The sequence below is a fragment of the Mytilus edulis genome, unplaced genomic scaffold, assembly GCF_963676685.1.
Source record: "Mytilus edulis unplaced genomic scaffold, xbMytEdul2.2 SCAFFOLD_168, whole genome shotgun sequence".
In the NCBI taxonomy this organism is placed as follows: Eukaryota; Metazoa; Mollusca; class Bivalvia; order Mytilida; family Mytilidae; genus Mytilus; species Mytilus edulis.
The window spans coordinates 1,056-73,144 of record NW_027268145.1 but is presented as its reverse complement, the minus strand read 5'-3'; the positions used below and the strand labels follow the sequence as shown (position 1 = coordinate 73,144).

The 72,089-nt window shown below is 32.4% G+C and overlaps 2 protein-coding genes across 5 annotated transcripts; both read right to left on the bottom strand.

The window, feature by feature from the left end:
- Positions 1-34,400: 34,400 nt before the first annotated feature.
- Positions 34,401-37,698, bottom strand: LOC139506906 (alpha-protein kinase 1-like). Of its 4 annotated transcripts, none has more exons than XM_071295574.1 (2): positions 37,587-37,698; positions 34,401-35,396 (listed from the first exon to the last, which is right to left on the bottom strand). In XM_071295574.1, the coding sequence occupies exon 2, from the start codon at positions 35,266-35,268 to the stop codon at positions 34,420-34,422; it is 849 nt and encodes a 282-aa protein (XP_071151675.1). In that variant the 5' UTR covers positions 35,269-35,396; positions 37,587-37,698; the 3' UTR covers positions 34,401-34,419. The 4 variants fall into 4 exon arrangements, with proteins under 4 accessions (XP_071151675.1, XP_071151674.1, XP_071151676.1 ...); XM_071295573.1 differs by lacking the exon at positions 37,587-37,698 and adding an exon at positions 37,078-37,181; XM_071295575.1 differs by lacking the exon at positions 37,587-37,698 and adding an exon at positions 36,871-37,019.
- A 3,035-nt stretch (positions 37,699-40,733) lies between these two features.
- On the bottom strand, positions 40,734-45,263 carry LOC139506907 (uncharacterized). Its single transcript, XM_071295577.1, has one exon. The coding sequence runs from the start codon at positions 43,479-43,481 to the stop codon at positions 40,734-40,736; it is 2,748 nt and encodes a 915-aa protein (XP_071151678.1). The 5' UTR covers positions 43,482-45,263.
- Between the last annotated feature and the right edge of the window lie 26,826 nt (positions 45,264-72,089).

Genomic DNA, 72,089 nt, shown 5'->3' with positions numbered 1-72,089 from the left:
TCACCCTACGTTACCGACAAATAAAGCCATTGCACAACGAAGGACGGAAAGTGTAGTAAGAAGACTTAGCAAAGAACCCAAACTACTGGAAAAATATGGAGAAATAATGGCTGAGCAGGAGAAAAGGGGCTTCATAGAGAAAGTAGATATTACTAATGAGGCCGATGAAAAGAGCAAAATACACTATATTCCGCATCATGCTGTGAGAAAAGATTCAACAACAACACCAATCAGGGTCGTATTCGATTGCAGTTGTAAAGCAACACCAGAATCGTCTAGTCTTAATGATTGTTTGATGACTACTCCACCCAATTTAAATGACTTAGTCGGCATTCTTTTAAGATTTCGTTTACACCAATTTGCCGTTACTACTGATGTAGAGAAGGCGTTCTTGAACGTGGGACTAGAGACACAGGATAGAGATGTCACACGTTTCTTTTGGTTGAATGAAATGTGTTTTTTCCATCTATTGTTTCTGTATTTAAATCAATGTTATCGGCACCTTCTTGAACAAGACCTCCACCATTTGCAACATGAGAAACATTATAAGGAACGTACACACCATCTTGGATTCGCTCAATTTCATGATTGGCAACACTTGTTAGATACCTTCGAACTTCACTATACGAAGCACAAAATCCATTGGCGTTCAATGTTTCAACAAGGTGTTTCGAACCAAACTCATGATACACTTGTAAGGCCAATCCTAAATGAAAAGGAGTAAAACTGTTTTTGGCCACAGAAACAATAGACTCAACAATTGCAAAGCATTTACGCAATTTATCGGGTGCCACTTCTTGTGAATATGCTTGGTTGTATGCAATATCATCAAGTAACCATGAAATAAATTTCAATAAAGACGAAGGCATTGACTGGATTGAAGAAGGAAGAGACAATTCATCCGAAGTTGGGTACTCGTCTGTGGAAATCTGTAGAGTTTCGATGTCTTTCCTTAATATACTTGCGGCGGAATGCAATATCTGTTCGTTATTTGTGTCTATTGAAGTTGACATTGATGCCTGCATTTCTGAGATTTTGAGGTCAGTTTTTAATTGATTAGCAGCTGATATGGCATCTCCAATAGTTATGTTGCTACTGAATATGATGTTAGACTTACCCTGACCCTGTTGTGTTTGTATGACAACTGAGTTCCTATAAAAATCAATGAGTTTAGACTGCAACTTCCAAGTAGAATATTTTAGATTAGAATCAGGAGGAAGGAAAGATCTGTATTTATCAAGTAACGTTGTCATGAGGAATGCTTTTTTCTCCACCATTAAATCATTGTCAATAGCCAATATAAAATTAGTAAAAGCAGTATCGTGATGCGAGATTTCTGCTTCAACGGGTTCAGATTTTTGTATTTTCGTGTTTAGCAAACATTTTGTTATGCAACCAGAATGATAAAGTGCTTGAAGTTTAAAAGATTGATGGGAAATAATTTCAACTTTTAAATCATCGTCATTGCTTTGCGCCACGGATAAAACATTCTTAATACGCTCATCTGATTGAAACTTGCGTAGTTTTCGATCTTTCTTAAAGGTTTTCTTGCAACAAAAAATACAAGAGTTCCAGTCGAACGATTGAATTCTCGAACGCGTACAAACCCCGGAAACTGAGGGGCAACAGTCCGACAATTGTCTGTCGTCATTATATGTCAGACAAGCAGCTTCATCACTCTTAAAGGGGGGAACAATTATGTTTACTTGTGTAACTTTTGTAGCAGGACCGATGGTAAAACTGCCTGCATTTCTTCAAATGCACAAGTATCAAATGAACCAAATTCATCTAGAACCCTGCTGTACACCTCATCCAATCTTTTATTCATTGTAGAAACAAAAGTCGACTTACCTATACTTGTGAATTGACTCAAACGTTCAGTCGATGGTTTTTGGCATATTAAACAATGCATAAAATTTGACGACTTTCGTCTTTTCTTAGGACTAGAAGGGGCAAGTTTCAACGGACTTGACGAATCGTACATGTCGCGGAATTTTAACTGAAACTATCCGTCAATGATTTAGTTTTTTACAGTAACAATTTTCTAACAAAATATATTTTTGATGTTTTACAACAAAGAAATAGAATATAAACATATACAAACAAACTATGTACTATATACTAGTGCACTTAATTGAAAATATGTGTATCTTATAGCGAAAATGTAGCAATTTCATATATCAGTTGAGAGTAATTATTGACCATAAGGTTTAATAATACAAAAAACATGATGGAAGAGATTTGATCAAGTTCCGTGTTGAAATTTCAGTTTTTTAGTCTATTCTTTTTCCTTCGATATCTAAAGGCCTTTTCATATTTAGGCTCCTAAATTTTTATCAGTAACTTGTTTTATAAAGTACTTTATGGTTAAAATATTATTGGATAGTTTTCAAAACTACTATAAAGAAGAAACTAAAGTTTGTGTCTGAATTTGCAAATAAAATTACCTTAATTTTCAACAGTCAAAATTAAGTAAACTTATTAAATTAAAAGAAAATAAAATACTGAACATAATAGTTCGACATATGATAATAACTTAAGAAAAAAATATATCAATTAAATGTAAACAAATATGTTAAAATTTTCATTTTGAAAAAGGGGGGTTGAAACATTTCAATATACTACTAGTCATTCAAACGACTTTTTAGAAAAATGTGACCATACGAACTTCTGACGACAGGCCAAAACATAAAGAAAATACATTTGTCTTCAAGTTAAGACCATTTTTAGCCGTGTGTTATTCGGGGCGATTAAATCTAGACCACTTTTTACACTTCTGTCACCGCACTATTAGACACATTTCTCAATATTTCACAAACCGGTATAAGCTGCATTATTTTTAAAAAAAATCTCATCATGTAAATCCATCAATCCTGTAATAATACAAAACAATAAACGTTTTGAAACTTTTTAAATCAACATTTAAATATAAAATCAAATCTGATGCGAATGGAATATTATTTTTAGTTTTCTTATACATCCGGTACATGAGAGAATATAAACATAAGGAGATGTGGTATGATTGCCAATGATACAACTATCCACCAAAGCATTAATGAAGTGTATGTAATCATTTATAGACAATCATATGGTCTTCAACTGTGAGAAAATCCCATACCGTATAGTAAGCTATAAAATGCCCTAACATTAAAAATATGAAGGAAAACAAATTGAGAAATCAAACTGCACATATATAGACAAATTTATAACAATACAGTTATTGTAAATGTGCACACTTTTTGTTTATCTCCATGACAATTGTTATATCTATTTACTTTTTCATTTAATAGTTTCCTTCACATATTCATTTCCTCATTATGCATTCTTTCTTTCTCCGCTTTTTTCTTCTTTTCTTTTTTTTTTTTTTTTTTGTTCCTCCGTGTACTGTTTCCAAAAATCCACAACGTCAGATGGACGCTTCTTTTCATGTCAACTGCATCAATCTTTTTTTTTTGTAATTTATTTTTATTTCATCTGAAAATACACCAAGTATATATTGTGATACATAATTATATAATTAATTCATAATACATATAATGATATTAAATTTTTCAATAACAGTCTAAAATTAAAAAAGTTAGTTATGCTAATTGTTCTAAATTTTCTACTGGATCATACGCATCCTTTATCACTCTGGATTAGAATACCTGAATATGCTGATAAGGTTAATAATTGCATCAGCCTTCTCCTATAGCCACATGCATCACTGCCTATACAGTGATGTAAAACATGAGAGGTACCAGGAGAGGCCACCAGAGATCATTAACAGATAACATGTTGGACAACATGTTGGACAGAGTCACATAATAAATGTCAACCTAATTCAAATACAATCAAACAAAAACTAGTATATCAATATATATATATAACAATAGCAATAAACATAGATAGTACTTTTAAGATGCACACAAATCACTGTCCAGTTGTGATGTGCATCAACATATTATTAATTCTACATGAACTATTATAAAGCCTTAAGTAAGTACATAAATAGAAAGATCTCTCCTCACATGTGAACTAAGTGTTTAATTAATTCCCATTTACTATCAAATTTCTCTCTTGCTCTAGGGGATCTGTAAAAGGAGGTAGATATTTTTTCTATTTGGTAGGAATTTTTAAACATAGCTATGACACCTTTAAGAGTCGGTAATGAAGTATTAAAGCGACATGTATAAATATAATATTTAACCAGAATAGTGAATAAGTTTAGGGAAATATCCCAAGACTCTGACCCAAGAACAATATTTTCCACATTAAGAATTAAAGTTAAATTATTTTCAACTAGAAAAAGTGCTGCAATTTCTAACCACAAATTTCTAGCATACATTCCCAGAAAAGGTGACTTATAGTTTCTTTAGTTTCATTACAGAAACTACATAAGTTAGTTTCTTTTAACCCGTATTTCTGCAATAATGCATTTGTAGCGAGAGTTCTATGTCAAATCTTAAACTGGAACATACTAAATTTGTTTTTTAGTGCAACAAAAGGGTAAACTATAAATGAAATCCCAATTTTCTATATGAGTGCCTAGTTCCTTACACATTTTGTCTTCTTGTTTTGTAGGACGTTCTGTGTACATTGACAAGAATTTTTTATAATAGAACTGACATGACTTTTTATTGTTTTTTATAAATTCAAATTTATCGTTAGATATGTGAGTAATTTTCTCTGAAGTAGTGATTAAATTTTTCCAGTCTTTTGGTATCATATGCAGCGAAGAATGATATTCCAAGAAATTAATATTAAGATTATATTTTTCGCAGAATTCTTTTAAAGTAAAAAAAAAAAGTTTTCATCAAGTAAATCACCTATAAAGAAAACTCCTGATTCAACCCACCTCTGGGTAAAAGACAGTTTTATTATTAATTTTCAAACTCTTGTTTAGCCATATAGATTGTTTCATGATCCCTTCAGCAGTGCCATTAGTGACAGTGTTTAGGATATTCCAGTTTAGTAAAATATCTTTCCAGAAATTATTAAAATTTGACGAAATCTTTTGGATACCATCAGGGGTCAACAAACATATTTTGTCTGCTCCTAATCTGTTGTATTGATCTATTAACAATGTTTTCCATGGGGATATATTCAAGGGGTCTAAAAGTTTATTTATCCATGTCATCTTTAATGAATAACAAAAGGATCTTATATCTGGCATTTTCTACCCCCCACCCCCCATTTTCAAATAACCCTATCATAACTTTTCTTTTAATCTTGTCTGGTTTTCCTGACCTTAAGAAACTAAAAAAAATATTTTGAATTTCTTTTATTTTATCATCCGGAGGATTAAGCAAAACTGTCAATGATTGAATTAGAATAGGTAGAGCTAGTGATTTAATGACAGTGATCTTTCCCATATACGTTTAATCTCTATAAACCCAGGAATTGAGCAGGCTCTGTATTTTTTTTATTTTTTCTTCAAAATTTACAAGCGTTTTATTTTCGCTGAACAGATCAAATTTTAATCCTAAAAGTTTAAATTTCCCTGAATGATTCCAGTTCAAATTTCTTGTAGTTGTTAGTTTATCCCTTGAGTGAATCTTTGACCCAATCCATATGGCTTCCGTTTTATCAAAATTAGTCCTAAGTCCCGCACACTCAGAAAATTTTTCTAAAGTATATAAACATTTATCTAAAGATTTCTCATCCTCGTCTAATAAGAGACATGAGTCATCTGCATACTGACTTAGTAGATACCCAGAATCATTTATTTTCATACCATTTATATCTGGGTTATTTTTAAGTGCAGCACTCATAAGTTCTAAAGACAATATAAAGAGATATGGAGATAGAAGATCACCTTGTCTAACACCCCGACCAATATTAAAAAATTGAGAGCAATGTCCATTATTTATAATACAGCTCTGAGATTCTGAATATAAGGTCTTGACCCATCTTCAAAAAATAGGACCAAATCCTAGAAAAGACAAAGCCAAGTCTATAAATGACCACTCAAGAGTATCAAAAGCTTTCTCAAAGTCTGATGAAAGTAAAAGACCTGGTAGATTATCATCTTCTGCCTTTTCCATAATGTCAAAAATAAGCCTGGTACATTCTCCAATATACCTTCCCTTTATGAAACCTTGCTGTGTTTCACTAATTATATCCCCAAGAAAAGGTTTTATTCTATTTGCTAATGCAGCTGATGCAATTTTTGTATCAACATTTAATAAAGTGATAGGTCTCCAGTTTTTTAATTGAAATTTTGATTTACCCTGTTTTGGAATGCATGTTATTACCCCTTTTTCTGACTAACCGAAAAAGATCCAGTTTCTAAGCTATAATTAAAAGATTTTATAATAAACTCATGGAGGTCTATCCAAAAAAATATATAAAATTCTGTTGTAAATCCATCCATCCCTGGAGATTTGCCAAGCATTCATTAGTATTCAAATTACCCTCTGCCTGTAACCTCTGTTCACAGGGGCTTGTTACAATTGCCGGGTTTACTATCCATACGAACCCCTAAAAAAACACAAGGGAGGAAGCTCATTTGCGACAATGCTTCAAATTATTGCTGTAAAATTTTTCTAAGACTTTCACTTACTTTGTGACCTGGATAAATCTGTTCCCACTTGAATTATCTCTTCAATGACATATATCTATTACCTTAAGTAACCTCTATAACTATTGTAATCCTTAAAACAAACTCGACATTTCTGAAATAGAACGAATCGAGGCCCTAGATTTGAAAATGAAAGTACTAAAGCGACACCTACCGGAAAATATATTTTCGGTACTCTCGGGTGGTACCATAAATGTTATATTTTTCGGAAGTCTACTGTATTTTAGATTTCAATAATGTAAAAATTGGCGGGAATTATTAGGTACACACGGTCTTTCATCTTCATATTGTGGTAAACTCCCGAGAGAGCCAAAAATATATTTTCCGGTAGGTGTCGCTTTAGTACTTTCATTTTCAAATATAGGGCCTCGATTCGTTCTATTTCAGAAATGTCGAGTTTGTTTTAAGGATTACAATAGTTATAGAGGTTACTTAAGGTAATAAATATATGTCATTGAAGAGATAATTCAAGTGGGAACAGATTTATCCAGGTCACAAAGTAAGTGAAAGTCTTAGAAAAATTTTACAGCAATAATTTGAAGCATTGTCGCAAATGAGCTTCCTCCCTTGTGTTTTTTTAGGGGTTCGTATGGATAGTAAACCCGGCAATTGTAACAAGCCCCTGTGCTCTGTTCATCAGAAAGTTTGCGGATAAAAGGATTATTTTCATCAAAAAATAGATTTTTATGTTCTGGATGAAGGATAGGATTTGTTGAGGAGTACAGTTTTTCATAAAATGATTTTTGTTCTTCTAAAATTTCACTTTGGTTGAAAATTTCCTCCCCATTATCATTAATTAATTTTGGAATTATCTTTTCATTCTGCTACCCATCATCAATCTTTGTTTTATTAGATATAAGATGTGGTATGAGTGCCAATTAGACTACACATTTTTTAAGATTTTCGTACCTGATGTAGTGGTTTGTTCTATTGAAGGATTTCCACCGAGCATTTCCTTCAGTTCTTGCTGGAAAGCACATAACTTCTTATCAGAACCAGATCGGTTGTTGAGATGTCTTTTTCTTTTCAGGGCTGTTATCAATGTCTTTTGTTTCCCCTTCACCTGTTCCAAAGTAAACTTGTATCCATGAGATTGTAGTTCTTCCGCTTTGCACAACCACATTTTATTTAAATATACAACTTTTAACCTTGAAATATATTTTCTCTTATCTTTCTTGTCTTAAAAAAAGAGAAATAATAATAAAGGAGATTTAGTTTATCTTTGTCAAGTGAGATGCATAAATGATTCTTAACAACCTCTAAATACTAAAATATGTTAAACTTTTGTTTTCCGATTAGCTTAGTTAACCTGGTAATATTTGATAAAAAACGTAAAAATTCTCTCGAATAATTATATAAACAAAACAACGGCACCCAATGAAAAATAAAAATAAAAGCAATGTGTGTACAAATAAAAATAGATTAAAACTCTGAGCAGCCTTTTCTATGAACTACTTCTTGTAGTAAAGTATCAAACATTTCAGGTTAAATTTTCAATGTATCGGAAGCAGGGAGCTAAAATGAAACGATGTGGAAGCAACTACCGAAAAAATTTTGGGACCCTTTTCTGCAGATTTTTTTTTTTCGGTTTTCGGTCATAGGACGGTTAAAAAAGGAGCTATATGTAGATAGGACTTATAAAAAATTTATGAATGTAAAACTATTAATAAACCTTCTGAATAGAGTAATAAATAACAACACATGCTATATGTAGATAGGACTTATAAAAAATTTATGAATGTAAAACTATTAATAAATCTTCTGAATAGAGTAATAAATAACAACACATATTTGTGATACAGAACTTACTCAAATTTGTCCAAAATCTGCTCTTCGGGTCTAGGCAGAAACACACTTCTCATTACTGTGTCAATATTCAATCAGACTGAAATCCCGATTAATATGCAGTAATGCTATTAGCTGTCGTTGTTCATTGTTGATCGTACTTTTGTTTTCAATTACATACGTAGTACATTGATATATCTCCATCATGGCATGATAGCACTCGCTAGATGTTATAAACCAGCGTACGTGTTCGGCATCACGAAAATTATCGGCATGTGAAATTAAATGTACAAGAAATCTGCTGCTCAATTGGTCCTACAATCTAAAAGATTTAGGATGCATGGCTGAAAATTGAGGTTGCCACTGGGAAAGGATATGTTGGATAGGAAGAGAAATCATTGGGTAACCTACTAATTTAACATCCCCATTTCGAATGAAAATAAAATATCTTTAAATAAGGGCTTAAATGATGAAACGGATATAAAATGTATTGAAATATCGTATAGCATTACAAGTATATCTGGTAACATTTATGTACCTTTACAAAATAAATCTTAGCATAGAATTCAATCGTTGTATTTGAGCCCTAAAGAAAATTTCCAGTTCTCTTAAAATATTAAAGTGTGTATTGTGAATATTAATATTTCGCGTAATCAACTTGAGTATAACAGTTACCTTTTTAATGATTATCTATTAGGAATAAGGTTATCATTTAAGATATTCGGATTGAAAGTTGTACATGTTGAATGGAAAAAATTTCTCGAAAGTTTGCAACATTTTACTTGAATAAGACGAACTACATAATTAGCTAACACGTTAAATAACTTAATTGAATAGTACTCATAAGCTTATGATCCCGTTTTAAAGCATGACGTTACCATGGACAAGACTTGTGTGTAGAATAAAGGCAACACTAGTATACCGCTGTTCAAACTCATAAATCCATGGACAAAAAACAAAATCGGGGTAACAAACTAAAACTGAGGGAAACGCATTAAATATAAGAGGAAAACAACGACACAACACTACAATGTAACACACACAGAAACGGAGCAAGCATCAGACAAAATCCCACGAGAAAAACAAATATAACATCTAAACCAAATACATGAATTTGGGATAGACAAGTACCGTGACACGTCTTATCGCAATGTGAATTTACACTCAAAATTAAGAGAAAACAAACGACGCATCGTTAAAATGTAGCACACACTGAAACGAACTATAATATAACAATGGCCTTATTCCTGACTTGGAACAGGACATTTTTAAAGAAAAAAATGGGTTGAACCTGGTTTTGTGGCATGCCAAACCTCCCCTTGTATAGCCATGTGAAATATAACATTAAAAGGACAACTCAACACCACAGGACTACAATTGACAAAGAAACACACGAACAACAGCCAACAAAAGGCAACAAGTTGAAAATTTTAATACATCAGAAGTGCATTTTATCCACACAAGATCCACCAGTGACGCCCAGATACAAAAGTTTGAAAGCCGAAACAAGCACAAAGTCGAACAGCATCGAGGACCAAAAGATCAAAAAAGTTGTGCCAAAAACGGCCAGGGTTTTCTGTTAGTTACCAGAACATCATTATTATTTAGAATAATTTATACTTTTGCAAACAGTAAATTTATAAAATTACTAAACAAAAGCTGTACATGATAGAACTGAAATAATAACTAATTACAGGAAACAACTGAAATACATGACATAACCAGACATTTGCAACACAAAATGTAGACACATTCGAACAAGCCCAAACCCCAACGCCAAGTGACGTCATATTTGAAATTGTAAAAAATGACAAAAAAATGATGACGTCATTTGAATTTGTAAAACAGATCATCAAAAAATGAAAAATGAGTTCATTTGAATGTATAGATAGAATTAGTATTGATTTAAGATTATATTTGAACTTAAGACAAATTCAACCAAACTTGTCCATGGATTTATGAGTTTTGAACAGCGGTATACTACTGTTGCCTTTATTTGTCCACAATCATCATTGGGGTATCTAGTTTAAAAATTGTGTCCGATGACCTCGCCCGCGAACCAAGATGAACGACATGGCTCAATAAAGGCAACAGTAGTATACCGCTGTTCAAAATCATAAATCCATGCAGTTTGGAAATAAGTGCATTAATAGAAGCCATTAATGTCCCTTCTGCGGCAAGAGGGTTTAACCTAGCTTAAAACATGCAGAACGTTCTCTGTTTTCATTGTTGGTTGAAAAGCGACGCAGTGTGATGCATCATCTATGTCATTATAATCTGATAATCATGTGTGTACATGAATACAGTTCATTTTGTTATCCGATTATATATATATATAGTTTAAAAATTTAAAAAAAAACACAAAAAAAATCACATCATAAATCGAACATTGTTTCTGTTAGCGCTTTCACCGCATCTCCTACGGTTCATCAGACAGAATTGTTATCATTAATAGTAACGACTTGTCACGTTGCCTAAAAGTAACGTCATGCGGTAGTTTGTATATTTTACGGATTCTAATTCACGGACCGAATTTCACTTTCTATTTAAAGTCGGCTTATACAGTTCAATAAAATATCGTTCCTTGGCTTCACGCGGAATTTTATCTTCGGTCCACATCTTAAAAAAGGGATATATTTTAAATTTTCCCATTCCACATTGGTCAAAGTGTTCGGAACATGGAGAATTTCTAATAAATGGGTCCTTTATCTGCTGTTTGTGAAATATCAATTAATCTATTGGTTTGACCTATGTAGTTTTGGTAAGTGGGACAGGTTGCACATTAAATAATATTTTCTGATTTACAGTTCATGCTTTTATTGGGTTTGATTACTGTGCCTGATTTCAGAGTTTTACTTTGTCCCACTTCTAGCATTTCACACGTTCCGCATCTGGGATTCCCGCATTTTTGTATTTCTGCTACCTTCTGTGTACTGAATTTTGCTCGACGGCTCCCAATAAGCTGTGATTCATAGACTAGATCTAGTAAATTTAATTGAAAAACTTGCTTCTGTTGCTAACATTGACAGTTCATCCATTAGTAAAAATGCACTTATTTCCAAACTGTATCGTTATCGGTCTATAATAAAAGCGAAAAAAGGAAAATTTAAAATAGATTTTGAAAATGATATATTTTCTATACCTGTTGCAACCAACATATCCCCTGTTAAAAGTAAAGGCAAACTGCATAATTTTGAAATAGCTGCCTATGAAAATACATGTGTAAGTATAGCCTCAGATCTACACAATGAACAAGTTCAGTCAAAACAAGATTTAGAAAGTCTATAAAACATACATAAACATGAGATAAAACAAATAAAATATAGGCATTCGAAGGAATTAACATCATTAAAGAGGGCTCGTGCTCAAGATACAAACAAATCAACAAAGAAGCTAAAATTAGCAATTAAAAATAGTGATAAAAAAACACTTCTTGAGTCAAACAAAAAGCAGTGGTGTAGTGGTTAGTGCATCGGACTACTAACACAAAGGTTCCTGGTTCGATTCCCGTCTGGGATGAAAATTTCAGGAACTGAATTTTCGGCTCTCCCTTGACACCATTTGCGAGTATGGTCTCGAGGAAACGATGATAGTCCGTCGGAAGGGGACGATAAATGGCTGACCCGTGTTAAGAGAGAGCCATATCTCTTGCACGTTAAAGACACCCTTGTAGATTTCGAAAAAGAGCAGGCTAATGCCGCTACAAGGCAGCACTCGCATCCGCAAAGTGGAAAGGGATTAATATAAGTTGCAAAACTTGTTTCCCAATCCACTATAAATAAATATGTTTAAACTAAACAAAAAGCAAAAACCTGAAGGAAAATTAAAAGAGGCAATGAAATAAAAGACAGATTTATCATACACGCATATCCTGTTACAGAGTCAATTGACACGGTATAAAATTCAAAAGCATAAGCAAAAAATGGGTTCAAAGTTGTAATTCGAGAAAAATAGAAAGTAACAAAATATATTAGTGAGGTTGAAACTTTAAAACTTGATAGCATGAAACTCAAAGCCAAAATTAGTGAACAGCAAGACAAAATTACAACGATGGCATATCAACTAAACTCTATGGAGGAAAAAGAGTCAGTCCTTGACTGATCTTAAAACTAGCATCAGAAGTATTAGTGAATAACGTGACTACTTGCACACACTTTTGTAGGACAATTCAGAATTGAACCTTTTTGATGTAGAAATAGGTACACTCTACAGACTCGACAATGCATTATGAATTTAACCTCCCACAATGTATCTTCTGAAAATGTTGGACTAGTAATAAAACAAGTATTGAAACTTGTAAATAAATGCCCAAATGCTGTACCGTCCAGAAAAGCTGTTGACAATTTAATTGCAGAGAAAATTGCCATTGGTCAAAAACAAAAACAGATTGGAACAACACTCATAGGACAAAAAAATTAAATGTTTGTATTGCGATGAGACTAGAAAATTTGGCAAGACTTATCAAACTTCTTTGCTAAGCGATGAAAACAAAAATGTGTACTTTCTTATGTTAAGGGACATGTTAGATAAGGCTGCAAGTACGACATTGGATGTATTTAAAAACATACTTGATGACATATCTGATATATGTGAACAAAACAGACAAAAAGATATATCATCAGGGCAAGGTATTTTATGCAACATTCGGGACTTTATGTCTGACAGAGCGCAAACTAATATTGCTTTTAATGACCTTTTTGAGCAGTGTAGAATACTCAGACATCATGCCAAACTTTATTATTAATTGGAATGAATAATCAGAAGCTGAAAGATCAAGACATCTACAGTTAACAATTTTTTTTGTGGGATACATATGTTAGTCAATTTTGCTGAGTGTCTGTCTCCTATTTTAAAGTTATTTGAAAAAATGCAAGAAACTGAGTATTCTTTGCAAGACAATTTTTCAGATGAAGATGAAGCATCAGAAATCCATTATTAGTATTCTCTACTGATTCTTTCTTGCGTTTTTGTGGTAAATGTTTTGGCCGTGGTGTTAAAGGAAAAAGTGGGTGTTACAGCCCTTTTTACGAACACATGTAGAGAACGAATATCAGAAAGTCATGTTGGTCGATTTTCATGGAAATAGATTTAACATTATATTTTTAATGGGAAAAATTGCCTATTATCATCATCCAAGGATAATTAATTTCTTCGAACGTGTCCATGGAGCCAAAAAAACAAACTGCACAAACTAACATTACAACTTGTGAAAAAAAACATACATAATTGATTGTTGTAAAGTTTTGGGGTTAATTTCAAAATTGATTACTGCTCCTCTTTGGAGGTTAATTGAAAGTAATAAACATGTGTTACACTTAAATGAAAACTATTTTGCACTTTTACAATACTTAGAGAGAATGAGTAAAGATGCAAATTCATTTGTAAGTGGAGAAGAATATCCGTTCTCTGACGATCTCATGGAATAAAAACAAAATTGTTGACCTGTAAATGGCATTGATGAAAAGGCATGCGCTTTTGCACAGATGGCATTTAAAGGATTACATGGCGTAGTGGAAAGGGCAATGAAGGAGTAACTGCCTGGTGGAAAATACTTTGAGCCAACACAAGAATTGCTTAATCAATCTAAATCTGTTATTCCACATAATAAACTGCCAGAGCGCGTATTTGGTATGTTGGATATTTTTCTAAGGTAAAGGCCAATGCTACAATTTCAAATGAAGCATTTTTAATGTTTGTATTTAACAAGTCATCCGAAAAGAGGAAAGCATTAATTTCCCAAATTCGCTTACGAAAAAAGGTGCTAAAAAAAATGCAAGTGATAAAAAGATTTATTTGTTGAAAATGATTAAAGATGCTGGTGAAGGTGTAGGGTCTGAGAGAAAATCTCAGAATGTTCCATTGTTTGTTGGGAAACGAGCTGTACATACTTTTGTAGACGGAAAATGGAATGGTTGGGTAATTCGTGTTGTTCAAGGATTTCCTGACTTTTACAACATTATGCATGACAAAGATGTGGACGATATTACTACACCCACTGCAATTTACACATACAAACTTAAAGAGGACTATAGAAATGGTAATCTGGAAATTATTCCAGATGTGGTGAGTTGCAGAAGTTCTTTGAGTTCCAGTTCAACGCATTTTTTTTTATTTTTCAGGTTTCTACAGATAAAGAATACAGGAGAACTTGTGGTGTTTTTTAGAGACATTTCATGTGAGATTATTGACTTTTTAGACGAGTTGTAATCATTTACAATACTGTTACCAAACATGGAGAAGTTGTAATAAAATTAATTATTACCTCCACTTTTATTCCTTCATGTTGATATGAAGACATGACTTTTTATGAACAAAAATGCTCTAAAAAGGTTCACAAGAATGTATATTCTGTCCATCATTCATAATGAAATATATAATATTATACAAATATAGCCTTTTTATGAGGTCGATACAAGGATATATTGACCTGAAAGAAGTATATTGACTGAGGACTGCTTTTTGCCGGTCAATATGATTTTTGCTATCCGCCGTTTTCTCTCTACCTTTGAAAATATAGTTTAACATGTGACTATCTCTAAACGAATCAAATTTGTTAAAATATACGAATTAATAATACTATACAAATATAGCCGTTGTATGAGGTCGATACAAGGATATATTGACCTGAAAGAAGTATATTGACTGAGGACGAAGTCCGAGGTCGATATATCCTGTATTGACCTCATACAAAGGCTATATTTGTTATATTATTAATTTCTGACAATATTTGTATCAAAATCGTCATTTAGGTTTGTTGGAATTTTATAGATATTACATTGTCTCCTTGACAATAACAACATATTAGTTGTTATTTCATTTACTTTTTTTTTTACATCTTAATATGTATTTGAAGATTTTTTTCGTCAAAAATCGATCACAGATATCATGTGTTTCAAAATCCTGAAATTCATTACATGACGTCACAAAGTATATTGGTTTTTAGATATTCTAAAAATAACCGTGCAATATGCTTTTTGCAGGTCAATATGCGTTTTGCTATCCGCCGTTTTCTCTCTACCTTGGAAAATATAGTTTAACATGTGATTATCCCTAACCGAATCAAATTTGTTAAAATATACGAATTAATAATATTAAAGAATACTTTTTTGTAAAAAAAAAGATTTAAACTGCAAGTACTTTTGACAATTTTCAATGGATACTTTAGAAAAACGTCAGAGGGTACATATCTTTAAAGTGGCAACAGTCCACTATTTGAGGAAGGATTTAGATGAAATCAATTGCATTCTTCTTCAGAAAGATGTATTAAAGTAGGATGATACATCTGAGGAAAAATTACAGATTTTTGATATACCCCTTTCCGTCCCTACTAACAGGTCGAACACAACTGATGTCCTTTAACCCTGCTGACTGCCATTGGCGATTGCCAAATAAAATTGATCACAAGATGTAACCAAAAATGGATCTTAATATAAATTAAATACTAAACAGAAAACAATCAACTTGTTGCCAAGATGTTATGCCACAAACATAAGGTGTCAATATTTTTTTTGTACATCAGATCCAGATTTCGACAATAAATGTCTCTTCATTACCTTAGCTGTATTTGGCAACACTTTAAGAATTTTTTATCTCAATGCTCTTCAACTTTGAACTTTATTTGGCTTCTTTTTTTTTTTTTTTAACTTTTTTGGATTCGAGCGTCTTTTGTAGACGAAACGCGCGTCTGGCGTGTATACAAAATTTAGTCCTGGTATCTATGATGAGTTTATTCAGTGATGTTAGGGATCGAAACGGTATTTGGAAGGCCATATAATTTACCCTCAATTCAATATAGACTATGTTTGCCATATTTAGTTGTCAGGATTAGTGACGCAATATCCTGTCGTCCGTGCTCTACCTGTTTACTTTTTTTAGAGTTATCAGATAGTGCCGCGACATCCTGTTGTCCATACCTTACCTTTTTACCATTTTAAAACGATCGCTCTATATTTATACCACAAAAAGTGAAAAAGTATATTTTAACAAAACGCATTTGACTAACAAGTCGAACAACTGATGTTCTTAAACCCTGCTGACTGCCATTGACAATTGCCAAATAAATTGATCACAAGATGTAACAAAGTTGATCTTTAAACGTTTGCACCTGTCCTAATTAAGTCAGGAATCTGATGTACAGTAGTTGTCGTCTGTTTGTGTAGTTCATACGTGCTTCTCGTTTCTCGTTTATATATAGATTAGACCGTTGGTTTTCCCGTTTGAATGGTTTTACACTAGTAGTTTGGGGGCCCTTTATAGCTTGATGTTCGGTGTGAGCCGAGGCACCGTGTTGAAGACCGTACCTTGACCTATAATGGTTTACTTTTATAAATTGTTATTTGGATGGAGAGTTGTCTCATTGGCACTCACACCACATCTTCCTATATCTATATAAATTAGAAAGATCCTATAATAGGGAACATGTGTACTAATTTTCAAGTTTTTTATACTTCAACTTCATCAAAAACTTTAAACTGAGCAGGACAGACAGAAAACGGACAACGTAATTTAATACCAAATAGAAAATATATATATATTAATAAGCACTTTTGAGTTAGTCACTGGTCAATATATATTAGGAATGGCGGATGATGAGAGTCGCCGCTACAAGTACTTGTAACTTTATTTATTCTCAATTAAAGCAAAGATATTTTAGTATTTCAAATATAGAATTTCGTTTTGCTTGAAGGCCGCATTTTGGTATATCAGTAAATGTCAGAATAAAGCTCCGTCGCAAGTGACTATTTTAGATATGCATATTGTTCATATTCCTTAGAACACATTGTAAACTTGGTTTACAATTTGTATATTTAGATTCATTTAATAAAGTATTGTAATATGATGACTCGTTAAAATGCCGAAAATTACACACAATTAATACCACACCTCAAGTCTTAGTGGTTTCTGGTGACTTTATCTTCATGCAGTTTCGCGATAGATTGGTGTCCCATTTTTCCTCCGAAATATAAATATACCTTATAAACAGTTGATTTGGATAACACGTCATCACATAATATGTAACAATTCAGTCAATTTTTTTTTAATTGCAAGAAAGAACAAACAATCAATCAATTAAACATATTTTTAAAAAAGGACCCTTAGAACACTTTATAGCCTTGAAATTTAAAAAAAAAACTGAATGCTTTTTTTTCATTATGTTGGCAAATAATTTGACACGTACCGACATGCTTGCAATCACAGAAGGAAAATTATGATAAAGTTAAAAAATTAAACAAGTAAGAAAATGAAGTAGTTATTATCAGAGATCAAACATCGTATATCTTGAAACTTTGTAATATTGATAATGGATGCCATATGGGAATGGAGAAAACTTTTTACAAGAACGCTAATACTGGAAGTAAATAAAGGCAACAGTAGTATACCGCTGTTCAAAACGCATAAATCCATGGACTAAAAACAAAATCGGGGTATCAAACTAAAACCGAGGGAAACGCATTAAATATAAGAGAACAACGACATAACACCGAAACGTAACACACACAGAAACGGACCAAGCATCAGACAAAACACCACGAGAATAACAAATATAACATGAAAACCAAATATATGAATTTGGGATAGACAAGTACCGTGCCACGTCTTATCTCAATTTCTCAAAAATAAGAGAAAACACAAACGACTCAACGTTAAAATGCAACACACACAGAAGACATGTCTAGTGATATGAAAAGAATTACAATACAAGTTGTCAATTATGTCAAGAAAACAAATAAAAAGGTCAAAACAAAACCAAAAGTGTTACAGCTGACCTACACCAAAATCAACTTTGAAGAACATTGAAATTGATCTAATCGGCCCTTATACAAATGGATGGGGGAGGGTGCTTATATCAACCGACGACTATCGTTATGTTCTCACACTTATCGATTACTTTTCCAACAATGTAGAAGTTTTCCGCTTAAAATGAAACAAGCATCTGAGGTCAGTGGTAGATTGTATAATTAATTTTGTAGACAAGTGTTCCTCTTGAACTGGTCAGTGACAACGAGGTTGAATTTAGTTCGAGGTTAACTGCTTCCTTGTAGGAACAGTAAGAATATAAACACAACCATATAACTACTTTCCAACCACAGTCTAACTGAAAATGTGAGCGATACAATCGAACGTTAAAGTCAATGTTAAATAAAACTGTTTGAAGAAAAAGCCAGTAATAGATGGGGAAAATGTGTACAAAAATGTACCATCGCCTACAATACATCAAGGCAAGCAAGTACCGAGGATTCACCATTTTACCTTATGCGTTGGAATGGAGAAATTCATTTAGTCCAAATGAAAATATGTTGGAATCAGTCAAAGAAATTACCTCTGATGAAATTGCAAAAGTAGGCGAAATAATTACCACTATTCCCATCGAAATAGTTGATGGGGTTACACAAACAACAAGAGAGACAGAAGATACTATTTGACAAAAAGTACAAAGCTGTGAACAGTGCATTGAAAAAGAGAGATTTTATTTTGGAAAAAAAATGGAAAAAGCCGAGACATTGATAATAACTAAAATGATGGGACCATGCATAATAAGTGACATACCGCTACTAGGAAATATCACCGTTATTGATAATGATAAAATTATTGGCACATACAGGTAAAATAATACCAGGTGGTACAATCCTCCTGGGGAAAATAGTACAACGAATGAGAAATCTGACAATGAAGAAACAAGCATATAAAAATTAATAAAAGAAAGTAATACAAAATGAAAAATGCATGAACCCTAAAGTCTACAGAAAAGATTTTTTATTAGCGAAGGAAAAGAAGAAACCAGTTTCAAAGAACCCTAATCCAGAAGCGTTTTGGAGGGGCTATGCAAAGGTAGTCTCAATTTGCAAATTAAAAGCAAAAAATTCAAAATGGGGATCCGCAAAAATCATCAGTATAAAAAAAGTGTTGACCTATCTCCTCCTCATAGGAAATGTCTTTCAAAGGAGAACTTAATTAACTTAGTAAACAAGAATCATACATTAGATCCCAGTTGTAAGGGGAAATGTGAAGCTTTTATTTGATCTGTACGTGGACTGAACAATGTAAAAGTGCTATATCTCTACCAAAAAACAGAAAGAACAAGACGCCCTATACCAGCAACTTATCAGAATTCAAGATGGCAAATTGACCTAAAAAAAAATGCCACCTCATAAAGGATTTCAATACATATGTAACATTGTTGGTTGTTTTTCAAGAATTGCATTTGGTCAAGTATGTAAAACTAAAGGTGCTACTGAAATAAGCAAAGTTTTACTTAGTCTGACAATGGAAAAGTGACCAAAATTACACAAAAAATAACAGCTATAGGTAAACGTGCGGCCTTGAACAATGAGCAAAGCCAATACCGCATAGTCCGCTATTAAAGGCCCCGAAATGACAATGAAAATCAATTCAAACGAGAAAACTCAAGGCCTTATTTATGTATAAAAATGAAAGAAAAACAAATATGTAACATATAAAGAAACGACAACCACCGAATTACAGGCTCCTGACTTGGGACAGACACATACATACATAATGTGGCGAGGTTAAACATGTTAGCGAGATCCCAACCCTCCCCTAACCTTGGACAGTGGTAAAACAGTACAACATAAGAACTAACTATGAACATTAGTTGAAAAAGGTTTAACTTATCAGATGGACAAAAATACAAGTATATATATTTCACTAGTGTTTATACACTCTCTTACGTTGTCATCTATTTACATTGTGTTTAAGACAAGTAATTGGTCGTATCAAGGTACTTCAATGTTTTCCATTTGCACAACATTTGCAATAGATTTTAAATTAACACAAATCCGCTATAAATCTGAAATTTACAAAATTTACCATAGATTTAAGGTTGTAAAAAATCTGCGATAGATTTGGGATGGCATGACGGCATGACGTCATGATTAGAAAATTTAAAAAAAAAATTGCCATAGATTAGGAGTGTTAAATTTTCGCCATAGATTTGGGATGGCATTACGTAATATTTACCATAGATTAGGAATCCACCAAAGATTTGAAACCAACCATAGATTTGAGTCTTACATATATGATCATATATATTTCGAGAGAGATTAAACAACAACATAAAACACTTCTCTTTAACTACAATTCTCCTTGTCTGGGTGGCTCATGTTACTTGCACGACCCGCCTATCCTCATCTGTTTGTGAAGCAATTTGTTTTTGTATCATCTGTGTTTCCTTTTCCTTTAAAATGCAGAAAGATGGATATTGTATCCAAGTGGCTGTCAGTTTATCAACGGTTCCATCAGGCAAAATGCAGATTCCGTCTTTTCGTTCGGAACCATATCCACTTGGCAATACACTTCAGGCAACTCAAAGTGCCTACTATCCCTTATGATATGTGTTTTTGTTTGGACTGTCACAATAGGTTGTTATGGTACAGTTGTTGGTGCTGCTAGTATCTCTTCCACAGGCGACAAGTGAAGCATCTCTTCACTTCAAACATGGTCTTCCAGGCCCAACGAAATACTGCATGGTGATATTTCTGATAAAAGAGAGATAAGTATAACAGATTTAGTTAAAACAGGTGTTAGAGGTGGAGTTCTTGGTTGTGTCTTCTATTATTTGTAGGTACTGTTGACCTTGTATGGGTTTCTTGAATGATAAGTTTCCTGTCCTTAGTCCTAGGATTCATTATGTGTCGGTGCACATGTTTCTCATATTCTACTAAGCGAAACATTTTGCTGATTGGCACTATCAAAATAAACTTCGTACTTTATTTGGTCTTTTAAATTTTTTGGATACGAGCGTCACTGATGATTCTTTTGTAGACAACACGCGCGTCTGGGGTAAATACAAAATTTAATCCTGGTATTTATGATGTGTTTATTTATCCATCCGTTTGATGTGTTTGGTTTGTTTGGGTTTTTTTGCCATTTGATTAGGGACTTTCCTTTTTGATTTTTCTTCGTAGGTCAGTGTTTTAGTGATTTTACATTTTATATAGGTATATAACTAAAACTAAGTCATTGTTTTGAGAAACCCCATTTGACGTGGCTCTGTACTTAAACATTCTATTATTGTGTTTGATTTATTGAACTATTGTAAAAATGTGTTTATCGTTTTTGCTAAATTAATGGTCCTTTTGTTATGATTTTTTTTCTGTTACATATGATGTTGCTCTGTACTTAAACATCCCAACATTGTGCTATGATACATTTTTGTTTTCTTGTCTTTCATGTTTAGTAATGTGTTTTGTCTTGATGTTTTTTGTGTTTCTTTGCCACACATATATTTGTTTTTATATTGATAAGTCTTATAGCAAAATGTTTACTGCGGTACCCGGTTTTTGATATTTTAACCTTTTATATCGGTTTGTTTTGTTCACACAACGGATAGACAGAATAACACACAGGTGTATAACATTCAACGACTGTTTTATTAAACCCTAGCCTACAAGCTGTGTGCGAGATTTTGTCTTCACTTAGCGTCTGTAATCCGTCTATTAACTATATTTCTTATTTTAATATTCTTGTTGAGAACAAGCTCACACAAAATTTACTAAACTTAACAGATATTTGTTCCTATCAATGTCCTTTCTAAGTGCTGTAACTTTGTTGCTGATCGTTCAACAAGATACCAAATAGAAAGAGTGGAAGCATCTCTTCATTCGGAAACCAAGCAAAGGTGCTGATCCTATCATAAAACAAATGAGAAAAAAAATTGCCACATAGGACAAATGGACAACGAAATTTACCTTTTATCCGAATCAATGAAATGCAGATTTCTGGTTTTGTTAGATAGTTTTATTGTATTTATTACATTAATTACAGATGTTTTGTTTTCATGTGTCTATTACAATTTGCTCTATATTTATAAGACACAGTGCATAGCTCACAAACTATCCTGTTGCCACTGTGCACGACATCCATGTCTCCTTATGGTCTTTTGATAAGCAAATGCTTGACTGCATTTTTCACACGAAAAAACATTTTCACGATGCTGTTCAGTGATATGGTTATCCAGGTCCTTTTTTTGTCCATATTCTATTTTACAATCTTTGCATTTAAACTGTTTTTCCTGAAATAATAATAAAAAAAAATGTAATTGCCGTGTGAACTTTTCTCTAAAAGATGTTGTTCCATATGATTTAATTTTAGTCAAATGTATGGCTTCAAGATACCAGGTCAAATCAATGAACAAGTCAATGTTTTAGTTTTATAAATTGTAAGAGTTAAACGGTAGACTAAATGCTTTCTATGTATTGGGCTGTTGCTCAATGTTGAAGACAACCTGCCGCCTCCTGGATGATTCTCTTTTTTAAGGCATGTTCTTTTTTATTGGGATTTTGTCTCATTAATTCATACTCTTTTTTCAAAGTTAATAAATAGTACGATTTATTAACCTGGCAATGTTGCAGGATGTGTGACTTAAATAATGGTTTGGACATTAAGCCTTGATTACACTGCCTATATGTATAACCTTATTATCCATGTTCCCTATGTTTGTGCTCCCTGAGCTCAGACATTGATCTGAAAGTCTTGCCACAATCATCACACACTGAAAGATTAAAACAAAATATGATTATTACATTAAAAAAAAAGTCGTACATTGAAAAATGCAAAATAAAGTTTTTTTCTAGTTAGTAGATTGTTTTTTACCCTTTACACATAATAATGCATACAATGAGAGTAGGAGTGATCTATTTCATAGAACGTCCAGATTTGTCCATTAAAATAGAAAGTCATTCAAGTAAAAATATTTTTGTTATGTTTCGGACAAAACACACACAGGCCGGTGACACTTTATTCCTGCACGGTTAAAAAATTAAAAGTTGTCTGTTTTAGCCATTTCAACAATAGTTTCATTTTGAAAACCGACAGTAAAATGTTTAAGGCTAGCTTACATTTTTTATATTTGAACTGAACAAAATATTAACCTTTTAAATCTTGGATAACTTTCCCTTCGTGGTTGGATGTGCTGTTTTCAGTTGGTGAAAAAACAGGACTGGACCATCTAAGGCTGAAATATCATCCCCTGAAACATAATCAATACTCAATTCACAGATCTATGTTTTCTTTGAATCATTACAAAATTAGCAAAAGTTATAAAATGTACCATATGTTTCATTTCATGAAAAAGTGAATAATATGTGAATAAGGTCTTTACTCATTCCTTATTCAGTACATTTGTATATTGATATATAATATAATCATAAAACAAAAAATATAACAATTTTTATATTAAATAAAACGTTCAAAAGTCACGTGTAAACAAAAAATCTCTGTGTAGTGATCTTTGACACATTTCTATGATAAACAAATGACTGGGCTGAACCATTTGTGTTAATTTAGAAAGTATGACACAGAATAAATGTGTAAAAACTATGGAGCTATTAAATGTGTTCAAAGTATTAAATTTTCAAAGAACTTATTGTGTTAAAAATGGGATTTTTTACCACCAGGGACCCGCATCACAAAAGGATACTCGGGTTTGCTAATTTACGGTAAGTAATCTCACTTCGTACCCCGAAAATTTAACCACAATGTGAAAATGTCTCAGCTTCGAAACGAGCCGTCATACATATACAAGTTACCGATATGGACTGAGCAACAGAGGAAAACGTTACCATTACGGCCTATGGCGAACATAATACGCATCTTGACCCAATTGATGTCAAATTAAAGGAGGAGGTGATATCTCCAGACGAGCAACTTATTGGACTGTTTCTGGTGCCTTTGTTACGATCTCCCATCAACCGAAAATCCTGATCTGGCTTTGGCTGTTATGGGTTTTCACATTTCCTAAAGCAGTAAATATCGCCCTCAAATGTAGACAGCTATACCATTCCCTCTGCCTTTTGTTCGAAGTGTTTCCGATGGAAATTTATGTGGGCCTTTAGTTGTCTTATATCCACATAGCAAGCAATAGAACGGTACTTGCGTTAGCTCAAGATGGTTCATCAAAATATAAATAATCACATGATATCTACGCCCCTGGTAGGGCGTCTCCTCAGGGTACCTGCGTCACATTGTTGCCCTTCTAACGGCCTTAATAATATCATGGTTGCAAGTATTCAACTGAAAATAACATAGGACCTTAGAAACTTGTCTAATTATATAAAAAAAAATCGAAAGATTCCACAACTCTGCTGATCTGGAGATAAAAATGTCATTGCTTCATTAGCTAGAAACTTTGATTATTCTTATTTATTTATATAAACTTTCTATTTGTAAATTGAAATATCCACTATCCATGGATTTGAATAGTCAGCTGTCAATGTGTAGGCTGCCAGTACACAGCAATACTGATGTGAGGAGTGAAAAGGGAGATAATCCAACAGTTTATAAAAGGAATATATTCATCGGACAGTACTATGAAGTATTCATCAATTGTAAAATGAAAATTTTAATTCCAAAATTATCAATTTGATATCATCAGCTTGTGTTATTTCTTATTTATTCATAAGACATTATATGCTTTCTTTGAAAAACATTCTTAAGTTTGCCAACAAATTGTTTAACTAATTACCATATTATTATTTTTTATTTATATACATTAAATATGAACACAAAAAAGTATTTTACTGATAATGTGAACAAGTATTTATCAGCTTATCAGAATTGCGTTTGGCGCAGTCAATCTACTCAAATGTTAAAAATCTCAAATCTCAATTAGAACAAAAACAAACAAATATTCAAAAAGAATCCTAAAAAGGCATCTTATCAAATTTAACAACATTCATTGATTAATCATATAAGTATTTTTAATCAACCCATAACGGATTGAAAAAAAGGTACCAGGATTTCAATTTAATACGCCAGACGTGCGTTTCGTCTACATAAGACTCATCAGGTTCACATCAACTCTAGTGTAGTCGCGTGTTTGAGGTCAAAATGTAAGGTCACGCAGGAAGTGATATGAATTAATTTTGTCGTTCAAAGTATTTTCAAATTTATAATAAAACAATAACACAATGGCGGGATGTTTTTAGGTACATAGCCACGTCATATGTACCTAAGAAACACAAAAAGTCACATCAAAAACCAAAAACACCAACAAAAACGAGATAATACAAGCAATACATTGAAGGGATGTATAAGTACCGAGCCACGTCAAATGGATAAAACCGAAAACAGACTAAACAGTACAAGTTATATTAATAATAGAACAAATACAAATAAAAGAACATTATATACCTATATAGAGTTATTTTCTTCAAAACTGCTTTTAAAAATGTAAAAAATTGAAAGGAAAATGAAATATTCAAATCAAATAACATGACGAATAGCAATGCGACATATATCATATATAATATATTACATGTATAACCATTATTAATGCAAATTTAATCGTGTTGCCTGCCTTCCACTTCTGGTTTTAAAATAAACAACACCCTCATCTGATTAATTTTCACCAATACCATCATGATCATTGTCATCAGATTCTCTTCTTCATTCTCCCCCATCTCATCCTAATCACTACACTCTTCCTCTACATTCTCTACACTATTATCTGCCTCGTCATCACTCACTACTCTCTGATTAAATCCTCATTTGTCTCGCTTTTCTGAATTGCTAAGGACATGTCTTGTTACTAATTTCACTTTATCACTTTTTTCTCTCTCTTTTAGATAGTTTGTGTTCGTCTATATCTTTGTCTAAATCATTAACAAGCAGACAAATTTCTATCTATTAAGGCAAGCCTTTCCCCGTCAATGTCTACATATTGTTTACGTATTTTTCTAACATTTTGTAACTTTCTATCATTTGTTCGAATATTTTTGGCATTTTTCAAGTTAACAATACGAGTAACATATGCTTGAACACGAATTTCATCAACACAAAACTACTCGACAAGGTTAGTTACAGCTTCTGCATTGTTCAATACACCATCTATGGCAATAAAGTCATAACCCCCCGTGCTTAGTCAACCTGAAAAGAAGTGTCCCACTCTCTCAGTTATCATTTTTTTCTCATGACACACCTACTTTTTATGCCCCACCTACGATAGTAGAGGGGCATTATGTTATCTGGTCTGTGGCTCCGTTCGTTCGTCCCGCTTCAGGTTAAAGTTTTTGGTCGAGGTAGTTTTTGATGAAGTTGAAGTCCAATCAACTTGAAACTTAGTATATATGTTCCTTATTATATGATCTTTCTAATTTTAATGTCAAATTAGAGTTTTGTATGATCTTTCTAATTTTAATGTCAAATTAGAGTTTTGACCCCAATTTCACGGTCCACTGAACATAGAAAATGATAGTGCGAGTGGGGCATCCGTGTACTGGGGACACATTCTTGTTTTCAAGATAAATAATGACCAGTCCCTAAAAGAAAAAAATAACAATGCTTTGCAACAACAAAAAAACGGTAGCATACGCTATATTTTTTTTACTTTTGGATACCATACGGCATAATTTGTTAATGGAAAACAAAAAGGTAAAACATGCTATACATAAGAACAAGTGACTAGTATGCTGTTGTTTTTTATTGACAACATTTGTTGTAATTGGAGAAAAACTTTCAACAAATAGTCTGCAATTGTGGGCCTCTTGTCGGCCTTTTCTTATTTTCATATGAGTTGGATTTCCGTCTGACACTTGTCAAAAGCAAGTGGATCAAAGAAGCCAGATTGATTAATTTCACATTCAGATGTATTGATGATTTACTTTCCATTAACAATCTAAAGAAATGTCATTAATATATCCACCCAGAACTAGAAATTAATGAAACAACAGACACGACTTCCTTTATACATTTCAGACTTGTACTTTGAATTCGACAGGGTCATCTCGGTACTAACATTTATGACAAACGAGACGATTTTAATTTTGAAATTATTTTTTTTTTGGAAATATTCAGAACCAGACTTCTTCCTCAACTTTAATTTAATGCTTATTCATAACAGGTATCTACAGATAAATGCCGCTTCATCAGATCTGGCCAAAGCTCATGCAGAAACCATTCCAGCTTTTCTTCAAAACAAACCAAAGAATGTTGTGCAGTTCTGTTTTAAAAGATGGCGAGAAGCTGAGAAATAAACCATTCCAATGTTGACGAAATAAGTAGTGGTGTATATTTTCAGACTCATCAAGATAAAGTATATGAAGTCAATACCAATGCCAACCATGTCTGCTTACCACCATGTGACTGTCCTGACTAGAGGGATAATCATCTTCCCTGAAAACATTTTTTTTGCAATATTTGACACTCAAACTGTTCGTAGTAGGGAATGGGAATCTCTTCCTGGACAATCCGTTCATAGGTCTTGACATTGGCCCATCCAACAACTGTTTGTCAGCTCAACCTGAAAATGCAACAGAGGAACACAGCAATAAAAGTCATCCACATGAGACTCAACAAATAAATATATCTGCAATCAAGAGACAAAGGAATTTAGTAGGCAGTGCATTTAGGCAATTAACAGATATTGCATATCATTGCCAGGACATGATCCATGTGCTTAGAAAAATATCAACACAATTGGAAGTTAAGTCTACAGATCTTGAAATTTAATGTTCCGAACAGCGGCCTGTTTGTACTTGAAGAAGATGATATGCTTCATATAGGGTCAACAAAAGCAGCTAAGAAATTAAAGAATAAATATCTTCAAAAAAAGAAATTGCTGAAACTACTAAAAAGGAAAATAACGAAACCTGCGGACCGCTGCAATGAGGAAAAATCAGTTTACCACTAAAGGAGCTGAGAAACTGATTTCTGAAAATCATGGTATGTTTTTCTGTGGAGAATTAAATTGTTTGTAATCATCAGGTATAATGTATGTTATTTTTTTATTCCACTTTAATGTTAAACAGTAAGAAAGAATATAATTCATACTGATAAAGTTTGTCATGAAAAGTTGAGTAGATATAGACTTGTTTTAAATCCGTTTCCAGTGTAGGCTATATCTGATTTTAAATTCACAATTTGGTGTAATTATTCCTTGGTACAAATTTTCGTTTCTTACAATTAAGAGCATTGGTGAAAAGTTCATATACATTATTACCTTAATAAATAAACATTTGTAGCTTTAGAATTGTATTTGGAGGCAATCATATTGGATGTTAAAATTACTTACATCAGCTAAATAAAATATTTGCTTCTCAACATAGCTCTTAGATATTAAAATTTTACTTTTGTTAGCTATTATTCGTGTGATTCTTCGTCAATTATGTTCTCCTATTTATTTATATTGTAGTCCTGTAATGTTGTGTTGTCATTTTAATGTTTTATTTCACATGGCCATAAAAAAGGGAGGTTTGGCATGCCACAAAACCAGGTTCAACCCATCATTTTTTCCTTTAAAAATGTCCTGTACCAAGTCAGGAATATGGCCATTGTTATATTATAGTTCGTTTCTGTGTGTGTTACATTTTAAAGTTGTGTCGTTTGTTTTCTCTTATGAGTGTGAGTTCACATTACTTTAAGACGTGTCACGGTACTTATCTATCCCAAATTCATGTATTTGGTTTTGATGTTATATTTGTTATTCTCATAGGATTTTTGTCTAATGCTTAGTCCGTTTCTGTGTGTGTTACATTTTAATGTTGTGTCGTTGTTCTCCTCTTATATTTAATGCGTTTCCCTTAGTTTTACTTTGTTACCCCAATTTTTTTTTTATCCATGGATTTATGAGTTTTGAACAGCGGTATACTACTGTTGCCTTTATTTAGATACAACGAACAAATGCTACCTACCATGAAGGGGAATAACTTTACTATTAAAACATTTTTATTATCAAATTTGTGCTTCTGAAATAAGTTGCTTGAAAATAACTGTTACCATGCAGCAAAGTTCATCACATTTGGATGACATAATGCATGTATTAAAATGCAACTGCGGACAGAGCATTTCATGGACTTTTAGGAAACTGCAAAAAGGTGGTACACGTATGATTTGTCAAGATTTGTTTGAAGGAAATAATAATCTTCTCATAAATAATGGGACTGAATTCATTCAAATTTTGAACAAAGTGAGTGTATCCTATATAGTTATAGGAAAATAATGGGTTATACGTAACCAAGGGATATAACTTATAATTGTGCATTTTAAATTTTAAATAAAGTGCCAGTAACTTTTATAAAAAAAAAATAACATCACTTATGTTAGGAATTCTATGACTGATACTATTTTTATATGAAAGGTGAGACTATCTCCTTCTTTATACAGTCAAAGATGTAACAAGTAAAAGTTAAAACAAGACACATCATGCAAATACCACAGTCGAAGAAGTCCAGTCAGAATGATTGATGGAAGACTTTTCAACAGGTAAACGATGGAAAATTGAAAATGAATCAGTACACATCCATCAGATTTGGTATAAAGACATCATTAAAAGTCCGAGAAAAATATGACCCTGTGCAAGGCAAAAGTACATGCTAGTAACTTTAGCATGTTTTAGTGTCCATAACAGACGAACGAAAGATACCAGAGAGACAATCAGACTCATAAATCGGAAAATAAACTGACAACGACAGGGCTAAAAATGAAAAAGCCAAACAGACAAACAATAGTTAACATGACACAACATAGAAAACTAAAGAATAAGTAACAAGCACCCCGCCACCAACTAGTTTTGATGTTAGGTGCTCCAGAAGTGTGAGCAGATCCGGTTTCACGTGTGGCACCCGTCGAGTTGTTCATTTTATAACAATCTGATATTCATCTATTGTATGATTGAAGGTTATGTTTTCATTAAAACTCAAGATGATTAATATATGTAATAGAAAATTGTAGAGTTTTTTGTTTTAAAGTTCATCTTAACTCATTTCTTAAAATTTCAAAAATTTCAAATTAACATTTTTATCTACTGTTTTAAACTCTGATTCTTAAATCATTTACTTTAAACACAAAATAATTCATCAACCTTGGTTCCTCCTATCTCTTAAAATTGAAAAGTACAAAATCTGGTTTTAGTTTTGTTGATGTTTCATTAAGTTTCATCTCAGTTTATTGTTTGATCATTTTTTTTTATATTTAATCTTTTTAGAATACAATTGTACATTTCCTACCATGTGAAATAATGACGTCAATATTTTGTGGCTTGAGTAGATGACCCATTGCACTCTTTTCTAGAAGGGTTAAGCATATTACTAATAGATGGTGTTCTGTTAATTATTAACGCATGAGTCAACAACATAATCGCCTTTAGTGAAAATAAAGGCAACAGTAGTATATATATATCGCTGTTCGATTTTCATAAATCGATAGAGAAAAAACAAATTCGAGTTACACTAAAACTGAGGGAAACGCATTAAATATAAGAGAACTACGACACAACAGAAACACAACATTAAAATGTAACACACACAGAAATGAACTATAATATAACAATGGCCATTTCCCTGGCTTGGTACAGGGCATTTTAAGATAAAAATGGTTGGTTGAACCTGGTTTTGTGGCATGCCAAACCTTCCGCTTGGATGTGGATATGAATTATTCAATAAAACATATGTACGTGCAAATACTCGTAAAATACCGGAAATCATCACATTACCGTCTTCGATTCGGGCGACAATATATTCATACCTGAGTGCACACATCAGCTCTTCAAGCTTATTAATTTGCAACTGAAAACACACATTAAATTGCCGATTATGTTATTTTTGTGAGACAAATTATTTTATAAAGTAAATGTATAACAAAAATTCTTATGAAACAATGACAAATTAAGGTTAAATTTTTGCGTTCTGAAAGGGTGCACTCTATCGAACTCAATAAAGGTGTGCTTGTTTACATTTTGTGTTTTAGCTATGTAGTGATTGAGTTAAGATTGTAAAGTCATTCAATCGACAAACATTGCTTTGAACGAAGGTCTAATAGTCAGTTGGGGAATTTTTACTTTCTTTGGCACAACAATATGTCGATTAGACATACCATCTGGTTACTATTTATTTGCTTTTCGTAATGTATACATTGTTCCTCATTTGATAGTGTTTTTTCTCATTTTCTTTCCTTTTTACTTGGATTTATTGCATCACTATTCAATGAATTTAGTCTTGTTTTATAAATTTTGCACATATTGTCAACTGATTTTGTTACTTTGTTTGCATTCAGTTTTTTGCATATGATCGTCAAAACTATTTCCGATACATGTCAGTCTATTTGCTTCATATGCAAAATCTGCCAAATACCCATCCTGATGCGCATCAATATCTTTCATCTAGTTGTTTTTTGTGTTCAGAGAAGCTCTCATGAATTTTCTAGATCTTCAGTTGACCAAATAATCGAGTAATTGAACAGAGATACAAAAACAAGAGGGGCATTGTTGGTTTCAGTTTAAATAAAAGTTTTGTTAATTTTTGGTTGTTAAATGCACATGAAAGAGCTTCAATATCATCAAAATGTCGAGATTTGGCAGGAATAGTTAACCCTGAAACATCCACACAAAAAGAACTTGGCAAAACTCAAATGAAGCGAGATAAAAGTGACGTTTTGAAATTGATTCAAACACTGCAAAGCTGGACAAATCCATTTGAGTCATCTGAGCAGTTATCAGGCTTGTCCTCGGGTACTGTTGCTTCTTCTGAATTAATGTGCGACCTTCTGAACGCGTATGAAAGGGGAAAGTTGGCATCAGATAATTTCATCAGTGGACGGCTTGTTCAAAAGTCAATCGACATTTTCAAACCAATCAAAAGACAATCATTGCTTACATTTTCAACAAAGGAAATAAAAGGTAAGCAGTTAATGGCTGATAAGGACAATAACACATTGAAAGCAGATAGAAATATTTTTGGTCGCCTGCTTGTAATGGCCCAGACAAGACAGTTGGATACGCGAGAGGTCCTCCAGTTTGAATTAGGTCCTCTTCCATGGTCTCTTGCAAACGTTGATGGTACACCTGCAAAGACAAATACAAGCTATTCCTGAGGAAAGCATGTGGATATTTGATGGCATGGCAGTCATCCAATCCATCACATCACAAGGATACCAAGTACTTTTTCTGATTTGGCAAATGTTGTTTTTGAAACCATCCTTTCAGTTTCAAAAAGAGCTCCCCGCATTGATTTTGTCACTGGTCAGTATCCCACATTGTCCATAAAAAAATTAAAACGGGATCGCAGGTCCTTGGGAGGGCAAATCATAACAACAATTTCGAGACCATCACAATCGTGTCCTCGGCAATGGAAGAACTTTGTGTCAGTTGGTAGAAACAAAGTTGCTCTATTTGAATTCTTTGTGTCAGAATTGAGTAAACAATCGTATAGATTTACACTTGAAGGAATTGATTTATTTGTATCACATGGAAGTATGTGCCACAAAATTTCTGTTGAAAATGAAATAGTGACAAGTGTAAAATGCACTGAGCTTTAAAGCAAACAGGAAAAAGCTGACACAAAATTTGGGGAGAATATTTGTAGAGCACTGCCAGGATTTCACGCTTTTAATGGTTGTGATTCAGTAAGTGTCCGGTAAGACTTTGTCCGGTAAAGGAAAAAGCAAAGCATTCCGCGTTTTGACACGTTCTGTGGAGTTTTCAGAAGGTCTATCCCGTCTTGGTGAAAGTTTTGAAGAGATAGGCGAAAAACTGTCAAAAACTCTCGAGATGGTTACGAGAATAATAACATCAATGAATAAATGTTCATTGTCATTTATTGCTCCCAACAAAAGATGCAATGTTGAAGCACATCAAACGAACCAACTTTCAGGCAAAGATTTGGAAATCTGCTCTTCAACACAACACGGTTCCATCGCCAATGCAAACAACCATGGTTGGATTGTTAAGAACGATTTGATCAGCATCCATTGGCTAGACGAACCGCCAGCGTTAGATGCTATATTGATACTAATAAGCTGTTCATGTGTTCGACAAGGTTTATCCTGGACAGATGGCTGCAAATGTACGAATGCTTGTAGCAACAAGAATAATCAAATCGTTGATATTGCTGACGATGACGACGAAGATGATGAAGATGATGGTGATGATAATTCGGTAGATGGCGTTGACGAAATTGAAGATGATTGATCATTCTATGGATTGGCCTTCTTCATGACCTTAAAATGTTATGATTCTGTTGTTAAAAGAACTTTAATATAGATCTTGAAACTCTGACAGTTCTTTTATTTTTTTTAGTACTATGTGTGTTTTTTAATGACTGTGATGTACATTGCTTATGTTTGTGTTTGTCATTGATTCCATGTTTTTTTCCCTATCTTATCTTTGAATTTTGTTCAACTGCCTTTAGTTACTTGATGCTCTATGTTTCAATGTAAAAAATAAACCTTTTTTATCAAGAAAACTAGTATGTATGCTTTGTTTCATTCAAAATCATGGATTTTAGATGTAACCCTCCCCCTTTTTTCTTGCTCCTATACGATTTAAAAATTAAGTAAAAATTAGCCTCCGTATTAGTAAGATATGATTTGTTCAATTTAATAAGAGAAAAAGTACCAAATACTTGGTTACTTTTTCTTTTTTTCTGTATAAATATGTTAAACAAAATTTTTGATATACTCTTAAATAAGACCCCTTTTAACCCCTTTTGGACACTTTTTCAATAGTCTAACACCTCTTAAAATATTCCTCAGACATTACTCTTTAGATTTATGCAAAAAAATTGCGGTACCCTGGGGTGTAACACAGAACTGAAATTTTACCTTTCCAGCTGATGGACTATAAGAACAGAAAGTTGGATAGTTAGGATTTGACCTTTTAAAAATAAATATAATGTTATATATAGATATATACCTCAAAGTACTTTTCATTGAGACTAGTACCGTCTGATATATCGTTCTAAAAGAAAATAACTGTCGTAGATAAATACCATCAGAATGATTTCTCATATTGAAAAAAATCTCGTGAACGATAACATTTCTCAAATTGGAATTTGTTTGTTGGGTCACAAATCACTTGATTCAAGATATACACTAGATTCGTTGATCTTTCAATTTGTAATTATACAATGTTTTATAAAGTCTCATTTATACATTTTTTTCAAACTTAAATTCCATTTCCCATTCGTCAGAGCTAGCATCAGATGTGTTTTAGTATTCCTTTTGGTCTCTTTACTCTTATTTATATTTTGTTTTGTTGTACTTTTCAAAAGTTTGCGGCGATGTCCAATCTTAATTTGATTTATTACACATACGGATATTCTATGAAAGTTTTGGTTTTCGTACTACGGTTTCAACCAGTCCTTGTGACATAACTCGTTACATTTATGGTTCGATAGAACTTCTTTAATACCTTCTTCGCCTTGGTCTTTTGGTCCAAATGACCTCTCAATTGAATGAACTGTTGGCACGGTAAGATGAAGGAAATTGCTTTTCTCCTCAGCTCCTTGAAAGTCGCACATAACCAATTTTCCTTCACTCTGGTGGTATGTGAAATGGAGAAACGCGTTCAAAATAGCAGGACAGTCATCTTCGCAAGTCCCGTCGACGAATATAAAATGCCTGAATGGTCCTTCTATTCTGTCCTCTATCAAAACAATGTCATCCATGCTAAGTCTACCTTTATATCTACAACAATAGTAACAAATTGGGTTCCATACTGATGACATGTTGTCTATCTCCGCCAAATAAGATTTAGCAAAAGCAATTCCTAGTTTCTTTTCTGTGTCCATATTTAGTTCTTTCCGAAACAAACTGATATTGTCGTTCCCTGTGATAAACATTTTTCTAAACCACTGCGAATCCGTATTGCTTTTGTCGTTCATCATAATGTCGTCTTTACTTGCCGTTTTCACGACGCATTTTCGCTTTGACCAGTATGAATTGTCAATATTGTCGGTGGTTTTCACCCTCTTACTCTTAGTTTTAGTACCTTTGCCATGGAAATTTCCATCTGTTGGTTCTTCGATCTCGTCAATACGTTTTGACTGGAATGAGATACCTTTATACACAATTCTACGTCTTCCGCACTTGAAAGGATAATATTCGAAACTAGACCACCGACGTATTTCCCTTTCATCGGAAGATATTGAATGGTATGTAGAATTCATGCCGTCTGAGTAATTATTGCCCATTGTAAATCCTTTTAATAAATTGATATAGTAAAGTCTTCTAATTGTTCAGTTGCACTGTTCAAATCTACCAAAAGGGAATTATTTTAGTTACCAGCTTCAACGTGTAGATGGTGAGGATTCTGTGATTTCTAAAGGATAAAAAAAAACATACATGGTAAAACTGACGAAGAAGTTAGCTTTAATTAAAACAAGATCCAATTAAAAACAGATGTGTGGACTATATGTTCAAGTATGACACATATTTTATGAATTAAATTACATAAAAGATTAAAAAAGATCTAAATATAGACTAATATATTATATGTAGGCCTTCTTAAATATTTATTTATATATTTATCATATTTTAACATATGATTCTATGTATGTGAGTCTATATTGTATTTCACTTATCTAAGAAATGCGCTGTTGGAGCAGTAGGTTTGTAACAAACGAACCGACGCCTTAGAAAGAATTCTTGACATCCTTAATGCTTTTTTACCTATAGAATTTAAGAGTGATTTGTATGATTTCACTTTCAATGTTATAAATACTTGGTACAATTCCAACAATGGGCGTCTTAACGCAATGCTAATTCAACTGATTTCTGATTTCTGATATCTTAAACTTCTGTTTTCAGCGAAACATAAACATAATGAAAAGCCAATTGAGTGAAAGTATATTTTTTACTCATGTAGGAAATTTCAAAACCAAACGCTTGTCGCCATATCAAATTAAGTTCACGGCGAGTGCCTTGCGACAAGAAAGTTCTGTTCTCCTTCAGATGTAGATCCTGATTTTTCGGGATCAATTTTTCTTATTTATTTGTCTTTTGTTCATTGATTGCCCTTCTGTATTCTGTGAGTGTTGCATTCCTTTTGTAATTTAGAAATTTTGTTATAAACTTGATCATGAGTTAAAAAAAACAGAAGCCACAGACTTAAAGGAGTTCAATAGTACAGAAAATAGATAACCTGTCCTCTTAGTTTACAAAAATTAATAACCGATCCAAAACAAATCCTCCTGTTTTGGAGGTCAAACTGTGTGGTGCAAGAATCTATGAAATATATTGGGATGCTATGAATAACAAAGAAGCTAAATTCATTCAAGTATGGACATCACAATATGGCAACTAATTACATAACAATTAATTGTGTAATAATTATGTCATAATGAAATTATCACAATTTGTATCCTTCTTCTTTCTTTTGGTACCTCATTTATAAAATTTAAAGAATGATGAGTGGAATTACATCAGTTTAAAGATGTCTGATTGGGGATGAAAAATCTTTGTATTGTGCTACCTTAATACTGTATTCTTACCTCTTACTCTTTTTTTATTCCTGTCTATCTTTTTCAATAATGTAATTTATACTGATAGAAATGTGTGTCTTATGTTTGATATGATCATTGGAAAAACACAGTTATATTTAACACACATTTCGTTGAAATCTTGCCGAATTAATAAAAATAGTAAAATAATGATTGGTTATTTTTTTATATTTATATTTATATAGAAAGTTATATATATTTGTATTATTCAAATACACAGAGATAATAGAAAAAAATTGTTTAGCTTAAGATGAAATTGACGAAAGCGGATTTAACATCGTTATTCATACAAACCTGCAATTTTCAGCTTAAGACAACAGATCGGGAGGTAATTGGTCTGAGTAAATGTTTCCTTTAATATACTCTGAATGATCTATGTTTTCGATGAGATTTATTTTTTTTCATTTAAATGTTTTTGATAAAAACGCATCAGACACGCCTTAAGTCTGTATTATTATTAACAGTGAAAATTACTTGTCTAATTTTAACCAGTATTCTTACCTGGCACTTATTATTTTATCCCTGTCTATCCTTCTCAATAATGTAGTTTATACAGATAGAACTATGTGTATAAATTTGATATGGTCAGTCATGTAAAATTTCAAAGTTCTATTTAAAAAATATTTCGTCGAAATATTGCAAAATTAATAAAAATAGTATAATAATTATTCGGTTATTTTTGTTATCTTCATATCTATATAGAAAGTTATTTATAGTTGTATTATTTAAATACACGGATAATAGAAAAAAAATATTTTAGCTTAAAATAAAATGATGAAAGCGGTTTCTTCCTAAACGCAATCATGTGTGCTTTACATTATAAATCAATTTAATTGAACTATAATGAAAGTTGTCTATTATTTGTAAGTAACACGCTTATTGTAAACTACATATCAATTTGTATTATCAATAAGAAAATTTCGACAACTGAAAATAAAAGTTTTAAGTTACAGACATTTATTCACAGCAACAGTGAAAATTGCTCGTCTTATTTAATACTGTATTCTTACTTCTCACTCTTTATTTTATTCCTGTCTATCTTTTTTGACAACGTAATTTATACTAAACGAACTGCGTGCATTTTATTTGATATGGTCAATTTAAAAAACACGTCATTTCGTAGAAATCTTGCCAAATTAATAGTATATAGTTATCAAAGGTAATAATAATAGAATATAATATTATAATGATTGGTTATTTTTTTTATCTTCATATCTATATAGAAAGTTAAATATATTTGTATTATTTAGATACACAGAAAATAGAAAATTTTCTATTTTAGCTTAAACTAAAATCATAAAAGCGGTTTTAACGATGTAATTAATACAAATCTGTTATTTACAGAATAAGACATCAGTTAAATATGTGAATTAGTCAGAGTATGGAATTCCATCAATGTACTGTTAATGGTCTGTGTTTTCGATTTCAATTATTATTTCTTATTATAATGTTTTTCTTAAAAACGAATCGGACGTATCTAATGCATATATATTTACTTTTCAGCACTATCTCTATACCGTTACAAGTAGTGTTGACAAATCGTACGCTTTTGCCTAACCGGTTACTCGGACAATCGTTCGACCGATTAACCGGTTAACCGGTAGTTTGAGTTGGTGTTTGAAAGCCTTATCAATATTACCCTACAAATAGATATAAGATGTGGTATGAGTGTCAATTTGACAACCTTTCATCCAAGTCATAAATTTACGCTTTTAGAATTAAAGTTCGTCCTTTGGCATTATAAGGCTTGTTTGTGAGGATTCCTGGCTAAGATTGACTTTTAATATCCAACTACACCGTATCAACTATAGCGTTTGTACCAACTTCAGATTTATTCAGAAAATAAAATAAAAACTTCTTGATATCGTAGAATTGAATATGTCTGAAACTGATTATTCTTTCCTTTTCACTTGTTGTCTCCGAAAATAATGTGGACTGTTTCAATTTGTATGATTAATTGTAAAAAAGAAGATGTGGTATGATTGCCAATGAGACAATTCTCCACAAGAGATCAAAATGACACAGAAATTAACAACTATAGATCACCGTACGGCCTGTTTCTTTACTCTGTTTACATGTTACTCGTACTATCACGTATACATTGAGTACATTCACATTGGTTTGCATTTCACAATTTTTTAGTAAGCATTTCGTTTAAAGTAAGACTAAGCCTTGCACGACGGAGGTTGCACATTTAGATGTAGGTTTGAACAATATTAGATCAGAAACGAAATAATGAAGTAAATCGTAAAATTTAATCGCATTACTGATTTAGAGTCACTGTTTCATGTTAAAAAAACATGTATATTAATTATGTTTCTTTAAGATCTTGCCCCGAGCTGAGAGACAAGTTCTAATTAATTTTTTGTTGATAGGATTAACAGTAGCAATCAATATACTGGACAATTGATCTGCCAAATTAATTACCACGACGACAATTTTTTAATAAAACTTAACTATTTAATGAATGATTTCAATACAAATTTATTTCGGATCTATCAAAATTGGAAAAAAAGTCCGGTTAACCGGTTAGCGTTTTTGGTATTCGGTATTTGGTCGTTCGACCGGTTAACCGTTGACAACACTAGTTACAAGTGAACTATTATCTGAAAATATTATTTTGATGTATTCTATCAGTAAGGTCAATTTACGGTTGTTTCTTTCGATGTTCAGAATTCAAGTTACTCTAACTTTATACAAAAAAATAAAATGTTAATGTTATAAAGAGAACCCGGCAATGACTATCATGTCAAAAGTCGAGAAAAGTTACAATAAAGCCGAATGTAATATCAGGTGATCTGGAGGGATAGTAATAAAATACGTGTGGTTATCTAAACATAATAATCCTTTCTTGGTTTCGTTCTTACCATTGAATTGTCAATGATAAATCTCCATGTCATTCCTTAACACGTACATGTATGCTTTACAATTTTGTTTTAATCAATTTAAATGAAATATTTTAAAAGTTATCTATCAATTAGGGGTTTCAGGTGAAAAAAATGATGCTACTATATGTATAATTTTATTGCATATTTGGAAAGATCTAGGAAAAGGAATCAAGAAAAACTTTACTTGCAGGAAATATTCCAAAAATTGACTGACCTACGGTTATTTCAATTTTCCAAATTACCAGCAAATTGTAACCAATATCTCTTATAGTACTATATACAAAGGCGGTACCAAATTGCTGAAAATATTGACAAATTTAGGGGGTTATTGTCAAATATCTATTGAAATATCAATAGAAGAGTATATAAACTATATATTTTCTGAAAGCTATTGACAATCCACACAATTTGTAGTAATAATAATAATAAAAATCCAAGATGGCCGCCAACAAAATGGCGTCCAAGATGGCCACCGTTTCTCGAAATAACATGATCTGATGGTTTTATTTCATTTTTAAGTTATTTTAAATGAGTGTAGATGGTTGCAAATGATAAATTAATGTGTTTATACATTGTATTGTCTCTTTTAACCAGATATTGCATGCATATAAGGTTATTTAGTCCCTTTTTATAGTAGTTTCTGTAATTTTTCAGCTAAATTTTGGAACTCAAAATTTGTTGCCACGGACAAATATTATAAGCTGCATTCCTTATTTAAAATGTTGAAGACCCAAGAAAACACTTAAAGTACAATTTGAAATTAACTGTTTAGTATACATAGCAGGAAAGCTTACCCATCCCAGCATATTTCATATCTTGTCTCAGAAGAATTCATGTTTGTCAATTTAAATGTAATGCATATTTGTCGAGATTTTGTTGGTGTCTTTTTATTACTCGGTTTTATTTGGAAATCTTATCCATTATAGCTGTTTGTATTGTCTGAATTTGAATCAATGGTGTTTGTTTTCTAGGATTTTGTTTTAATCTTGTTCTTTTAGACATCAGCAGAACCAGTAATCATGAAAAGAGAAATAAAATCAATTGATAGTCTAACTTTACTTTATTTTATGATAATAAGCAGTATTAGACACAGAGTTGAAACCAAACAAATGCAATAACAGAATATGATAAAGATACACAAATAAGCAATTTATCTACAAATCAGCTATAATCAAGTCACCATTTGACATGTCAACCAACAAAGGACAGAGATGAAACAAACAAATGCAATAACAGAATATGATAATGATACACAAATAAACAATTAATCTACAAATCAGCTATAATCAAGTCACCATTTGACATGTCAACCAACAAAGGAAAATGCCATTCATCGTTTTCATCGATGTCATATTTTACAAGATATTCTGTTTTTTTACCATTTAATTTATGTATTGATAAGACTTTACCAGAACACCATGAAATTTCATTTGAATCCTCCTCTTTGCATTTTTGCTGAAAAGTTTTTCCAACAAGAAGCTCTGGGGTTTCAATGAATTTGGGTAAAAAATAACTTTGCTGACTAACGGTTATTTTTTTTCTTTCCATATTCAACTTATGTGCTAAAGCTTGCTTTGCCTTGCTAATATTATCATTAACTTCATTTAAAGATAAATATTGAAGTTTATTTTCAACAGGAGCTACATTTTCATTTTGTTTATTTAATTCAATAACTTCTTTCAAATTGCTTTCAAGTTGTTGAATTGAATATTGTTTCCCTTTACATGACTGTTGATATAACTCCTTAGGCCCTTTGCTTTTAATGACCTGCTTTCTAAATTGAAGTTGTGCTATTAAAGCTTCTTTAAACAATACATTATATGTGGGTTTTTCTTCTATTTGAACCTTGTAGCACTCTATTTGTTGTTGGGTTACCCACATACCACCAAGCTCATTTAATTGACCAGTTAATTTCACTTTTTGTGTGTACTCTTTGTTTTCTTTATTTGCCTTTTTTTCTTTCTTTGCTCTTAGAATTTCAAGTTTTTTATTGAAAAGAATTTGTTGTCGTGTTTTAAATGACTGAATCATATGTGGGGCACTAACCCTAGCATCATCTATAATCTTGTTTCTATCAGTGTCTGATAGTTTTGAAAGCCAATTTGATGTTTTGTTGTTAGACCACATAATTATAGATTCATATGCTACAGTTGTAGCAGAAGGTTTTAGCCTTACCAACATGTCAAGTTGGGCAAAATCTCTCTCTGAGCATGTATTTGTTGTAGGTACAGAAATACCATGGATTTGATCCCTAAAAGATGGTTCAAAGAACTTCCCACCAGGCAGTTGGTCTTTAGCTTGCCTTTCTAGAATTAGAAGCATACCACCTATACAAAGCTCTAATGCCATCTGTGTATACATTTCAGATACAGGATCACCAGTATCCTTCAACAATGAATCAAAAATAGAATCTCGATGCACCTCCACACCTTCAAATACCAATTCACCAGCTAAAAGTGGAGATGCATCAACAGACAATTCCTGAAGTTTTTTTTGCAAGTGGCAAAGAGTTGGGTTTAAATCTAAGATATTTTTTGATGTTTCAATAATTCTCCAAAAAGGACCTGTAATTAATTTGTCAATTATTCCCAGTGCCCTTATGCCACTTGCAAAAGCTTTTTCTCTGACATCAAAAGAAATGCTTTTTAATAAATCATTTGGATCTGCCCAGCTTTCCATAAAATCAATGATATCATTTAAATGATGATAAGTTGCCCCAGCAGCATAAAACAAGTGGTTAAATCTATGACCTCTAAATGTAATTAGCTTATTATCAATATCTCTTTCTTTCAGATGTGTGCGAAAGTGCTGGCCAACACCAGACTTTTCACACCCATGAAGAGTTAGGGCTTTGCTCGCTGTCCTAGTCAGACGAGAAGCACCACTCTCCTTCCACTCAAATGCAAATGGGTTTTTTCCATTACAAACGTTGCTTTCAAAAACCTGTAAACATTTGTCAACCTCACTAGCCATGTTTACAAATATGTGCATTTTACAAAAGAAAGATGACATCTTGGCCATTTCAGTCTGAGTATTAATATCAAGGTTTTCCCAGTTTTCAACTATGTCTGGTAAAAGACTCTCTTTAAATTCCTTTAACTGTTGATTAAAAAGAGGATTAGCTGCCCCTTGGTCAGACATTGTTGAAACAATGCTACACGTTAAACGCGAGACAATCTCAGGCTCATTTTGTGCTGCCTGTCCCAAGTCAGAAATTATGTTTTTAAATGAGGACATGATTGATGCAGCTTCGCCACTTCCAACTTCATTTAGGCCTAATGAAAAAGTTTTTTTATCAGGTGTTGTAATTTGGAAAGACTGGAAATGCTTATGATGTTTGGAAGTGGCATCTTGATGTAAGCAGTTGCCTTTATGTCCTTGGCCCATGTCATTTACATCAGGCAAATCATACTCATAATTAAGCATAGCTTCTGCTACCTGCTTTTGTGCAACCCTTTTTGCCTCAATTAAAAGTCTGCTTTTCACACCAGCACTTGGCAATCTTGACAGTTGCTTACCAGTCAAATTTTTTAAAACTATGCTAATTACATTATTAACTTTCTTTTGACTTACTCCACACTCAGTGAGTAAAGTCATGATAGTTTCCCTTACTTCATTTGAGAATTTACCATCATAAAATGATTCTATTTTATCATCTGCCAAAATGCTATTTAAATCTTCCAATTCTAATATTCTATCTTGTTTGGCAGCTATATCAGCTTTTAAATTTTGTATTTCAAAAACATGTTCTTCTCTTATTTGATCAAATTTAGAAGAATGCTGCTGTTTTGACATTCTACAGACTTTTACCAACAGACTTCTCTTATCTTTCTTTAATTTATCTAAATCAGATACATTTTTCTCACATGCCTTGTTTAATAACTGTATTTCTACATTTTGTTGGCCTAGTTCATTTTGTTTCTCATCAATTATACCCTCTAACTTTTCAATTTTTTGATCCCTTCTTCTAAATTTTTCTACTTGTATTTCTTGGCCCAAAACTTGCCAATTGCTCATTCATATCTTGCAATTTATCTAAATTGGTGTCTAACTGGTTTGACAAGTTATCATATTTTTTTCCCCAAGATTTACATTCCCTTTTAAGGTGCAATGTCTCTTTACATTTTTCCCCTGCTATATCTAAAAGTCTTAACAATATATGACTCTTAGTTTCAAAATGTTCAATTTGCAACTCTAAATTGTCTAAATTAAAATCAGTTTCTTTGAGTTGTCTCTTTAATTTCACATTTTCACCAACAGCTCTGTTTCTTTCTTTCTCTATTTCTTTCACTCTTTTTCTTTCATTCTCTTGTAGGTATTCAAATGAAGATGTGACAGGCTTTTTAACAGGAAAATGAAAGTCTTGTTCAAGAAAACTATTTAATTTGGCCTTATTGTTCTTCCTTAAATTCTTAACTTTCTCAACTACTCTGTTAACTTTTGTTCTTAGTACAACTTGATCATACAAATCCCAATTAAGATTCGGAAACTTCTCTTTCCCTATCACAACCCCTTGTTGAAATACATTTTTTTGAAACAGCTCTGTTATGTCTTTATTCAATATTTTAGCTGTATTTATTTCACCTGAAAATTAAAATTGATTTATATATTAATAAAATCACCACCAAAACATCATGCAAAAATAATTTACTACAAGTGTCGCCACCTCAGATGCATTGACAAGTAAGCATTTTCAAATAAACTAATCACTTTTGTTTATATTTCAAAAGATTTTGATAAATAATTCAAATGTGTCATGATAGCATCTGTGTTGTGACAGCAGGAGCAAATGTAAATCAAAATAACTAAAACAATTCAGAATTCTTGAACTTTTTTATACATATACCAATACTGGCTACCATCAGACTGTTATTGTTTGTATTTGAGAAAAAAAAGAATTGCCATTGGAGCCAGTACTGTCCAGCAGCAGCATGTCTATACATCTCTCGTCATCTATCTCGTACAGGTTTCAAACGTCCAGCATTTGTAGATTTGAAGTTATTAAGGGTCATATCCAGCAGGAATCAACATTATGCATGTTCATGTACCAGACATGGTCAATAATAAATATAAAAAAACTGACCAGCAGTCCTGAAAAGAGAAAAAAAAAGGAACCACAAAGCAACGTGCTCATTGACAAAGATAATAAGTTTTATCTAGTGATAATGTTATCATAATCATGACTTTCTTGTCAATTTTCATTTTGTTTACTATTTATATCACAAAAATTGGAATTTATTGAATGTAAAAAAAGTAGTGAATAATTTTAAAATTCATATTATCATGACATATAAGATTGCATTCCAATTTGATATTTGACATAATTTGTTATGACTTATCATTTAAAAATGAACAAAACTCTTGTTTAAAATTTTGACCCCCCTTTTTTTATTTCAACAAACAAATCCCCTTTATACATTTAATTCATAAATATATCATTAGGCATTATCAAAGACTTGATTATATGTATACAATTATGTTAAACTAACCTAATATAGTTTCTGTTGAATCGCCAACGGCATCGTTCATTGTGCTGTTGTTTACGTCCTACAAAATAAAATGAAGTCGACGTAAACAAAAAATTACCGAAAGGTCACAGTGTTTACATTTGAAATCCGCGGCTTATAAAACATTATTCATTCATACTATTATTGTTTCTTTATTCAAAAACATCTGAAAAATTCAAAAATCGATGATAAATTTATATATAAGTTCAACTTACCATGATAAATTCATAATTTTCCAGAAAAACAATTGCCGACTTGACATTGACCTCTTTCACCTTGGATTATCATGTACCAAAATAATCGTCAGACAATCCGCTTTCCGTTGATTGGTCATTCAGAAAGGGTTTCCTCTTGATGACGCGCGGATCAGCCAATGAAAACGAATGCCGCTTTTAGATTCCGCTAAAAATAAGTACCACGTTTTCAAACAGTGACGGAGACTACACATTTGTTACTCCACGTAAACTATTAATAGTTTATTTATTCTTTGGAGTATTTTTATCAAATCTTCACCAAAAGAAAGGTAAACATTACCTGCAGATACATTTAAAAGGAATAATAATCAATTAAAATGAGAAATTACTTTTAAAAGGGATTTAAATTTGTATTTTTTTCTGTCAAAATGTCTATCGATTACCGATAAAGGTCACGTGACTTGAAACCCCTACATAGGAGGAAAAAATATCTTTCGTATTTCGTATAATATCTATTGTCTCATATTTAGGTTTTTCTACTGTAATTGTCTTACTCAGACAAATCGTATAATTTAACTGAAAAAAATCCAAACCAAGATTCACAACAGTTGTGGACAACATAACCCTTGTACAAAATTTAAATAGTAGAGTCAAGGGTTTAGACCCATACAAAGTACAATCTAAACTTATTAAATATTCGAAAGAAACCAACAAATGTAAATAGGAATTCGATCTACCAGATTAAAGATAACCCAAATTCATTGAAATCACTCGTAATATTACCAATGACTCCAGATTACCTTCGTTATACAAATGAAGATAAATTGTAAGACAAACTAATTAATATTCATAATAAAAAACAACAAATAGTAAGTTTGAATTTTGGCAATTTTTTGTCATGGATTTATTAGGACAGTTCATGTATATATCAACCGGCCTATGAATTTGCATTCATCGATAATGTCTCATTAATGTCCAAGATAAAAAGATTGAGGTGCAACCATCATATGTTTTAACAAAAACAAAAAGGTACATAAGCAATGTTTATCATCTCAGAATCAACTTTTGTATCAATATTCATCTTTTGTATGCAGATTAGATGAATATTTGATCATTTATTGGAGAATTTATTGCTCTATACTATATTCTCTCATGATGCGACGTGTTTTGGATTTTTGGATAAAATTTTGCACAAATTGCTATTGATTGCGTTTTATTTTATACTTGAACTACTATTAAAAGCTGATTTAAAACAAAACTTGGCAGTAATGCTTATCAAATTTAGTGATCCAAGTGAAAGAAATAAAACGACTGAAGAGTTATGAAGCACCTATGCATTTTATATGACACAAAAAGGCAGCTTCCTACATCAGCAAAGTCTTGTGATGTCTATCTTTATTGTATATGAATGGTGTTTACCATATATTTCGATTTGACTTTTGTTATGTTCGTCTTGACATTTTGTCTCATGATGTATGTTAACTATACTTTATTTTTTTCCATGTGAAAACAATATTGGTCCCCCCTCTTTGAGTTTACAAAAAAAAATGAACCCCCCTTTTCCACACACAGAAAATAAAACATGACCCCCCCCCCCCAAATTGCATTTTGACTAGCCCACCCTCCCAGATAAAAAATGATAAGTCCCTTAGTGTTTTAATTTGGGATATAATTGTTATTTATGAAGAGTAGGTTAAATCGTGCTATGAAAATTATGTTGTATAAACGGTTAACCTAAGAATTTTAAGTCTTTGGTCAATTAATAAGATTGGTTTAACGTTCAGTAGCAAATATGTAATGCATGATTAGGATATAGGACAGAAATTTAGCCTTGCAACAAGGACACGAGCCATCGTCACCATGCTGAGCGAACGTGGCTGCGTACTTGATAATCCCTCAAAAACCAAGTGGACGACCCACTTATGAAAGGGTTTAACTGCCAATAGGAAGAAGACCTGTAGTTACCATATTTCTACTCTCCAGTCACCCTGTGAGAGCTGCGCAAATGAGACATGCGTAAAACATTTTTGGGTGTTGAACTATGACAATTGGGTTCAAAAAGAAAGTACTGTCACCCTTATTTTTATTTTATTCATACTCTACATAGCTTAGTCTATATCCTACGTGATTATATTTTCATGGCGATGGTAAGGTTTAATGAATGGTTCAATTCACTTTTCAAACATCAAGTTTAGTACATAATGTTCTCATCTATGTATATTAATTCCATTGCTTAGTCCTCTTAAGGTTGCATTCACCAACTGCATTTAACTTTAATACATCCTACTTATGACCAGCTACTCCTTTTTAATATTTTAATAAATTGATTGCATAGAAAGATTAAAATATCAAAGAAATCTTACGTTGATATTTCATATTTCCTATTAAAATTTGGATTCGAAATATCGTTGACTGCATATAATGGGTTGTTGGATTTTATGCGTATTCAAAACTTAAGGAGGTTTGGCATGCACAAAACCAGGTTCAACCCATCATTTTTTCCTTTAAAAATGTCCTGTACCAAGTCAGGAATATGGCCATTGTTATATTATAGTTCGTTTCTGTGTGTGTTACATTTTAACGTTGCGTCGTTTGTTTTCTCTTATTTTTAAGTGTAAATTCACATTGCTATAAGACGTGTCACGGTACTTGTCTATCCCAAATTCATGTATTTGGTTTTGATGTCGTATTTGTTATTCTCGTGGGATTGTCTGATGCTTGGTCCGTTTCTGTGTGTGTTACATTGTAATGTTGTGTCGTTGTTGTCTTATATTTAATGCGTTTCCCTCAGTTTTAGTTTGTTACCCCGATTTTGTTTTTTGTCCATGGATTTATGAGTTTGAACAGCGGTATACTACTGTTGCCTTTATTTAAGGATGTATATATTTCTGTTCTTCCAAATTTCTCATTTCTATTTTGAAATGCAATATAACGTTCCTCAAATCTTTGGATAACACTGTTTTTGTGACGTCAACGTCAAATAAACTTCCGTATAAGAGGTCGTTAGAAACAAAATCATTAATTAGTGTTCTTGCAACGGGAAAATAATTTCATCAGAAATTTGTATGAATGTCGACATAATTGTATTTGTTTATTAAAATCATGAAGGCAATGCACAATCATTGAAAAAGAAATAGCTGTGTTTACTGCTTAAGCATAAATAGCAATAGGGTATTATCCTCTGAACACTAAAAAGTATCGTACATGTAACTGCAGTACATCATTACATGTAGTAGAAATAATTGTTTCGTAACGGCAAACATGATTTGCTCTATGCAATCACCATCAGATATTTTCTACTACAAATATTATTCAGCTGATGTACGACTGCTACATTTCTCGTGTGGGAGAAAATCGGACATGGAAAGGGCTTGAATTATTCGAGTTACTCAAATTGAAACTCGGGAATATATTTCTAGCTGTTCGGAATTCGCGGAAACAAATGATTGTTTTTCTACATTACGGTATTGAATCAATAGAGATACCAATTATTTCTTTTAGCAAATTCGAATACCAGTCAGTTTATAGGACTTCAGTTTGAAATAGGGGCGGCAATCCATTCATTTTATCCAATCAATTGCAAAAAGGGGGGGGGTCAACATTGATTGTCAAAAAGCCTTGAAATATTCGATAAAAAACGTTGAATGTAAATTATATGAACTCCAAAGTCTCATATTATAAGACTAGTAAACCACAGGCTTTCCCGAAATCCCAAGCTTAAAAACACCCGATCCCGAAGTTCCGATAAAGGTCCTACCCCCTCCCCCCCCCCCCCCCCCCCCCCCCCCCCCCCCCCACCCCCAGTAATTCTATATTCTATTCATTCATAATCTTGAATTGAGACTTGATACTTCAAAGTTACATTCTCTAATTTTGAATCACAGGCACATTAAAAGAAAACAGATTTCGCTACATATCTCTTCGAAATTGGAATTTGTGAAAGAAGAAATGACATGTTATATTTTATCTTACATGTGTACTTTCAATTTCAATATGGTTCTAAATTTAGATTAAGTTTTCCCATAAATTGCGGACGGAATAGAAGACACCTGTTTATTTTCTGCACATGTAGAAAAAGTTGAAAATTTTAAGATAAATGTTAGAGTGAGACAATTTTTAAGTTACTGAGTAATTTTTGGGGCATAATTTGTTTATTTTTTGTTTGTTTTCCGTCTTTGTTCTTCCGTCGGACTGGTAAGTTTTGCACTAGTGGTCAAATTATTCTCTTGGTATCGTCTGATTTCTTATATGAATATAATTCATGTCCTTAAATTTTCAATTGCACAAAATACGAACATTTCAACGTCTTTTTAATTAAACAATTTTAAAATTCACACGTCTTTCATTAATTATTTGTAACCTATTATAAAACTTTACGTTGAGTACTGTGTTTTTCGTTCAAGACTACGGTTTTTAAAACGATATTGTTGGGTCAATTCAGGTTTCATTTTAATTAATTTGATATCAATAGAAGAAAAATTGTTACATGTTTATTTGTTTATTTGTTTATAATTTTGTTGTGAGGCGTTTTTTCTTTCTGTTGATATCATAAACACGAAATGCCTTCTCCTACGTGTCTAAAACAAAAAACAAAAACAGTGTTTTTAAGTCAGGCTGCACACAGAACAACGTACAGAATGCTGTGATTTCTAATTGGAATTATTTAGATAATTTCTATGAGGTTTAAGACAGCACAGGCGTGCTTGTTGGATTCATTATAGACCGCAGAAAGTAGTTTCTCTTTCGTGTGTCCTTTCTTGGAGTAAGAGAGATAACTTGCGTAACTAACGACGAACGTTTTTAATCCCGTATTCCGCTAGAGGCGTGCAATTACGTACACTTCGCCTTAAAGCATTTCTAGTGAATCAATAAATTTGATCCTTTGATAACGTCAGTAAATAACTAGTTTCACCATATTCAAGATTTCATAATAAATCACTTTAAATCTTTTTAAAATAGAAGGAGAACAAACATGCAATTAACCGCTACATGTGTGTTGTTGCTTTATTCTTATTGTGAAGCTGAACTTCAGACTATTAAACAAAAATAAATATACAGTACATTCGCAAATATTGTGAGGGAATTTTGTTTGTCCAAGATCCCATTAAATGATCTTCTGCATTTTAATGTTGACTGCCCTTGGAGGAATAGGGATATTTGGTAGGTTCATCAATTTTGTCTTTTATCATCACTAACTGAAATCTCAATGTTGTAACAAAGGTTTTCAAACGTGTGAAGAACAGGACACTCTTCAAACAGGAAGGATCGAATTTAAAGTCATTCTATATCCGACGTGAAGTGGTTTTGTATTTTTCAATCCTGCACAGCAAAACTAGCAAGAGTTTAACCTCCAGATTGGTGAAGTAACGGATGACCTTATTTATTATACATGCTTTTTGTAAGTAAGTTTTACATTCGATCTTAATTCGACTATTGTTTCATTTCTTTAAGGAGTGTTTATATTTATTAATAAAGATTTGTCTAATATTATTATATGTTTGGTAATAGCAATTTTATATGTTTGTGATGAGGAACTAAATCCATACCAATTAATTCTAGTTGTATGTCTGTTTAAATTTCATTATGGCACGGAATTATGGACGATACTAATCGTAATGCAACCCAGTTATTACGAGTGCTAAGAGGTGGAGCATTTGTGCACTATTCGTTATATTTAAAATTCGAGCAGTGTCGTTGTTAGAACCTTAAATAAATCATCTATACAAATTGAAATTATTGACAATAATTAAATGATTAGTATCGCCAAATCCTGGACAGAATACGCCGACTTTATTGTTATACTTCTAACCAGCTATTTAATATTACGGTTTCATTAGATAACACCTTCACGGTGCTACGTTAAGGGTCTGGGACCAGCATCATTATTGGACAGCAAATTATGTCGCTTCGAATATGATCTGTCTGTAAAATTACCAATTATTAATAGAAAGATATAAGAAGATGTGGTATGAGTGCCAATAAGACAACTCTACATCAAAGTCACAATTTATAAAAGTCTGTTTCAATCTGCCAAAACAGTTTCTGTGAATTTATTTATCAAGCTCGATTCATTCGTATATCATTTTTTGTTTTGTTTACAAGTCTTATTGTTCTATCGCTTATATAAATTCACTATTCTGATTTCCATTGCTTTATGCATTTGGAACTTTTTAAGTCTTATTTAAGTTGCTAAATCCTTTTGACGATGTATTGATGAGTTTTAGTTAATGAGTAGGTTTTTTACTGTATTTCCTTTTAGTAATATTCTTTGATCTATTCGAGGTGTAAATAGTTATCAAAGGTACCAGGATTATAAATTAGTACGCCAGACGCGCGTTTCGTCTACAGAAGAATCATCAGTGACGCTCTGTTCCAAATAGTTATAAAGCCAAACAAGTACAAAGTTGAAGAGCATTGAGGACCCAAAATTTCAAAAAGTTCTGCCAAATACGGCTAAGGTAATGTATTCCTGGGATAAGAAAATCCTTAGTTTTTTGAAAAATTAATAGTTTTGTCACGGGAAATTTTTAAACAAATGACCATATAGTTGATATACATGTTCTGACTACTGGGCTGGTGATACCCTCGTGGACGAAACGTCCACCAGCAGTGGCATCGACCCGGTGGTGTAAATAGTTATCAAAGGTACCAGGATTATAATTTAGTACGCCAGACGTCCGTTTCGTCTACAGAAGACTCATTAGTGACGCTCCGTTCAAAATAATTATGAAGCCAAACAAGTACAAAGTTGAAGCATTAAGCAAAATTCCAAAAAGTTGTGCCAAATCCGCCCCATACCATGATTCCGCCACCACCAAACCGATCTGTTTCCTGCACGCTCGCATCAGAAAATCGTTCATTGCGTCTCCGGTAGACCCTGGCTCTGCCGTCGCTAAATTTCAAGCTGAAATAAGATTCATCGGAAAAAAGAACCTGTCTACATGTTTGCCTATTCCATCGAATCCGTACCCGTGTCCATTGAAGTCGCGCCATCCTTTAACGCTGCGTAAGGATAGCTCCCGTCAATGGACGATGAGCTCTTAGACCAACTTGACGCAATCGGTTACGAACCGTTTGAGCAGATATTCTGTTGTTATTTCTTCCGTTGGTTTGTTGTGCAGTTTGTGACGCGTTTACAAATCGATTCCGGAGATGAATGATGCTGATGTGTCTGTCTTGACGTATCTCTACGACGAGTCTTAAGCATTGGAATAGTAATTCTAGAGACATTAAAATGATTTGCAACGAGCACTTGAGTCATTCCTGCTGCCAACATCCCAATAACTCGTTCTCTCTCTCATTTTGGCGTAGACGGGGCATTGTTTTACGTGTAACTTTTTCATTTTTTTTAATGCGACCTTTTAATCGTGTTCGACACAATAAATTTCCGATATTTTTATAAATGAGTAAATTTGATAGATAAATCATTCAGGTTACTAGTTTTAATCATGAAAATATTTGAAATTAATCTTTGTGATATTTTCAAATTAAAAACCAATGTAACGTTTCTTTTTTTGCCTAGTATATTTTTGATAAGTTCCCCTACCACCTTGGCATATTTTGCAGGAGTGCATGACATGATTTTTCTTGTTCGGTAAATCGCTCTACGTAATGCCTCTGTTTTGTATACTGTTTCTGTTACCGGTACTGTAAATTTCATTGACACTTTCGTAACTCTTTGGTCTTTCTTAATTCTTATTGCTCTTTTCATGTCTGCATCCTTGTCTCTTATTTTTCTTTTTTTTTAGATGTCAGGTCCCTTCTACATTCTTGTTTATAATCCATTGTTTTCTAAGTCTGTCTTCTTTCTTTTTCTGGTGTGGTCTAGTTTCAATTGATTTTAAATGATTGTCTTGTTTTTGGTTTTGTTCCAGGATCTGAGTCTCTTTTTTTTCTTTCTCTACATTTTTGCATACTAATTTTACTTTGATCTCGGATTTTGTTCTTTTGTTCATCTCTTCTGCATGTTTCTGTTTCTTATCCATGGATTATATTTAATGAGTTTGTTTACCTAGCTGACAGAAAAAATCACTGTATGTCCAAAACTTGACTCAATAGTATTTTTAAAATAACTAGTAATTTCAGGCATGAACTGTTTGATTTCATGATGACAGACGAAAAACCTTTCTCCATCTTGCGATCAATATTCCTGATCAGTGACGTATTACGTCATCAATAAACCGGACATATCAATTGCGCATGCACAAAGGGAATTTCTTTGTCTTTTTATACTTTTGAAAGTAATTTGCATAGTGAATAAACTCATCATAGATACCAGGGCTAAATTTTGTATATACGCCAGCCGCGCGTTTCGTCTACTAAAGACTCATCAGTGACGCTCGAATCCAAAAAAGTTAAAATGGCCAAATAAAGTACGAAGAAAGAAGACCTTAACGTAACTCGGAGAAAAGACGGACATCCACTGTCTTTTGAAAAACCAACCAGCTTTGGTTGAATTTGTCGATAAATGTTATTGATTGGGACTAATTACTGAAAACATTATTTACTCAACCTTAGAAACGCAAAATATTTGGTATTTACAAATCATACTTAGGCCGGTGTATCTTCAAAGTACCAAACAGGAAATGACGGACAGTTACGAGAAATGGACCTTTAATTTTTTTTTTACTTAACTTAATATAATATTTTACTATGAGGATCAAAACATGTGTTAAAATCGGTAGATACTGGGTACAATTCTGAAAAAAAATAGTTCAGACTAATCACATTGTCCCAAATGGCGGCGTCAAAACAAGTGAAAATTATGAACGTTGGTGTTGGAAAAAAATATAACAACACAGTTTTGATAACCTCAAACTATTTTATTTATCAAATAAATATATAATAAATATAAAACTACATTCACAGGTATAGAAAATAGATACAAAATATATAATTATTTATTTTTTTATGACTTGCATGACATATTGGTAGATCAAATAACCAGTCAATTTTAGGTTCTGTCATTAAAAGTAAAAAATAATTAGAAATTTACCAAACTCCGAGGAAAATTCAAAACGGAAAGTTCCTGATCAAATGGCTTAAACACAATTTACTGTCAAATGTAAAGTAACTGTATTATTTTTGACAGCTAGTCAGGGGATTTCTTACACTCTTCTATTCGAGAATAAATAGAATAACTATCGCCTTCTATAATTTCTTTATTTTTGACAGCTAGTCAGGGGATTTCTTACACTCTTCTATTCGAGAATAAATAGAATAACTATCGCCTTCTATAATTTCTTTAACCTATGTGGACCTCATTCTGTTGCTTTTCATTTCTCCGTTTTCTTTTATATGCAGACTAGACAGCTTTGCTTTTATCTGTTTCTCATCTTATCGAAAATAACCACTTTGTAATCTGATATTTGTTGTTTTTTGTAGTAATAATAGATATCTCATACACATCATCTTTAAAAACCGATATTGGAAGCCTCACAGAAATATGTGTACATTAATTAATAAGGTATTATTCCCAATCAGTAAAAGAAAACTTGGCGTACAGAATTGCATTGCTTATCGCTACTGCTTCCGGTTATCATATAAAAAAGTAAATTACAAAAATACTGAACTAAGAGGAAAATTCAAAACGGAAAGTCTCTTATCAAAGGACAAAATCAAAAGCTCAAAAACATTTTTAAAACGAATGGATAACAACTGTCATATTTTTGACTTGAAATAGTCATATTCGTATGTAAAAATAGTGGATTAAATATGGTTTTAATTAAAACTATAGGCGATCGGTAATTTTTTGTAAGTTTATCTGAAAGGTTATAATGAACCAAATTCATTAACAAAATATACATGCGTGAGTATGCTACGAGTGCATTGATAAAAGTAAAATCACAAAAATACTGAACTCGGAGGAAAATTCAAAACCAAAAGTCCCTAATCAAATAGCAAAAATTAAAAGCTCAAACACATCAAACGAATGGGTAACCACTGTCATATTCCTGACTTGGTACAGGCAATTTCTTGCGAAGAAAATGGTGGATTAAATCTGGTTTTAGAGCTAGCTTTAACTCTCACAGTAGCATCAAGTTCCAACAAATAAACAACGATGCGTGAACAAAATAAACAGACATAACAGATAAGAATGTCAAATATATAGCAGGCAACATTGTGTAATTGTGAATTTCATTTCTTCTATGTCTTTCACCTGTAAACGAAAATTAAAAATTCTACCACGGCATTGAGTGTGATACGATATTTATCAACTCGAGAAAGTCACATTTTGATATTAAACTGTTCAAAGTAGAAAAATATCGTATTGCACGACAATTTGGCGGTGAGATCTGTTTCTCTCATGATTGTTCTCCTTTTCCAACGTTCTTTAAAAAAATGTGTTCTTTTACTTAACGTCTTCAGACATGGTCTCCTTTTTTCATGACGTCACAATATTACCGTGTATCATCGTACAGCGGATATAGGTACTAACCAAGCGGGCATGGTCGATTTTGAACTGACACGGTAACGAAAATCTTTGTTTTGTTTGATCAATATTCAGTGTACATTTGTAAACATCTGAAATTCCTGCTCCAAAAATAATTTTCGCATCGATTTTTTCCTATTTATTAGACAACTTTTATATTCTAATAAGAACAATTAACTTGTAAATGCGCAAATAGTTGTGAATGTCAACACCAACTTTCAATTTCGATACAATTGTCGAGACATTTACATGTTTTACCTGAAAGAAAGCTAATACAGGGCAAAAGTAATAGTTACCAATCATAAACATACCAGTCCTGTGATTACTCATTCATTGAAATTTTTTAGGTAATAAACGAGTACGAAAATTTTGTTTTTGTGTACGGTGTACAGCAACTTAACTATGCACCGTACAGAAGGATTTATGTCGTCAGCTAAACACCGTACAAACCGATTATTTTCGGTATAAAATATAAAAAAGATTTCAATGCCAATTTTTGATACAGCTATACTTAATAAACACGCACAGTGGCCTTCTATCAGAAAAAGAGTTGCAATGAATATAGAATTATATCGGATGAGACGAGTGCCAACTTCTTTGACAAGTATTTGCACATGTTTTTAGTAATCCTTCTTGTTTGGGGAAAATAATGAGACATCTCTCATCATCAACCTACGACCAAATCATTTCTTATAACAACAATTAGGTACATATTGATATAATGTGAACAAAACAAAGATTTTCGTTACCGTGTGCGGTCAAAATCGATCACTCCCGCTTGGTTAGTACCTATATCCGGTGTACTGATGATACACAATGAATATATAAAGTTCAAAGGTAAGCAAGAAAACTTGACGTCATAATCGAATTTTTACCAATGAAGAATTGGGACCAAACCCATTTATGTCCAGTGCACGATGAATAATCAATATTGTAGACATCGCAATATCTACAATGTTAACACAATATTGTGTCAACATTGTTTACATTGTTTGAACCCTTATATATTGTTAACATCGTTAACATCGCGATGTATACAATGTTAACACGATGTTGTGTCAACATCGTATACATTGTTTGAACCCTTACTTATTATTTACATCGTTCACATCGCGATGTATACAATGTTAACACGATGTTGTGTCAACATCGTATACATTGTTTGAACCCTTACTTATTATTTACATCGTTAACATCGCGATGTATACAATGTTAACACGATGTTGTGTCAACATCTTTTACATTGTTTGAACCCTTCTATATTGTTCACATCGTTGACATCGTTAACACGATGTTGTGTCAACATCGTATACATTGTTTGAACCCTTACTTATTATTTACATCGTTAACATCGCGATGTATACAATGTTAACACGATGTTGTGTTAACATCGTTTACATTGTTTGAACCCTTTATATTGTTTGATGTAAACACAACATCGTGTTAACAATGTAAACGATGTTAACACAACATCGTGTTAACATTGTATACATCGCGATGTAACGATGTAAATAATAAGTAAGGGTTCAAACAATGTATACGATGTTGACACCGCGATGTATACAATGTTTACACGATGTTGTGGCAACATCGTCTTAACTCTTATATATTTTTTTATATCGTTGACATCGTTAACATCGCGATGTGTACATTGTTAACACGATGTTGTGTCAACATCGTTTACATTGTCTTCACTCTTATTTATAGTTTTTACATCTTTGACATAGAAGACATCGTGATGTATACAATGTTAAAAAGTTTTTGTGTTAAAATTGTTTACATCGCCATATAAACTATGTTGACACTATTTTGTGTCAAATAAGAGCTATAACATCACATTTTTTTTTAAAGATTTGTTGTTAAAAAAAACACAAAAATGCAAACTGTATACATGTAATCCACAAACTTCATTGAATAATTATTATATCAATGAATAAAATTTTTTTTAATATTGTCAACATCACAATGTATACGATGTAAATACAAAGGTATAGACTCGGTACACATTATTTATACGATGTTGACGATGTAAATAATGTATAAACGATATTGTTAACATCAAGGTGTAAACAGAAAGTTGTCAATTCGATATACAACATAAACACGATGTTGACACGATAATGTCAACATTGCGATGTATACGATGTGAACGATGAAAACACAAAGGTAAAGACTTGGTTCACAACATCTATACGATGTTGACGATGTAAAAACGATATTGTCAACATCACGATGTATACGATGTGAACGATGTAAACAGAAAAATATGGACTCTATATTCAACATAAACTCGATGTTGACACGATATTGTTAACATTGCGATGTGAACGATGTAAACACAAAGGTTAAGACTTGGTTCACAACATCTATACGATGTTAACGATGTAAAAACGATATTGTCAACATCACGATGTATACGATGTAAACAGAAAGGTATGGACTCTATATTCAACATAAACACGATGTTGACTCGATATTGTTAACATCACGATGTATACGATGTGAACGATGTAAACACAAAGATTAAGACTTGGTTCACAACATTTACGACGATATTGTCAACATCACGATGTATACCAATGTATACGATGTGAATTACGTAAACACAAAAGTAAAGACTTTGTTCACAACATCTATACAATGATGACAATGTTAAAACGAAATTGTCAACATCACCATGTATACCATGTCAACGATGTTAACAGAAAGTTATACAGTCGATATACTACATAAACACGATGTTCACACGACATTGTTAACGTCACGAATATACGATGTGAACAATGTAAACACAAAGGTGCAGAACATATAGATAGGATACAATGTAAACACAATAACGACACTATAAAGTTGACATTGCGATGTTGACAATATCGACAAAACATCGTGCACTGGACATACTTGGACCAAACAAACCACACGTTGATTAAATAAAAAAAAATCAACCGGTCAAGAAAAGGATAATCGAGAATTAGAGAAATATAATATACCACCATTGCGACAAGCTTAAGTGTGTTAAGTTTCATTTGTATTTCCAATATCCAGCGCAAGGCTTTTCGTGCTTTTTAAAAACTATATATTTCACTGTTTGAAATACAGATATATCCTAATCCATGTGTTATAGTGTCGGAATCAATTTCTCTCTCGATTTTTATGCCTCCTTTTCGAAAATTTGCAGAAAATTGTGTTCCTCATATGTGGACATAATGAGGACATTATCGGACATGGTTTTACATTCGTGATTTTGGGGCTTTTTAAAGCTGACTATGTGGTATGGGCTTTGTTCATTGTTGAAGGCCGTACGGTGACCTATAGCTGTCAGTTTCTGTGTCATGTGGTCTCCTGTGGAGAATTGTCTCATTAACAATTATCCACATCTTCTTTTTTATATGGTTGTCTTTTTTAAATAACGTAATCTGGAAATTTTGAAAAGATCATAAAGATTTAGTCTTCATAATTAAATTACGACCAATCATTTGCAGAAAAGTTATTCTGGTGAGGAGATACTCACTATAGAATTTTAAAATTTACATATTTCTAATTATGTTAAAAACAAAATTGTTTTTGCAGTACAATATATTTTGACGGAATTTCTCTGTCTTATCTTCAAAGCAATTTTATCTCGTACTGTGTTATTTATTATATAGGTTACGAAATGTGTCAAAGTGTTTTAAGTTGAGATGATATTATACTGACAATAACCGGAAATTATCCAACATATCAAATTGAAGAATAATGATGTTGATTTCCTGCGTCGTTCCTAAGCCGTTCGTATTAAGCTTCTTACCGATCAACAAGTCAAAATTACTGGGGTTAATTACATGGTGAATGATATAAGCGACAGTCGTAATAGGATATACGTAACATATTAAGATCATAATCTTCGAACTTTTATATGCTCTTATCTAGGTACAGGCGTTCCTTTGGTTGATTTTTGCTAAATAAATAATATGTTCGACAGCTACGTTATAGAAATAATCTCTATACAGAAGTGTCAACCAGTTCAGTTGATCTAACGCAAGGAGATTCATGTATGCCCAATTTCTCCGGCATTTATTTAAATGAGTCAAAATGAAAAAGTTATACGTATTTGTCCAAGTATCAAATTTAAAAGTTGAAGGTTTTCTGATTTATATTCTAACCTTGGAAAAATGATATATTTATCAGTAAAATTGAGCTTGCTAATTAAAATACTAAGGCTTTTCTACTTCAGGAATAGATTACCTTAGCTGTATTAGGAATTTTTTGGTCCTCAATGCTAATCAATCTCGTACTTTATTTGGCCTGTTCAACATTATCTTATTCGAGCGTCACTGATGAGTCTTTTGTAGACGAAACGTGCGTCTGGCGTATATATGAAATTTCAGTCCTGGTATCTATGATGAGTTTATTTGCAACTAAGTACTCATAGATTGGTCTCTTGTCATTTGTTGTAATGTTCTTAGTAATGCTATAGTGAGTCAAGACTTTTCCCTTAGATATTAAGATTGTTCTTAAGTCGTGCTGTTACGCTACAATGTAAGGATATTAGCATTCATCAACCGTCATATTGTTTTACAATTGTCTTCAACATCGACCTTTTGTTCTCTGGTAGATATTTTCTTTTTGGCAATTTTCGCCGTATTTTCATGAAGATAGAATTCCCAACAATTTTTTTTTATACAATATCAGTAAATAGTAATTCCGCTACAATATTGAAGATTTTGCCATCACACAGATAAGTAACTAGAAAGAATAAATTTATATATGAAAGTAACTGATACTTAAAAAGTAAAATCACAAAAATACTGAACTTAGAGGAAAATCAATTCGGAAAGTCCATGGCAAAATCCAATAACAAAACGCATAAAAAACGAATGGACAAGAACTGTCATATTCCTGACTTGGTACAAATGTAGAAAATGGTGGATTAAACCTGGTCTTATAGCGCTAACCCTCTCACTTTGATGACAGTCTCATATCAATTTCCGTTATATTTACATTGATGCGTTAACTAAACGGACACAATAAATAAAATAGACAGAATATGGGTACATCAGTCATCATCGTATAACAATTTTAAAAGGAACAATTTAACAGAACACAAAAACATCTATCTACAAACACATTCATTGATTTGTGTGTCTGACGTCAGAAAATTATATACCTCACATAGATTTGTCATTCAATGTGCATACAAACAATTTTAAAATTTACCCAGGCAATGTTAGCATACAGGTTTAAAAAATCAAAAGTATGTAAGAATAAATTTCAGAGATTTAAACTAGTCCACCAGTTATATATAGAATTTTTAAGAATCCACAAATAGTTAATTCCACTACGCGATTGAATGATTTTGACGTTTGTGGTTCAACGTATATTGTAATTCATAATAGAAATATATCATAATGACATAAAATAGAACAATATCATACTGACGGGATCTTTTAAAGTACAGAGTCACGTTATAAGAACCAAAGAAATACAAAAAGTCGCACATACAAAACACACCACCAAAAAATGAAAGACAATACAAACACATTGACGAGATGTATATATAAGTACCGAGCCACGTCAAACGAATATCACATAAAACCATTCAACAGTAAAAGTAATATTAATAATAGAACAAAGACAAATGAAGTTTGCCTTAAGGCGAAGTGTACGTAATTGCACGCCTCTACTTGTAGCGGAATTTGGGAAATAAAACGTGTGTCGTTAGCTACGCGAGTTATTCCCCTTACTCCACGAAATTAAATATGGACGTTCAACCAAGAAACAACTCCGGCAATTTTTTTCTAATTAAGTATGCAAGTGCCGTAACAAGACTCAACAGCAATACTCGTATTACAATTGATCAGAACTCTACAGAGGTTGCTTTTAAAAGTGGATCTGACCGCCTTACAAATGACAGCGATAATGATTCAGACATAGCGACTTATCCTGATGACTGGACAGCAGGAAGAAGGGTGGTTGAGCTTCTACATTTGGCAGAGCAAATGAAATGTTGTAGAAATTGTCATTCCCCACTTCTTCTACACATGATATGTGGTGAAAAGAAATGTGGGTTGGGAAGTTTCCTATACATCCAGTGCGTGTATTGCCCATACGTTAACACAGTTACAACTGGGAAACAACATCGACAGACCGGGAAAGATGTTGGCATGTTGGTGTTTGATGTCAACACAAAACTGAGTTTAGGTATAAAAGAAAAATATAATATTGTTTGTATGCAATTGTTGTGAATTTTAACACATGTTTCATATTTCTGCTTAATTTCAAAATATCGGGCCAAGATTCAAGAAAAACGAGATACGACGCGGCCACTTCGAAAAGAACAAAGACGACTGAAAAGAGTTTACAAAATACTACATATAAACTAATTTAAAAGAGTAAACACAAAAGAAAGAAAAACATTCTTAGTTGTATAATGTGTATGGTAGATTAGTAAAATCTTCATTAAAGTTTACTCAACAGCCGAACAGGAACGATATGTATTTGTTTATGCTGAAACTAGATGTCTTCTATTCCGTCCGCAATTTCTTAAGTAAAATCTAAATTTAGATTCGTGGTTAAACTGAAACTACACCTGTTGGATAAAAATAGAATATGACATTTCTTTTTTGATGATTCTTTTTTTAATTCAAATTTCGTATTTGGCACAACTTTTTGGAATTTTAGGTGCTCAATGCTCTTCAACTTTGTATTTGTTTGGCTTTTTAAATATTTTGATCTGAGCGTCACTGATGAGTCTTATGTAGACGAAACGCGCGTCTGGCGTATAAAATTATAATCCTGGTACTTTTGATAACTATTCGAAGCGGTATAGCTGAATATAGTTCTATATTTTAGCATTTGTGTACAGTCAGAAGTTATAAATGCAAAAATAAATTCTTATTGTTCTCTGAAGTTCTTATAAATAAACAAACGTAATCTGACAAGTCTATCATGTCAACCGCAATGTTTATCCTTTCAGGGTAATGGAGAACAATGTGAAATAAGTAGTGTGGAATAAAATCAGATTCTTACATTTTCGTAACATTTAAAGACCTAAACAAAAAATGTAAAAAAATCTTATTTTTATAAATTCTACAAGAATACTCAACTTACTTAGCAACCATTTGATTTTCGGGGGGGGGGCTGGGGGGGGCTATGGATTTTTTTTTCGGACAAGCTTTTTTTTTCCGCCTTTGGCAAAAAACAATCAATTTTTTTTGGCGACAAGTTGAAAACAATTTTTTCCTTCAATTTTAGCATTACATATAGTGGCAACTGAGGATGAAACAAACAATTTTTTTTCTTAGGGTTAAAAACAAATTTATTTTTTTCTACAAAAACTGGAAACAAACTTTTTTCCAAAAAAATCCTTAGGCCCCCCAGAAAATCAAATGGTTGATGCCTTACTTATCCTCTTTATCCCCAGTGGGACATAAGGCCACATACTAAAGCTACCATATTAATACAAATTATACCTAGGGCAAAGTTTTACGTACAAGAAAAAAATAAATAATGTTAGTATAGCCGGCATAAAACAAAATATTAAGTCTTGAGTTCAGTATTCATGGTGATTCATTTGCAATATAAGCAGATTCTCTTCTTTATTTGTAACATTATTAGGTAAATATGTATAGCATTACAGTATGAACAATATCTATGCATTACACTATAGGTACGTTCTTATAGCACTACACTATAGATACATTCGTAAAGTTTGTCCTTGGATACATTCGTGTACATGGTATAGCACCTCCCTGTACATCTATTTAACATTAAACTGGTCATATTTTATAGAATAAACAGAATTCTAGAACTTTCGTGTTGCATTACACTGTGTGAATATTTATGGCATCACACAAAGTACCTTTGCATGAAGAACATCCCACTCGTTTTAAGAACATCGATTACTTTCTAATTGTATAACATCACACTAAGTATATACTTAAAGCATTACTTTTAAGTTCATATATAGCATTACACTAAGATTCAAATATAGTAAAATTGAGAATGGTAATGGGGAATATGCCAAAGAGACAACACCCTGACCATAGAGCAGATAAAAGCATAAGCCCATCAATAGGTCTTCAATGCAAGCGAGAATCTCCCGCACCCGGAGGCGTCCTCCAGCTGGCCACAAAACAACAAATATATATATACCAGTTCAGTGATAATGGACGTCATACTAAACTTACACGAAGGTTCATATATAACATTACACTTAGGTTCATATATAGCATTACACTTAGGTTCAAATATAGCATTACACTAAGGTTCATATACAGCATTGCACTTTGTATATTCATAGATATACAAATTACTAATTTTAAAGATAACCTTGCAGTTACATAACATATGCACTAGCTACGTCTATATTATAGTCTGAAATACTGTATGCATAAAATATGTGACATACATATAAACTGATATCAACCCTTGTATATAGTGAAGCCAATTCACACTCAGAGAGATACGGCATATTTTGACATAAAAAACGGGTAAATTATATCTTGTGTTTTTCTTGCTTGTAGATTTATATAACGAATAACAAATACGATTCGGATTCAGAAATATCACTATATTTAATCGTTTATATTTTACTCTCTTTTTAGCGTATCTCGACGCAGGCATGGGGCCTGTTCAAACTGTTAATTTTGTAACAGCTTTAAACATACCATGCATCAGTCCAAATAATCTCAAAGCAAGGGAGAGAGAGATTGGGAAAACAATAGAGGAATATGCACGTTCACCTTGTCAAAAGGCTTTAGAGGAGAAATATCTAAAGAACAGGTAACTATAAATATATCCCAATTCTAATTGGCCTATACATTTGTTCTCAAGTTAAAAAAAAACAAAAAAAAAACCAGTGATAGCTATTCACTGAGCACAAACAAAGAAGCTATAAACACGTACGAGAAATTGTATGTGTCTTTTTATTAAGGTAACACGATACCGAATGACGTTACGCCATGAGTTATCGTTCCTGACGTTATCGAATAACGTTCACACATATAAGCCAATGCAGCGGGTTTTGTGTGGCATTTTTAACGGTAACTTTCCCTAGATACAGAGTGCCGAGAGATTTTTGATGCAATACGTAGCGGTTATTTGACATAGATTGTTTAATCGTTTTCCGGCAATCATTCTTCTCATTGTTAATCTTTAAAAAGTATTACTTAGCTTTTTAAATATTGTTTCTTTGATATTTAAGCATCTGCACGCTTTATCTATATATGTTCTTATGCATAACAGACACAGTTTTATCACTTTATTTTTATTCTTGGTATAGATAAAGGAAGATGTGGTGTGAGTGCCAATGAGACAACTCTCCATCCAAATAACAATTTATAAAAGTAAACATTGGTTTATATTTGCAATAAGTACTTATTAATGATTCACGCCGTATCCCCATGAAATTTTGTTTTGAAAGTAGAAATCTAATTTATAGAAGCTTAATTAGGATGATGTGTGAAAAAAACGGGGAATTTTACAACTATTAATTCGTTTTAAAATGGTCATCAAAAACACCGCTCGGACAAAATTGAAATTTATTTGGATGAGAATACGGATATAATTAGGGGGGAAAGCACAATACAAGCAGACGTTGAAAATCTTACAGAAAATAGTTTGTTTGTATGGAATGTAAAAACTTTTCCTGTGTTCCATGTGTAAACAGTCTCTGAAATTCATTGGTCTGTACAGAGTAAATTTGATATAGTTTTGGAAATATTTAAAATACAGTGCCAGCTTTGTAATCGTATAAACCACTTCTACTCAGGACGGACAGCAACATCGGAATGAAGCATTAGAAAGTTAACGAAGGCTGAGAAATACATGGGCACTTGATTCGGCAGAAATAAAATAACAAAATTCAGGTTCCGTGACAGTCTGAATAAAGCCAGCCCCGAGTATCCACTTGCGTCTACAAATGCAAGTTGATAGTTGGGGCTGGCTGAAGTCAGACCGGTTCCGTGTTCCCTGATTCCGTTATAAAAAAAATTCTCGAAATTTACATGCAAACGGCTGACTTTTTATTATTCAAACGGCAAGAGACTGTAAAAAAACTAGATCTTGAAATCATTTAAATTTTATATTCGTGTTTATTTACGCTTGCATGGGTATTCGGTGTTTTTTTAGTTTTGAGTTGGAAATAATGTACATGTACAAGTTTGGAGACATAACGACTGAAAGAAAATTAACAAAGTTACCTTTTAGGGCTCTGAGGGCCATATTGCTCGCATACTAGGCGTCGGAAAAGGCCCGGAAAGTTTCTTTCTTAAAATAGTTTTTAAAACAAGTATACAAGTATATATATACATTGTACATGTATAGCGTCAGTTTAAATGTTCCCGACCATCATCGCGGATGCCCTGCCTCTATTGCAAAACCTACCTATTGTATTTATTGTTAACTTGTTCTCGTCCTGAACATGCATGAACTATTTTCCACTGGACGTTAACCAACCAATAATCAAAGCAATCAATCCTACAATTTACACCCGTCACTTGGAACTTTAGTTGTTAAAATTTAAATCATTGCTTCTAATTTTTTTTTTAAATTCGACAAAGTTTAAACGCAGACCGCGAGGAAGACCAAAATTGAACAGTTACGCAAAATTAAATATCTACGTTACCGCTTGCTCATCTGGAAGTGGGGTAACATGAGACTTTATTTGTAAAAATATAAGTACAAATACAAAAAAATTTGTGTACATGTACATGTTATTTGTACAAAAGTTGGCTGATAGAATGATAAATGGAGATATGTGATATGCAATTTATAAGATAACAACAGCTGGGCATTAATTAACTGACATCAAGAAAGTCGTGACTAATGTTAATTGGAATAGTATCTTTACACTTCTTATTTGTAGTTTTAGTAAACGTTGAAAATTTTTGAGTATGTGTAGTATAATTGTCACAGTAACATTTCAGTCTCTTGGTAAATATTAGTTTAAGTCTTAAAACGTTTGCTCTTCTCTAGAAAATTCAAACCATTATGAAATATAAGGAGAAGCGGAAAAATCTCCAATTAATCAACTTTCCACCAAAGACGAAATGACGGAAATGCTATATTGCTACCACATTTCAGATCTCCAAATTATACCATTCCATTATATGAACTGCATATTTAGAAATAAGCATTGTCACCAAATTACTTATAGAGCACGTATCATCATATTGTTTTACATTTGTCCGTTCGACCGTTAATCCCGCACTTAGTATATACATAGAATAACCATACATTGTCTCGAAATATCAATGTTATTTGTACAAGGCTTAGAAACAGATAGAAAGCGAAGCTGTGCCGAGCATTTCTACCTGTTTCGAGCCGAGTACAAATAACATTGATATTTCGAGACAATAGATATAGGAAGATGTGGTGTGAGTGCCAATGAGACAACTCTCCATACAAATAACAATTTAAAAAGTAAACCATTATAGGTTAAAGTACGGCCTTCAACACGGAGCCTTGGCTCACACCGAACAACAAGCTATAAAGGGCCCCAAAATTATTAGTGTAAAACCATTCAAACGGGAAAACCAACGGTCTAATCTATATAAACAAAACGAGAAACACGTATATATTACATAAACAAACGACAACTACTGTACATCAGATTCCGGACTTAGGACAGGTGCAAACATTTGCAGCGGGATTAAACGTTTTAATGGATCCAAACCTTCTCCCTTTTTCTGAAACAATAGTATGGTTATTCTTTATATACTGCAGCTCTTATAACTGTTCTAAATGACGTATAAGGGGTAAAAACCATCATTTCTTAATTTTGAGTGGATGACATAAATTTATATATAGGGTTAATTCGGCTAATTATTTAGAACTACAGTAGTTTTGCTTCAGCTTTAAAACTGTGTACCTGGTGTTACTACTCATGCGCATATCGTCTGGAGTTTCTTTTTTGTTTCATGACAGGTTGCTGGATTAGCCATTTTGATAAAATACAAAGGCACACAGAGTACAGACTCCGGCTTACATCTGATACAGGTTGAATTTCAAGCTGGAACTTTTAAATTTCGCAGTTGTTTTACTTATATAAAGAATGCATATATGATCTCAAGATTTGTTATGTAAATAATTTTTCACAAATGACAGAATGTTGAAATTTGTGAAATTTTGCATACAGTTTGCTAACCCGAATAATTCAGTCCCTCCCCGTAATCGATCTCTCCTACTTACTTAATGTAGTAAGCGGAATATAACGACTGAATTATTCGGGTTAACAGTTTGCAAGGTTTGTCCGACTTGCTGAGCAAACAAGTAACACATTTACACCACGCAGAGTACACTATACTACATGTATTGTATGTACCAAGTCAAGAATATGACAGCTGTTTATCATTCTTTTGATGTTTTTCAGCTTTTATTTCGTCATTTGATAAGGGATTTTTTCGTTTTGATTTTTTCTTGGAGTTTTGTTATTTTATTTTTTGGAATGTGTATTTTATCATGATCATTATTTTTCCTCATAATTTTCACAAATAACAGAATATTTAATCTTTTTTGACTGGTGCATCAAATGTGTCTTTTATAAACAACTGTTTTCTAAAATTGTATTGTATCGTCCCGAACATGCATGAACTATTTGCCACTGAACGTTAAACAACCATCAAACCGAGCAATTAAAAAACTGTTAAATGAATCAAATTTTTTAAAATACTATATTTCTGCATCACGGGATGCAGTGATGATACCACCGTTGTCTAATATGATGGAGTTAAAAATCAGTAATTCGGATGAATCTCACGTGAAATGTTTCATTTAATTTTCACGTAAACTTATGGTTTTAATCAAATTTTAGAACAAAGATATTATTTAAATAATTTTATTTCAAACTATTTACGTGATTTTAACGTGTACAAAATTCCGGTGATTTATGCATGAGCTATTATCATAAGATTCACATGGAACCTGTTCACGCAAGTTTCAAGTATATGCCCGTTTGATGTGAAAATCGGACGATATTGATATTAATTCATATGAGTGAAATTCCATGTGCAGGACGAAATAAAATTATATCTGATTCAGTAGAATTTTATATTGCATTATTAGGAACTTTACGACAGTCGACAGGGGAAATGAAAATAAAATATACTCATTCAGATCCCGACACATATTTTTTTTCTCCATTTCTCTGAGAAGGAATAACGTTATATTCCGTACACCATAACGTCACACGTTTTTGGTCAAATTCTAGTCCTATCGATCAACTTTGAAGCTATTTATTTCAAAAACAAGGATGGTGACATATGAGTTTCTATACGTGTTTGGATTCACTATGCAATCCTGAATATTATGTTAGTTTTTTGTTTTTCTCCGTATATAAGAAAATAGCCATCCATTCGAAAATCTGAAAAGGTAAGCCGAAAAAAAGGCATTTCCCCTATATACCTAAGTAAATTTGTCGCCAAAATTGACGTTTTCCTATGAAAATAACAAAAAAACAAAAATGGTGACCCCCATTTTTTATTACATATTCCGATGTAACTCGATTCAAACTACACGTATGCCAAAAATTTTGGAAATCGAATGTATAACTATTTATTTTAAAAAAAAAACAGCATGTTACATGACTGATTACTAGTATATATTTTTGACATCATATTCTTAACATAATGAAAGTATATTTCGAATATTTGTCACTGCCCAAGCATGTCAATTGTTGCAAAATGCACATCCTCTATGATTCTCAGAATTCCGTCATCACAAGTATCTAGGACTAGGCATTTATATCGATTGGATACAGCCAGTACCAAAGCTTTTTTGTGCTTCAAGAGTATCAATGTTATTTAGCCACCTTCAACAAGTTTTTTAACTACAGTTCGCGAATAATTTCAGGTCTTTTTATTCGTATTATCAACATCTTAAATATGTGTCTTTCAAGAAGATTTTAATGAAAAAATCCTTGTTCAGGTCAATCACAGCAACAACTACTATTTATCCTCTGTTTGCTTAATCTATAATTTTAGTGTCATCCTCAGTTTTTGAAAGAAAACGCAGTTTAGAATTGTTGATTTTAAATTAAAAAGTGATCTACAGTCCTTGAAATATAATTAGTAATTTCAAATGCATCTGTTTGTCGGATGCGTGGAAATGACTTTTAGTGTATAAAAGTTAACATATACAATCGTACTAGCATACGCATATATGTTACTAGAATGCAAAAACGAAAGCTTCGGCATGTTTAAAGCTTGTGGTACATATATATTCATCCTAAAATTTAGAGTAATATTTTGATATATTTACATGTAAATTAACTCATGAAAATCGCTGGATCATATCAAGAGAATCATGATTGAATTATGCTTTTAGAGCTGACTATGCGGTATGGGTTTGCTCATTGTTGAATTCCGTACGGTGACTTATAGTTGTTAATTTCTGTGTCATATGGTTTAAAATGCAATTCTTTTGCATTAAAAATACCTACCCTTTTGCATGATACTTTTATTTATCCGACATCCTTGACGCTTTTAAGATCAGCACATGGCTTAAATATTTTGATTGAAGTCAAATTTTCTTGTTGATTTAAATAATTATTTTAAAAAAATATCTCCCAAAATAATATCATTACACAGAACGTGTCAAGTGCTACAGACACGACATGCTACACTTTCAGTAAATGGGAAATACAATTATATAATTATATATATATAACGTTACATTCGCGTTCCGTTCAAAAATCGTTCAATTTGGGCGTGGTAACATTTACGGGAGACACGGACAACTTGATGGAAATTGATGAAAAATTTAGCGTGTCCTTAATCTTGAAGGCTTAACCAAATCTTTAAAAAAAATCACATTTCAGTAATAAGATTTGTTAGTATATTTCATTTGTCTGTCACAAATTTAAAATACCCTAAATTATCATGGTAATAAAAAAATCTTGAACAAAGGCTCTGTTTGTAGTGATATGAAAATGTGATTTTATTGAATTTTACAAAAATATTTTTATTTTTAACATAGCTTTTCCCATTTTTTTTTTTTTTTTCAGCATTTCCCGTGTCTCCCGTAAATGTTACCACATTAAAGTCTGAAATGGCCTATATCTGTACTCGACTGTACTGATTTTTACTCGACCAGTCTGAATTGGTCTGACTTTTACTTGACATTACTCGACCCCAGTCTGAACCATACTTGACTGTACTGAATCGTACTTGACCCTTATCTTTGCCGTTAAAAATAGTCTGAACTATTACGCGACCAGTCTGAAACAGTCTTAACCCATTCTTGACATGTACTCGACCTATTTTTCCAGTCTAAACCATACTTAAGCAAAAGTCTGAACAATACTCGACCAGTCTGAACCATACTAGACCAAAAACCCTCTACTTTTTTAACTGTTTAAATAAATTTCTTTTTAACTGACATATATAACAGCCAACAAAATTTATAAAAGATTTTAACCTTATAAAAGAAATGTATCTCTGATTATATTTAGAATAAAAAAAATATATTACATATAACTTATATCAAAAAGGGATAAAATTAAATAAATGAATAAAATTATTTTTCTGATTAGTGGTGAAATATAAAGTATAACCTCTGCTTAGGGCAAACTCATAAATAAGATCACACCTGGTCAGAGGTATTAAATTCTAAATAACATTGATTCAAATTGCAACATCCTGTTTAAATTAGATAACAAGGCCTTTCGAATATACATGCATGTACTAGATAAGTAATACACGATTTTAAGAAAATAGGGCTTTCTTTTTACCTGTAAAACACACATGTACTGAGTTAATTAGAATATATTAAAATGCTTTATGTATGCCATGTTAATTTGACAAAAAAAATACTTAAATTAATTTAAATTTTTTTTAACTTTTACTTTGGAATACATTTCCTTTTTTAAAAAGGTTATCAAGGATTTGTATAGTAAATACAAATCATTGGCTTAAGTTTATGTTGAAAATAGTCCAATTACCATAAAATACTTCCGAAATATTCATAAAATTTGAATAATATTGAAAATATTAGTCACAATTTATTTTTTAGATTATTTATCAACTTGTTTTATTTATATTTTATAAGTAGATATATATTATGTAAGTGTTGATTAATATTGAGTTGAAGTTATATTATGATTGATTATTGTGAAATTTTAATTTCAACACTGTATTGAATACATTTTTAATTTCAAGTTGTTGTTTAAATTTTATTTTTATTTAAACAAATTCCTAAATTGATAAAATTCAGTTAATAGATACAAAGAATAGGTCTAGTTTGGTTAAGACTTGGTCGAGTATGGTTCAGACTAGGTCGAGTATGGTTCAGACTAGGTCAAGTACAGTTCAGACTAGGTCGAGTACGGTTCAGACTAGGTCGAGTACAGTTCAGACTCGTATAAAACGGTTAAGTACTGGTCAAGTACACATTCAGACTGTTAAGTATAGTTCAGACTACAGTCGAGTATTATCAAGTAAATCTCAGACTAATTCAGACTGGTCGAGTAAAAATCAGTACAGTCGAGTACAAATATAGGCCATTTCAGACTTTT

What these genes read in the sequence shown, in the direction of transcription:
- LOC139506906 (XM_071295574.1), bottom strand. Translation starts at nt 35,268, where the DNA reads ATGGGCAATAATTACTCAGACGGCATGAATTCTACATACCATTCAATA.
- LOC139506907 (XM_071295577.1), bottom strand. Translation starts at nt 43,481, where the DNA reads ATGAGCAATTGGCAAGTTTTGGGCCAAGAAATACAAGTAGAAAAATTT.